The sequence below is a fragment of the Dendronephthya gigantea genome, unplaced genomic scaffold (assembly GCF_004324835.1).
Source record: "Dendronephthya gigantea isolate DGI-Jeju-01 unplaced genomic scaffold, DenGig_1.0 000258F, whole genome shotgun sequence".
NCBI lineage: Eukaryota > Metazoa > Cnidaria > Anthozoa > Malacalcyonacea > Nephtheidae > Dendronephthya > Dendronephthya gigantea.
In genome coordinates, this window is record NW_021163268.1 from 38,244 (window position 1) to 102,418 (window position 64,175).

Sequence of the window (64,175 nt, forward strand, 5' to 3'; positions counted from 1 at the left end):
GATTGATGAAGGCGAGAAAGGAGTCCAAGTAAATGCAAAGAGAAATCGTTGAAGTAAGGGAATCTGTCAAAGAGAAGAATGTTTGCCTACATAATTTGAACCTGAAGGAAAATCGTCTGAATTGCAAGGTTAGTCTTCTTAATAATCCTCCTTATTGAGGTCGAATTTAAAAACTTTTTTAAAAAATTTCTCAAATTCAGTTTCGAAAATTGTATAAATGATGCAGGGAGTCTGACCCATAAGAAATTGTAGAACATTTAAATAATTTAACAGAAGCTGACTTGTGTTGACAATCACAGTGTGATGTACTTTGCTGTTTAGATAGAAAATAAAATGAGGGAGATAGAGCAGTTGAAGGAGATAGACAGTGACATTTCAGAGCCAGACAGGAAGAAAGGGAAATATCTATCTAGTAGATCAGTATATAATAGGAAAAAGATGCCAACAGTGTTTAACAATGGTAAAATTGAGGTGAGTGAGAAGGTAGCCAGGTTACGTAGAAAGGAGACATTCCAGGCTGCAGAAGAGATACATGGGGGGTCAAGGGGTGCAAGTCAGCAGAGGTTGGTTTGATTGACACAGTTCTAGCTAAATGTAGTAAGGCAACCTTAGGTGAAGTTCTTTGTACTTCCAAAAGCTTTACAAAGTCTGTCATACCACAACTCTATAAGGGTCCACTTAAGAATTTTGAAGCCTCTGAAGAAAATATGACTAGGAGTGTTTCTATATATTATGAAGGAGGCATCATGGGCAAGAGAAAGTATCGGCGTGTGTACAGAAATGTATCGTTTCAAAAATCAAACAAAGCTAAACAGAATTATCGAAAGCGTCTTGATGTAAATAACTGCCCCATCCCATTGCTAGTGCCATACAACAAATTGATGCCTTTTATTAAGAGCATAGATATTGGCACCATTTACAATACCAGTGACTTGTGCACTGACCCTGAAGATAGTGATAAGGTACGTATACAGGGTTGTTACAGGGATCTAAAGGCATTATTGCTCATGCTAGCAGAATTTTACCTTCTGCACAGCCCAGATGAGCTAATTTGGTTTGATGAGCCCAACAAATTTCATGTTGCTTTAGGTGGAGATGGTGCTCCATTTGGTAAGTACGATACAGCATGCGCTTGGTTGGTGAGTATTTTAAATCTGGGAAGGGGTGTTTTAAGCAGCAATGATAATTATTTGTTATTTGGTGCTAACTGCAGTGAAACATGTATCACAGTTACTAGATTCATCCAGAAATTAATGGTAGAGATTGAACAGATTGAGAAACAAGTGTTTCCAATCACGGTCAAGGATAGTGTGATAAATGTAAAATTTTGTATATCGGAGTTACCAAATGACATGAAAATGTTGGTATTTCTTGCTGGGGAACTGTCTAACAGTGCTATGTATTTTTCACTAATGTTTCACTTCAGGATTGTAAGAATGTTCATGGAAGTTTTGGCTACGAGAAATCCAACACTTGGCAACCCTGGCAGTATAAAAAAAGATTAGCTGTGGTGAAACAAGTTGATGCACACAAGAAAAAGGTCAACAAGCAATGCATAAAGGCAACAGTCATGCGGAACAAAATCACCACTTTTATAGCTGAGAAAAAAAGTCGTCAGGAATATGTGCCTTTGGTTGGCAAGCGTATTGACCAAGCGCATGTGGAAAAATAATGCCTGTGCATTAGCCCATCGGTATTTACTTAATGAGATTATATCCATTTCCCATCTAGAAAGCACCACTTCATTCTGTCAGGTACCATCCAGTTCTCCATTTAGTAAGTATGTCAAGACTTTGAGAGATAAATGCAGCCTCACTCGATTAGCTGATCAGGTAATTAGATGGTTTAATGAAACCAAGGGTGAGGGAAAGGGGTTTAATTACCGTTTTACTGGGAAAGATTCAAGGTTATTTTTAGGAAATTTCATGTTGTTGATTGCTGCCGTAGAGGACGGAATTTGTAAAGGAACACGAGAAGAAGTAATTTTCCATGTACTAGTTTACATATGCCTCTGTTTAAGAGATTCTGTATCCATCTTTACTTGTGTGTCAATTTGTGATGAAGACATTGCCAAGGTAAAGCTTCTTTGTCCCCGAGCCGGCGCGAAGCGCCGTGCGAGGGTACTAATTCCGCTGGGAGATTTATTACACCCGGGTATTGTGACAGAACATAGCGGAATCCAAAGTTGCTCAAATTCAGGGCGCTTATCGCGCTTACTGCGCGCCGATCGATGTGTGATGCGGAAGTAGACTGGCACGAGCGTGATTTTGTCAAAAATTTAGGCAAAAGTGGCCAGGAGTGTGCTTGTGATTGCTGTTATATTTTCGCTATTTTGTCAACGAAGATTGATTTTTTTATGGAGTTTTTGGATTGTAATGACCAAGTGGAGACTATTGCATAATTTAAAAACGTTTATAGCAGATACAGTTGAAATCTAGAAAGAATTTTTTAAGAAAATGACTCGTACGTTGGATTACTTCGATGGAGGGAATGTTTCACAGAAGTGTTTGAACATGTTGTCAAGTCGTCCATACTTCGATATTCAGGTGTGTAAAATTTTTAGTGATGGTAGTTTAGGTGATCACATTTTCATTATAATTAAAGTTGAGCAATCGCATCGCTAACCATTTAAAAATCAGGTCTGTTTTGCCGTTAAATTTTGGCTTCTTTTGAGTCATTTCACACCAATTGAAAGAAACAAAGTCAATATTTCGCATAGGTTATGTCCTTTCATACTACTGCAATTTAATAAACTTTTTATACCATTTAGCTGAAGTAACTGTAAACTATAGAGAGTTTTTGTCCCTTGGTCATTTCGTTATCGTATGAGGCGCTTTGACGTATCGAGAGCGCAGTGTGGTGAAAAATATCGTCCTAACTACCAAATTATATGATTAATAAGCCAAGATGTCTGTAATTAGAATTCGTTGTGAAAAAGCAAATTAGAGTTGAGCAATTCTTAAAATCCATTTATGAATGTTACGTATCGTTAAAACTCTAAGTAACTTCTTGCATTCTATCGAACGTGAAAGTATGTGTTCGGAAGATTTTAAAATCAACCAACTCGTCATGTCTTGCGAAAACAACGGTAAATGTAAAACATTGTTTTTCAGTCTTAAAAACGTTTGCGATTCAGCATTAAAAACATTAAAAATGACTGATGCTTCCTGTAAAAGACGAGCTTGTGAGCAACTTGCTTCACCTGGAAAGAAAGCTAAAGGTTTAGTTGATAGTGAAGGGGAAACGTCAGCAATGACTGACGAAATTGACCTTAATCAACGATTGCAGCCGTGTGCTGACTTTAAAAGCTTTATGGCTAATACTGAGCCAACTTCTATAAATTATGGTGGTAAAATTTTATTACAACCTGAAGAACTTTTGATGTACGCTCTAGTAAATCTTTCAGTACCTGCTGCAACTAACTTAGCGCGATGTTCACTTGAGAAGTTTGCTGGCGTCTCGTATGGAGTATACAAGTTGTATGGTATTTATTTCAAATGCAAACACATTCAAAACTTTTTCTACAGATCTACTAATAATTTATGCAAGGGTCTTGGAAAATTTAATGGATATCTTCGTTGGAAATATTTTTCTAAGTACACTGAGAGAATTGTTTCAAAACATCAGCAAGCCCTTTATAGTCTGCTTCTTGTTTCAGATGACAACAGCCAGTGTCTTGATGATCTAAAAAATGATTTGGAGTCGCATTGCCTCAGTAGTTTATCAGAGAATGAACGTTCAAAAAGTCTTGCATACAAGATCAGTAAATCTATCAGCAGTTTAGAAGGAAAGTTTCCCAGGTGGAAAGTTGTTCCTGATGTTGATCAGTCAGAAGTCCATCTGTTTTTTATGGCTAATAATAGCCCAGTTGTTTTCTTGTATGAAATTGTTATACTTGCAGGTGGCAGTTATTACATTGTTTATAAAGAGAAACACAAATCCTTGGATGTTAACTTGGGCCTGCCAGAGACAATACAACATAAAGATCAATTATACTCAATTATGAAAACACTTGGAAGCCTCTGCATTTGTTCTGCCATTTTGGCAGAAAAGTATATCAATCAGCTGCCTAAGGAAAATACTACTCCTGTATTTAAGACAAAATGTGGTGACCCAGGTGCATTCGTTGAAACTTCACCTGTGAGTGGTAATAAGTGTATAAGGTCTGCAAAGTGCTCTATTCTTAGCAAAGATACATGTTGCAAAGAGTGTGTGGGTGTAGACCACTATATGAGGACCATCAAGTCCAGAAGTGAAAATACTATTAAGCATCAGTCCAAGCATACTCGTTTTGACTATATGTCAAAAGAGAGACTTATTGAGAACAGTAAAGAAATGGCCACAAGGATCCATCAAATGCAAGTCAAGTTAAAGCGCTTAGAACAGTATCAGCAAGAAATGAATACTGTGGGCCAAAACACTGATTCAGATTTTCGAAAACTTTTTAAGCAGTTATATGACGGTATAAGTAAGCGTATGGATAAACAAGAATCCAATGTTTGTTACTGGGAAGATTGTCTGCAAGCAGAGCACAAGTTTGCAACAGCTGAGTTACTTCAGAAACATGTTAGCTCTGTACATATACCAACAATTTCGGATGAGGCTCCAATTAACAGGAAATACCAATGCAATTGGCTTGGTTGTTACAAAACATTCTCCAAGAAAAAGCTTCTTCAATCTCATATCATTGAACATACTGGAACAGAATCTGACACGTTTTTCTTAACTCTCTTACATGACCAAGCCAAAGCTTTAAATATGCCATCACGACAGATGAGGTGGCATCCGTTGGTTTTGAAGTGGTGCCTCCGAATATACTCAAAGTCCCACTCAGTTTATGATGACCTCCGTGCATCTGGATTTTTAAAACTTCCAAGCGGCAGAACACTATCTGATTATAAGAACTTTTGTTCTTCAAAATCCGGTTGGCAAGTTTCAGTAATGGAGGCTATGAGGGAAAGTGCAAAACAACAGGGTATCTCAGAAAGTGGGAAGTTTGGTGCTCTCTTATTTGATGAAGTAAAGATAAAAAGGGATTACTTTTTGACCCTTCTTCATGGGAGTTAATTGGTTTTACTGATCTTGATGTTGGCGAAAGTGACACTTCAGTGCAATCAAGCCTGGCAACTCATGTATTACAGTTCTACTTTAAAAGTTTGTTCTCTGGTTTTCAGTTCCCCTGTTCTTATATCTTAACAAATGGCATATCTGCTGAAGACTTGAATAGAGTATTTTGGCAAGGAGTTAAATTGCTAAATTCTTATGGCTTCAAAGTTCTCCTTGCTTGTTGTGACGGTGCATCAGAAAACCGAGCATTTATGGTAATGAATGGATGCAGTGAGACAGTCAGTCAAACCAATAATCCGTTTACGGGCTTTCCATTATTCTTCATGTCCGACCCACCTCACCTAATCAAGAAGCTTCGTAACAATGTTTATAAAAGCGGCTATAAGGAAATATCTCCAAGATATACTAGGTGCCTGTTATTGGATTCGAAGTGCATTTTGTGGGAACACATATACTCTGTTTATCTGCGCGACCGACAAAGACATATATTCTCAACTGACATTAGGTCTTCACATGTTCATTTGGACAGTTTGAGCAAAATGCGAGTCAAATTAGCCGTTCAGGTTCTAAATTTTAAAGTTCAAAAGGACATGTTGAAATATGAGAATGATGCCACAGAATCTACTCAAAAATTTATTCTTAATTGCAATACATTATTCAACTGCTTCAATGATACCAAACCATTGCTTTCGCTTGAAGACCCTCGAATAAAGGCTCTCGATAACATTCTTCAATTTTTCCAAAATTGGAGAGACCAACTGACCTCTATCTTCAAAACCAAATCAGAACAGTCATATCATTTTATTAGCTGGCAAACAATGTTTGATTTACAAGTACACAAAGACTTCCAAAAGCTTACAGTTACTTTGCTAAGCAATGGCGTGTACATAACATAAATTATATAGGCACCATGTTTTCTAAACACAGGCATGCATCTAATATAATTTTCAACCATTCCATTTTCAGGTTACAATCAATGGATTTAAGGAACTTATCAAATTCATTGACAATGATGTGAAATTCACTTCCCTCCATGGAGATAATCTGTACACATTCCTAAGCGAATCAGTTAAGACACAGTCGAGTCATTTTTTTCAATTCAAAGACAGGCATGTGGTGGTTCAAACAACATGACTGCATATACGTATGGCTATAATGTCAATGGTATGATCAGTTACTCTGAAGCAAAATGCATTTCTAAAAAACAGACTAATGTCTTTGAGGTTGATGAGATTGAAATTAGTCAAGCACAAAAGTACAATCATGCCAGTATTCCTAAAAGGAAAAATGTCAAGGGAATTTTTTCCCAGTTGTGGCCAGTGTATTTATAGGTATTCTAAAGAATTATAATATTTAAGTAGGGAGCCTAGTTCTTGCATAGTTGAAATTTAGTTATTTCATGTTAAATTTCAGTCTAACAATCAAGCTTTTTAAATAAAACCATTAAGGATATGAATCGAATATATATTTTTACTAATGTCACAAAGAAAACTTTTAATAACTACCCCATTGTGCTGATATATTGTATCAAATGTTTCCCATCTGTGATTTCAAGTTGAACATACTCTTGGTCATATTGTCATGCCATCATCTTTTTACTGATTGGATTATTGCAATCGATCATTTGTTATATATACACATCAAAATACTTGGTTTCCACAGTTAGAATGATTTTACATTAGCAGATCTAGACATAACAAAAATGAAACATAATTTTCATCATGGGGTTTGCTCATAAAACTCTAGTTTTGGTCAATCACAGTTGTTACTAAATTCTTATCTTGTTGGCTTTGATTGTTTAACAACATTTTAAATTTATAATATCTCTGAAGAATATATGGCATATAGAATTTACCTATCTATATAAGTGCTCTTGTACATACCTTATCAGGGAATTGAACTTTAACTGTTTCGTTTTGGAGTGCTTTGATAAGACATTGAACTTGTCTTTCTTTTTTCTTTCCCAAAAAGGATGGCTTTCCTATACCCTTCAAAATTTTTGCCAATTCTCTTCCCTGGAGAGAGCTTAAAAGTGCTTGTTGTTGATCTTGAGGCAAAGTTTTTAAATGGGATAAGAAGGTTTCAACTGTAGGAGGGGTAAAGTCATTTCTCAAAGTGGAATTTGACTAGGTATTGTTGGAACTGAAGGCATATAAGATTTTTTTACGGAAATTTTCGGTTTTAAAGACCCTCTGATTTGTTGTCTTAAGGAAGAACTTTTCTTATTTGGTTTGAGACCTTCCTTCTCTCGGAAAACTTGTTGTTTTGACTTCAGGAAGAACGTTACGATCCTCTGTAGTACAACAACAGATGTTGTTGGATCCGTATCCGGCGGTAGTAATGCGTTCCATTCACGGCGAAGGTCTTTATGCACAGACATCTGTTTCAGACAGTACTTTAAAATGTTTCCCTTTTCTCTCAAAATATTATTGTGGCTTAACATACTTTCCACTAACTGATGCAGAAAAAGGAAAAAAGGAAGTACGTTTTTGTTTACACAAAACCTGTAACGTTTGTCTGGCTGTTGAACGTCTTGCCCCAAAAGGGAAATTATTGCCAGTGCGTCAGTTTTATTGGCGTAAAGGACGTCGGCATCTTCCGATGCAGTTTCTGTTGCTGCTAATTTATCGAGTCCTTTTTCAATAACATCCCTGGCTCGTTTAACAGCCCACCCACCGTGATCAAGTATGACATCTTCCTCTGTTGGCTCTTCTAATCTTGGTTCAGGATTATCCGCCATATTTGAAATGTGCTCACTTCAAGCATTTTCGTCACCAGCCTCCCGCATCACACATCGATCGGCGCGCAGTAAGCGCGTTTCACCGCCCTCTATATAAGCGCCCTGCTCAAATTCTATGTTGTGGACCGTGGACGTTCAATGGTCATGGTACTTGTGCGCATGCGTGAAATGCGAACGAGTGTAGACTGGTAATCAACGAACGTTCTGATTGGCTAAGACAGAAAGTTTGTAATTCAATGAGAACGTCAGCAATTTAACTGTCATTTCGTAAACATTTTTGTAAAAGCGTTTCATAAACCTTGTGCAAAGAAAGTAAAACGAGAAGAAACAAGATATATGAAGCATGACAGATAGCAAAGATGAACGTGGATACAGTCAAAACAAAGCCGTGTAAGAGGAATAATTCATAATCTGCAAGCTTATAAATGTTTTCAAAGACAAAGGGTACGTGTTTACTTTGTTTATCTCGTACTTGTTTCGCGGTAAGAATGAGCCGTATTTGTATACTTTTCAGCTTTGTATGCCGTTCATTTGTTAAATTTTCAGCTTTTTCTGCAAACGCATAAACCTGTGAAGGGCTATTACACCTTTGCTTTAACTTCAAAAAGTGTTTTTGAAAGTGTAATTTGAATTTTGGTATCAAAAATACACACTATATTTATAAAGTATACTGAAACTTTTAGCCGCCGGCGTTGACTGCAATTACAGAACAAAATAACATTTGAAGTTTTTTCTTTGTCTGTGAAGATTTTGTACTGTTTTAATCGTTTGAAACTTCGATTTTAAACCGTTACTTAATTGCTGGCATGGTATAATGCAGCAAATTTGAACGGGCAATGTTTACACTAGCTTTGTGATTATTTTTGTATTGAATGATGGAAACTTTAAGACTGATTTGAGTTTTGTGTCATTTCATGATATAAGTTTAGGTCAGGTTAACTCAGGAAATTGTGTACTTGGTTTGAAATAGCGAGGGTTGCTGCATGCATGTATTTCTAGTTCCAATTACTATAAGGCCCATTGCATTTTCCTTGATACTGTGAACCCCACTGTATGGACCCTTGGCAATGTTGTGCCACACCATCTTGCCCAAATGAAGATAAAATATGGTATGGGTCTAGGGCTTAATTCTATGGAGGGCAGGGAAGCCAAACATGTTTTCATACGTAAGTATTGCAACAACACAGTTTACCAGCATAGGTGGGAGCAGATATTTATGCATGAGTTTGTTGCACTAATTTGGCTCCGCTCTCGGGGTCTTAATATGTCTGACACTGTGAATACCAAAGTGACAGTTTGTGTATACCAAACAAAGTATTTACTGATAGCACTGTATGTTACTGTGGCCTAACTAAACTTGCTTCTGCTAGTAAATGTCATTTTTGCAGTCATCCATTTAGACAGGAAATTGAGACCAGTGTCCTCAAAGGTAAGGCAGCGATTAGTGGTTTGAATGACTGCAGAAAGATTGCCTGATTAATTGCTGAACAACGGTTTGTTATTAATTCTCTTGTTAGTCTTGTATGACATATTAATATGGAAGTACATAGTACTATTCATAACTATTAGGCTTGGTGGAGGTGGGGTTTCCCAATGAATTTGATCTCATTTAAAAATAATATTCTAGTAATATTCCCTTTTCTCAAAAGAGGGAGCTCAGGCCTGATATATTCTGCTATTCAAACCGCTGAATGAGGGCCAGGTCAAATCCTTGAATTTTAAGTCTACATTATGTGGTTTTAAATATCTTTGCAAGGGTGTTATTTAAATGAGATCAAAACAACTTACTTTGTTGTAAGGAAAGTGTTTATACCTCTATTTTCCTGGAATGGGGGATAATAAGTGAGTTTTAGGAATCGTCGTGGAGGTTCACATGGTCTTTTTCGACTGTACTAATCTTCTGTCTGATGGTATTTGGGGTTATTGGTTTTCTAAGATTTGATTCAATATTCATAATATTACCCAGACCAACAAACATTTTGTTGTATTTTACAGGGTTTTTTTATTGATGATCATTCAACTAAACACGCATACCCCAGCCATGTACTAGCTGTAGTGTATTATGTACTTCTAATTCATGTTCACACAATCATTTAGCTAGTCTCATCTGCAAATTATCCATTTCAGTATTGTAGCTTTGAGAACATGTCATGTACCGTACAATATGCAAAGGAGCTGATTCAGTTGTAATTTCAGTGCTGCAGTCCTCCAACAGTTGGTATTTTCACAGAAGCTAAAGAATTCTGGAAGCTTCCCAAACTTTTGTGTGTTGACATAATAATATCTCACCTTTGACAGTAGGTACCCCCCCCCCATATAGCGGAAAAATCACGCACCGCGTGATCCCCACGCGGGCCGTCGAAAACTGTCGGATTTTCCCGAAGTTATGCGTGGTCTCCACGCAGGGTGAGAGTGTGACGTTATTAAACCGTAATTAAGTACACAGTAAGGATTTGCGAGAAAAATATTTTATTTGTCAGGTTATACACATTTAGTATGTCAACATTTTAATAGTATGTTTCTTTCCATAGCATTAGGACTGTCAATCCTACTAGGACTGTTCGTTCATTTTAAGAGTTCATTCTTTAAATATTCTTTGTATGCTTTATGATGATTGTTTTCGTGACTTGTAAACTGTTCTCTAGTCGTTTTAACCGTGTACTTAAAGATAGGCGGGTTACAAAAAAAGGCAACAACACCTGACTCGAGTGGGTCATTTAGGTATGAATTTTCTTTCCAACGAGATAGCTGGTTGAAGATATTTTGAACATTAGGGTCTTCTATATACATCAGGGACTCGATCAACATAGAATCTGGGTCTTTGGTTAGTTGTTTCCAATGTTCAAGTACGTCTTCATCCCAGCTGAGGCCTAGGACTCTTGTTACTTCCACAAACGTGCTCCATATCGTGGCTGTATTAATAACTTGCTCTATGGCTTCCAAACCGTACAATTGCCATGTTTCGTGTTCGTCCAGCATCAGACAGTCTTGTTCTCTAACTTTACACCCACAACAAAATTCAGCCTTCATTCTTTCTATCTCAAGCCGTACGGCGCTGGCATATATTACTTCCAACAGATGGAGCAATTTTTTTGAACATTCCATCGCTAAAGCTCGTGTAAAACAGAGTCTGAGGTTTTTTCCACTTCAAATTATATACCCATGTTCGAAATGAAGCTAAAATTCTACCATACATAATGTTTACAAAAGGTAATTAGTGAGCGCTACGGTGTGCGCTACTCCCACGCGTGATGATGTGCGCACAAGCATTTGTTTACACACATTGTCAGTTGATGACTTTGTTCAAACGCGTTTATGCATACATTACTGGTAATAAATTTTAACGACAGGACGAACCTGAACATGTTCCCCTTCAAACAAAGAGTAGCTTGCACATAAATATCACACATCGAACAAAAATTGCCCGAGAAAACACAGCAATGGAGTTCTTACATGGAGTGCCTGCGACCGCAATCTCTACCAAGAAAGGAAAGTTTTGGGTTTGTAACAAGAACAACCCTAAATGTTGTGAATTCTTTTGCCCTGAACAAGATCGTTCGCTCTTTGATACAGCTATGATAATGTGGAGGGCGAATGGCGCGATTCATCCGCTGTGTGACACACACCAAAGACCGACCAAGATGAAAGTTGTGAAGAATCTAAGTAAACGTAACTTTGGGAGACCGTTCTTTGTTTGCTGCGATCGTAAAAATCCGTGTGGCTTTTGGCAATGGGGTGACAGATTAGAGCTCCCGAAACCGAAGTGTCAGCACGGGTTAAACTGCTGTGTGCGAAAAGTTAAAAAGGAGGGAGAAAATCGAGGCCGTCTGTTCTTCTGCTGCCCAAACGACCGAGAAAAATCTTGCGGCTTTTTCGAATGGAAAATCATACCAGAGAATCCTTTTAACCAAGATCACTTTCCTCACATTCAGAGAGTTGGCCTATTGCAAAGTAATCCAGCCCTGTACACGTATATGGCATCCGAAACAGGCCTTACCTTTTCCAGCGCACGGGAAAATCCTCACGACGCATACGCTGAATACATGGGGGAATTGCCAATGACAACGAAGGCACAAACAGACTGTTATTAAGTAATCCTGAACATAACATTTAATAGATTACATAACATAATGCATAGTGTAGAGTGAAACTATGTGTGTATATAGATAAACGTTTTTCCTTAATTTCGCAGCCGTCTGTACAATTTTAAAGTTCAATAAATGCATTGCATAAATATCACGCTGTTTGCTTGTCTGTATTCATTTGGATCTTGGTCGTGCACAATGAATGGTTTCGACGTGATTGTTGACGAGCTGCAGCAAAATCATGTTCAAATCGATAAAGAAACTTTAAAGTTTCATGTAAACACCATGCTTTTAAACCATGGGGGTATGTTGCAAAGTGATTGTCGTGATTACGAACAGCTGTACAAAGAAATAAATGTTTCAAACTTTGGTCGACTTTGTGCCTATTTAGCTTGCATATACTTAAACTGCAAAAGCGAGAAATGTATACGGCGCAATGTTAGGTATTGTATTCCGTCTTTCCGGAATATAAGCGTTCCAAAAGCACAACCAAGCAAAAAATGGGCGATTGTTTTAACATTTTCATGTACGTTATTAGCTTTATATATCAGTTTGTAAACCTCAGGACATTCACTTCGCTGAAACCTTTGTGGCGAGAGGATGACTTGCTGTGGTAAAGCGCTCCCTTAAATCTCAATCAGAAATTTCTTTTGCAAAATACGTTGCATTTCCGCCTGTTGCGGGGGCAGTATTGTAATTCAGGCCTCTGACGTTGATGGCCGAAAAATATCTGAGCAGCCTATATTACAGCCCAGAAAGTCCAGCAAGTTTTGGTGGCGTAGACGCCCTTCATCGTGCTGTTAGAGACGATGGCAAGTATCAAATATCACGGAATAAAATACGAGCATGGTTGAGAACTCAAGATACGTACACTCTTCACAAGCCAGTTCGATTTCGTTTCAAGCGTAATCGTGTTATAGTAGCAGCTATGGACGAAGAGTGGGAGGCAGATTTAGTTATTATGGACTCATTAGCAAAGTACAATAATAACTACAAGTACATTTTAACCGTGATAGATGTACTTAGCAAGTATGCGTGGGTTGAACCGATAAAAACAAAGACGGGTGAAAATTTGGTCAGCGCGTTTGCGAAAGTTCTTAAAAAGCATCGCAAACCCGAAACTTTTTACTCAGATAAAGGAACGAACGGAGTTTACCAACCGAAAATTTCAAGCATTTTAAAAAAAACAAGGTATTCGGTTCTTTACAACGCAGAATGAAACGAAAGCATCAATCGTAGAGAGATTCAATCGTATACTTAAGGGGAAAATGTGGAAATACTTTACAGCAAATAACACATTAAAGTACGTGGACGTTCTCCAGAAATTGGTTAAGTCCTGTAATCACTCGAGGCATCGCAGTATTGGCATGAGACCAGTAGACGTGAACGAAACTAACGAAAGCGCTGTATGGCAAAAACTTTACGGGGAAGAACCCGAAAAACCCATTCGTTTTAAGTTTGATGTTGGCGATCAGGTTCGGATCAGCAAGGCAAGAAGAACATTCAAGAAAGGCTACCTATTAAATTGGACCGAGGAAGTATTACCATTCACTATGAAAACAATGAGAATTTCACTGCGCCAAACTCTAAAACGAACGTGGTCGTTGCTGCTTTCACCACAGCTTACGCTCGCCTCAAACTCTACGATGTTCTGGATCAACTTCAAGAAAGAGCGTTGTATTACGACACTGATTCGGTGATCTTTGTTAGTAAACCTGGTGATCCAGAGCCCCCTACAGGTCCGTACCTCGCCGAACTGACGGATGAGTTAAAGGGAGACTACATCACCACATTTATCTCGGGTGGACCAAAGAATTACTGTTACCGCACAAATTCGAACAAAGTTGAGACAAAGATACGAGGTATCACGTTGAATTGCACCGCTAGGCAAAACGTTAACTTTGAGGTGATTCGTGCTTTGGTATACCTTCATGCAAAATGTAATGTCGCAGGGCGGGTATCCGTAAATATCCCATTCAAAATTACTCGCAACACCAAAACAAAGGACATAGAAACCAAACGCATGAAAAAGGACTATCGTATTGTTTATGACAAACGTGTTATTATTGATGAATACAAAACACTTCCATACGGATTCTAAATGCATATACTCTATAGTTGTCTTTATGTATTATATGTTATACGTTTCTTGTAAATATATGTTTTCATAATATGTTGTATGTTTCTCTTTGAAAAGCCCTTCACACATCCAGAGCTTTAGGGACAAAACACGTCCAGGGAGGGACACTTTTATAAGCGAAGTAGTTCGAGACGTATTCAGTTGGCATCTCGGGCAGAACCCGATCCTAGCTTTTCCGGGACACCAGGGACAAAAAAAAGTCCCTGAAGGGACACTTTTAATCTTCCAGGGACACCAGGGACAAAAAAAGTCCCTGAAGGGACACTTTTAATCTTCCAGGGACACCAGGGACAAAAAAAGTCCCTGAAGGGACACTTTTAATCTTCCAGGGACACCAGGGACAAAAAAAGTCCCTGAAGGGACACTTTTAATCTTCCAGGGACACCAGGGACAAAAAAGTCCCTGAAGGGACACTTTTAATCTTCCAGGGACACCAGGGACAAAAAAAGTCCCTGAAGGGACACTTTTAATCTTCCAGGGACACTAGGGACAAAAAAGTCCCTGAAGGGACACTTTTAATCTTCCAGGGACACCAGGGACAAAAAAAGTCCCTGAAGGGACACTTTTAATCTTCCAGGGACACCAGGGACAAAAAAAGTCCCTGAAGGGACACTTTTAATCTTCCAGGGACACCAGGGACAAAAAAAAGTCCCTGAAGGGACACTTATAAGCGAAGTAGTTCGAGACGTATTCAGTTGCCATCATGCCTCGAGCGCGTAAAGACTGTCCGATTTGTGGTAAGAAAAATTTATTGAAATTATCTAACCACTTAGCAGGTGTTCATAACCTTTCCTCTACACAAAGGCAGCCTTATCTTATACGTGCAAAAAGCGCACCTTTGGACTTGGATTTAGTTTTAACGGAATTGCATAGAATCATTAGGAGAATGGTATAAATCGTCTGACACGTTGTTACAAGTCTCATTTTCATCATGTACTCCATACAGTTAACACACCCGTTTGGCCTCTTAGTTTCTGGAAGTACCAAGTCGGGAAAAACTACATTTGTGAAAAAACTTTTGAGCTATGTCAACGTCATGATAGATAAACCTCCAGAAAATATTGCGTACTATTACGCTGAGTACCAAGATACGTTTGGAGAAATACAAAATTTAATGCCTAGAATAAAATTCATACAAGGCCTGCCAGATGATATACTAGACAGTATTAATCCTGAAACACGTAATTTATATTCATTACGACATGATGGGTGAAAAGGACGGAGTTATTTCAAAACTATTTACGAAAAAATCACATCATGGTAACCTTAGTGTCATATACATTGTACAAAACCTATTTCATCACAGCAAAGATCACCGTACCATATCCTTAAATGCAAGTTATTTGTGTCTAACGAAAAACGTTCGCGACGCAAGTCAAATTGTTCATCTAGCTAAACAGTTATATCCTAGTCACACGAAATATTTCCAACAAGCCTACCAGTTGGCAACGAAACAGCCTTATTCCTATTTGTTTGTGGACCTTACGCCAGCGTGTCCCGATGAAATTCGAGTTAGATCTGGTATCTTTCCAACAGATAAACATTACGTTTACCAACCAAGAGTATAAGTAAGGCATGACTTCTGCAAAACAATCATTTGACCATGTCTGCTTGCATGAAAAGGAACTGCGAACTTCTGAAAGTATTAGCCAAGTGTAAACCCGAACTGAGAAAAGCTATTTTAAAAGCAACCGAAGACGATCTACTGGAAGCTATAAGACAGTGTCTTTTGAACGTCTGGTTTGATACAATTAAACTGAAACCAAAAACAGCGAAAAAGATTGCACCACACTCCAAACATATAAAGTTTGCAGCTGACAAACGAAATCCAATTGCAAAAAGAAGAGCACGTCTTGTCCAGAAAGGGGAGGGCTTCCTACCGCTTCTACTCACTTCAGTTTTGGGACAATTGGCTAACTTTCTATAAATGGAACACGTCAAAAGATTGGTCCTTGTACCCGAACATATGGCTGAACAACGAAAGAAACCTTTCGTACCACCTTTGACTGCACAAGTAGGTGAAATTGACTCCGAGATGCAAGAGCTACTTCAACGCCAAGACATGCCCGTTGATGAGAGGGCGAAATTGTACGACCAGTCCCTACAGCGATACTTAAATTTTTACGACAAACGTATGAGTAAACCTATTAGAGTGACTAATGTCGAACCTTCTGCGACTGAAGATAAAGAAGAAAAAATGCCAGAGATAAAGGATGATGACGAGATTGAATCAGACATACTGGATAGTGTTCCAGCTACAATAAAATCTAGAGCACGTCAGTTGGTGAAGAAACTTAAAGCAAACAAGTGTCGTTGGATGGAATGAACAAGGTCAAATGATGTTCAAAGGAAGATCAGTACCCGGAACAAATATCGTCGATTTGGTCAACGATTCATTGCGTCAGAGGAAAAACTTTAATCAACAAGGTTGGGAGTTATTTTCGAAGGCGTTAGGCCATTTAAACGTACCCGAAGGCGTTATCAGAAACGAAAATCGCTTAGGACTTGTTCGCGAATATAAAACTAAAGTACTTTCTGATCATGTCCCCCAGCCCTCACCCGAACCACATCTTACCCCGATGCAGCAAAAACGAAAAAAACAGCGTAAAGTTATAAACAGTAGTCCATATAAATGGTTAAAATAATTTATTTCTTTGTAAATATGTATGTTTTTTACAATAAATGTATTTTTAAACTAACATTATTTGTATTTATTCACACCACTTTTGTATAAAGTCACGTACAAGCATGTCGTTCCAATCTTTGCTATCCGTAAACATGTTTGCAATGGTTGACATTGGAATATGCCTACAGCGATACAAAGCAAAGAATAACGTATACTGTCCACACACGTCCGAGTTGGGTGCTTGCAAAGCCCGCGTGTTCCAACTAAATGTACTGCAATGTTTCTCAAAAAACCGAGTAAAGTGTTGACTGTAGAATCCTGGCGCTTTCGCGTACGAGTCCCAAAACTCTCCTCGCCCATCTTCTGTGACAAACAAGGCACACCAATGACTTCCGGGTTTGTTACTCGGATCAGTGTTGACTACGAAACCTTTTGGTCTTCTTCTTACTAGCCCAGGTAAACGATCTGATGGTAAAACGTCTGTAAATACAGTCTTTGTAAACGAGTCGCTTTTTAATATATTCAAAATCTGCAGCGTATTCATGTTCAGTTAGTGAAGTCACACAGTACGTTCCTGTTCGCGTCAATTTCCATAAGACTTTGAAATTCACCAAGCACCACAATATTTATAGCCGCCTCCAAGGCCGTTCCAAACTGGCATTCGATCGAGACATTTCCGTTTCTAATTGGTTGTGCATGATCACCAAGGCACAGGTCTGGAGTGAGATCGAACACAAACAGTGTAAAACCGTCTGCATATTCTTCACGAGTTATACCATTGCCCTGATTTTCAAACATTTTATGTGTCCCAGCGTACAGTGTTTGGAATGCTGAAATGTAGTTACTTCCTCTTGCACTCGCAAATTTTAGTTGAAATGGTTTTCCAGGTAGGTTTTCACCGTTTAGATTCAGCCCAAAATTTGTGATGTCGTAGTTCTTGAAGTTGAACGGATTCTTTGCATAACTACCATTGAACGCATCTGCATCGACCATACCAATAACGACACGATTTGGTAGAATACCTTGAAATATGTTGGGTTGATTTCCCGACATGTTTCCTCGGGGGGCAGAGACAACTTTACACTCGACGCGATTGATCGGATATTTGGCCGTTGTATGCTGTAGGGCTTGGGAATGGTTTATTATTACACTTGGCGATACGTTGACGCGTCGCACGCGAAATACACATTCTTCAATAACTACTTTGAAACTTGGATCCTGAGCAGATGAGACTAGACAAAAAGGGTTTCGTGATCTAACCAATTTAATCTTTATTGGAACAGCCCCGAGAATATAGCGCTCTTGTGCGAATAGATCCGAATGTAGTCTGCCTTCCATAGCAACAGATCTACTCCCACGAGTATGTGTATGACGTTCTTTTAGACCTGTATTCACATCTGCTTGAAGAGCTAGCGGGTTTACATTGTCCATTTTTCCCGCACTATCTTTGTAAAAAAAAGCAGAGGTGAGGTGAGAATCCTTGGCATCCTTGCTAAAGTTCAGGACAGTTTCGATATAAGCTCGGTAAGGATAGGCTGTATTGGACGGGGTTACCAATTTGTTGTTTAGGAACACTTCTACTTGTGAGAACAGTGCATGCATCCATCTGACGCTGTAATCTTTGCTTTAACGTGTAGGTAACTGTTTGCTAAATCGATATAAACTCCGGAGTTTGCTGCGCAAAGGAATTCAATTGTGTCAGAGGCTGTTATGCTTGTGACAGGATCAATATCCTCCCAAAATCCTTTTTCCATTTCTACTTGCGTCGGTGGTACAGAAAATAATTCAAGTTCAGATTTGGAACACATACACGAATCTTTATGAATTGTTTCAACGACTTGAGCCATGCCACTTTGGTTTATAGTTATCAAGAGATGTTTTCTGCTTCTTGGCTCGAGAAGAAATGGTGGGTTTAGCTTGTGCTGATCTTTTTAAACCTTTTTTCTGTCCACTACCAGTCATCAAATTCTTGACAGCTTTATCGGCGACATCAGTGACAGCTTGTTTCCCACGGGCTTTTATTGACTTTGAAATATTCTTTCCTTGAAGTACATCCTGACCTACTTCTGTCGCTGCTTGTAGTGCCCTTTTACCCGCCGCTTTTGCTCCTTGCTTAAAAAGCGGAATAGCAAACCTCGCAATGCTCTTGAAAATTCCACCAATACCATAACCCCTCTGCATGCGTGCACCACGAAATCCCGCAATATTACCACCTCGTTGATTATTTAAATAATGTTCTTTTAGTAGTTTTTGATCAACAACTAGTCTTCCACGCATCTTCAAATAAAGTACTGTGATCGCTTTTGTCTAAAGTGAAGTGTCACGATCGACTTTCCAAACTCAAATGAGACATTTTCGTTGCGGTCGTTCTTTATATTGACTTCAATCGTTTCGAAAGAGTTCACTTTCACAGGAACGTATTGTAAATTCCGAAAACTGGCGTGAACGGTCTTTCCATACTCGCCTTCGATATTAACAATTCTTAAAAGTGGAACTTTAACATCGCCTACAAACTGCGCATCTACAATGTCCGTATAGATATACATTGAAGAAAATCCGGCATTTATATCAGCTACAAAAGGGCTTGTCGTTTTCTTTTTGATCACGATGTTTTCGGCAAACCCTAACGTCGCAGCTATGTCACCAGTCATCCACACCCAAGCTCCTTGTTTAATATCGACGCTCACTTTGCGAGTGTTACGATTATAAGTGAATTTTATTTTTGTCTGACCTTCCTTAGTCATGGATGCATTCATCGCTTTAACAAGGTCTGCGACAGTTGCAAAATGTGTGTCTTTTAACAAACCAGTTTCATGCTTGTCCACTTGATAAATAAATGACTGTTGCACTCCCTGTCTTAGTGTACTCCATGTGTGTGGGTAATGAAGTCCGACCAGCGCGACCTCCCACTGCCCGGGTAGAACGATCATTTCAGCTAATTTTACCCGAAAATTTGCAATGGTATTATTTGGAAAATACCTCATAGAACTATTACTCGGCAAGGTGAGATAAAACTGATGACACAAATGATGTTGAGTTCAATGATATTTTATTTATATATCTTTTACACTTTCTGCTGCCACCCATGAATTAAACTTTTCTGGGTATCCTAACCATTTTACATAGTATTCTTTACGTTTATTACGTATGCGTGATCTAAGTATTTGTTCCACTCTATAAAAATCACTGTCTGTCTTGTTGACTTTCTGCAATTCTTGTTCGTAGAATGTTCCGTCTAACTCATCGTTATCGTAGTCAGCAATTCTGTAAACAGGCGGTCGTCGAGGTATGCGTTTCGTTACGGTAAATACTTCTTCAGTCCAATTTGGTAGGTAACCTTTCTTGAATGTTCTTCTAGCCTTGCTGATCCGAACCTGATCGCCAACATCAAACTTAAAACGAATGGGTTTTTCGGGTTCCTCCTCGTAAAGTTTTTGCCATACAGCGCTTTCGTTAGTTTCGTTCACGTCTACTGGTCTCATGCCAATACTGCGATGCCAGTAGGTTACCCCCCCCCCATATAGCGGCAAAAACACGCAACGCGTGGACCCCACGCGGGACGTCGGAAACTATCCGATTTTCCCGAAGATATGCGTGGTCTCCACGCATGATGAGAGTGTGACGTTAGTAAACCCTAATTAAGTACACAGTAAAGATTTGCGAGGAAAATATTTTATTTGTCAGGGTACACATTTAGTATTTAGTACAATAATAGTATTTTCATAACTTTAGCACTGTTTATTTTAAAAGTTCGTTTTCTATGTATGCTTTGCGATGCTTCCCCTCTGATAGTTCATACTTTAATTTTTATTTGTTCGTAACATGTGTCAATATGCCCATAACGAATGCACGAGCGCCATATTATTTCCATACACCAATTGTCATGTTATCGACAAGAGCATCCAAGATTTCATAACGTTTGTCAATATATCCATGACGAACGCAAGCGCGCCAAATCATTCGAATAAACCGTTTGTTTGTAAATGTTTGACTTTCATCCCAGATAGGTATCCATTTTTCTTTTGCCTTTTCCGTCAGTTCATTTAGAAATTTATTTTCAAGGCTGGAAAAACCACAGTTAATAGAATATACATGGTTTGGAGACTTCATAAAAGTACAATACAACTCATTATCTATGTCGGGGAACATTTATGCAAAAAATTGTTCCTTATTCGTCACGTGTCTATTGTATTTTGAACAAGTAAACCAATAGTAAGGTCTGAATTAACATGTTGTTTAAGTCACGTTTGAGGAGCTAAGCCAAGCCATTGCTATTGGTTAGTTGGGCTAAAATACAATAGACATGTGACGGATAAGGAACCATTTTTTGCATAAACCTGGACAATAACATAGATAATGAGTTGCATTGTACTTCCATCTAGTCTCCAAACCATGTATATTCTAATAACTGTGGAAAAACACATGTCGATACGTTGTATAAGTTCGTCCTTCCATAAAAATCTGATGTTGGCTGTCATAATGTCGAATGATAAGTAATATGCTGTAGCGTTTTCACAGTAAATGAAGCATCTTCGGTTACCAGATCCGCCTATTGTTAACGAAACTCAAACCTAATAGCCCTTTTAATGTTGGCGATACTGCGATAGTAATGAATTGATCAAACAATAGAGAGATTAATGTGAATATAATTAATTACGCTAAAAGCATTGCATTGAAACGTTTCCCCTGGTTAGTTTGCTAACAAATATTATACACTAAAGGATTCGGGGTAAAATATTTTTACTCAATTTACTAACCCTATTAGTGAGGTGGCTATTTTAATATTAGCGACACTGGGATGATAATGAATTGATCAGATACAGAGGGATTAATGTGAATATATAATTAATTACGCCAGAAGCGTTGCATTGAAACGTATCCCCTGGTTAGTTTACTCATAAATATTACACGCTAAAAGATGATTCAGGGGAAATAAGTTTACTCAATTTTCAAACTATTTGCCTTAATGCATAATTTGACTCAAGTGACTCTTTCACAGTGACATTGTGAAAACAAACGAAAGTACGTGTGAGGAATAGTAACGATTTAGTTCATTGATGATGAGAATAATGTGTGTATGATTAATATGAAATTATTAATATCATAGAGATTTCGTTTACGTTCTTTCGAAAATTTGGGGGTTCTTAAAAAAGAACCGGTTTTTTTTCTTTTTCTTCTTCTTTTCCTTGCTTTAAATCTTCTCCAGCTACATCGAGAAGGCCTCAACTTCGACTTTGGCACAGTGTTGGTACGCCCAGGCATCCAAGTGTCTGCCACAGGTCTCTAACCAGCCCAGCTGATCAAACAGTTATTCTGCTTTGGGGCAGCCAAAGCATTCCAAATTAACTGAAGGGATGCTTAGTTTTTTTAGAAAATCCCTTTCAATAATTCCGCCTTTGTAGGCAATCGTAGAGTTTGGGTTCTTTTTTTTCCTGTAGAAATTATCCACGATTGCCTCCAACTGCGAAATATGGAATGCTTTGACGCCCTGCGGCACCCCAGACGGTAGTTTGTGGATTTTCTTCTGTACGAATTTGCACGCCTTTTGGTCTTTTTCACTTAAATCCGACCAACGAAGCCCAATATTAAAAAAAGAAGGATTGCCCGTAGGTATCCCCGACTTTGATGATACGGAGCTCCTTGCAGCGGAGTTCTCTTCCTACTCGAAATCCGTCCATATTCACGACAGCTACGATGTCATTTTTGCAAGCCATTGCGAACGATGAGCGTGATTTGTGAGCTGACTCAAATATAAAGCGAATTAATTTCGAAAGTGGGCGTGCCGTTCACTCTTGGCTTAATATCTCGTAAACTTTTCATGAAGTTTTCTGCGATCGTCGCTTCACAAACCCTCTCCAATGCCTCGTCAAAGTACATACATATGCGGCCGGAAAGAAGAAAATTTCAGATATGGATTAACGATTTTAACATTTATTTGTCTTGCAATTAGTTACAGCAATAAATAATAATTTCTTCTAAAACGTTTTTTTACCATTGGACTAAATTTAAAGTCTAATTATCATCATCGTCATAATCTTCACTGTCTTTATTTTCCTCGTCATCATCAATCTCGTGGTCGCTTAAAAGCCTTTTAATAAGAAACTTTCTCTTATCAACTGCAGCTTCTATTGCTTCTTCTGGCTCAAAATCATCATTTTGAATAAACGCATCTTTTGTGTTCATTATTTTCTTATGTACTGCTGGATCTTTCTTTAGTTGTCTTATCCACAAAAGGCGCTCTAAGTAGATATTTTCTAATTCTTTCTGGAGTCTAGGCATAATATTCAAGTAAGCTTTCTCTTTAGCAGAGTGCTCATCGAAACCTCTGTTTATGAGGCGTTCTTTCATTTCCTCGAAAGCTGTGTTACTTCTTTGTTTTGCTTCTTCTATTAGTGGTATCCAGGGATCCATTTCCTCTCCAGATTCTGAGTCAGTCGCCGTCGAACTTCCAGACTGCTGAGTAGAAGTTGTTGAGACATCGTCACGGATATCTCTTTCTTGACTGTCCGAGTCTGTTTGAGACATGTTTTTTTCTTGTTCTCGTAATGGACAGTATTCCTGTTCGTGTCTACGCTGATTGTAACCGCGATTAAAGTATCTTCCGCAAAATTGGCAGCTCATTCCCTTAGCACTGGAGGCGTGAATGCCTTGTTATCGAGCAGTAATGCAGTTTTATGAGCAGATGAGCATGTGCTCATGAGCAGTTATGAGCATGTGCTCATCTGCTCATCGCATAAAATGGCACCCGGTTCATTGAAATTTTTCAGGCCCAATATAATATAATTTATATTGTGCAATTTAAAAAAAAATAATGTCGGTTGCAATTTTTATGCGATGAGCAGATGAGCATCTGCTCATGAGCAGTTATGAGCAACGTGCTCATCTGCTCATCGCATAAAATTTGCAACCGATATTCCACCTCTATTTTGAAATGGAAAAAACCTGCCCAGACAAATGTTTAAGATATTTTTAAAATTGTTCTACTTAGTTATATTGTTACAAGCGTTAATCCGTGTCTTAATTTATGGTCCAAGCAACGCGTTGATTACAAATTTTATGCGATGAGCAGATGAGCACATGCTCATAACTGCTCATGAGCAGATGCTCATCTGCTCATCGCATAAAAATTGCAACCGAACACTGCATGAAAAGCCGAGTATTCACAGGTGAATACGTGTGAATATGAGTTCGAATATGGTTAGTATTCACACGTATTCACACATATTCACTGTGAATATCTTCGGAATATTAGGGGTATTCCGACGTGAATACCTGTGAATAAAACACACCCCATATTCTCGCCTAGAATATGTTCGAATATTGTGTGAATATTTTTTGAGGTAGGATATTCACACTTGGTCATATTATTAAGTGCTGTTGAATAAGTATAGAATAAGCGAGACATTATTCACTGTAAAAATTTGCCGCTAATTTGTCTATAGTGCCAAATATACATTTATAGCCTTGTTTTGATTCCGCAATTGACGATATAGATTACATTATCGAGAATCGAGACTTTATTTAGTGTCTTTGATCGCCAATAAACTTATAAACACATGACCAGGACCTATATTTTCTGAATGGAACTCAATGGCAAATTTTGATCGGATTTTTCCTCCTTTGCAATGCATTGACCTTGCCATATATTGTTAATCCGCTCGAATTCCTTGTATTGAATGTATAAATTTCAACTCCTGTACGTTCCTATGTTATAAGATTAACATTCAAGTCCCATATGTGTATAAAAATACAGCATAAAGCCCAGTGTGAATTTTATGTGGCTTATCTCTCTTGGTTCTCTAAAGATAGCAATGTAACATGAACAGTTTTGCTTCAAAGGAAATTTCCTTATAGAAATTTCCTTACCGTCACTTTGGTGACATTTTTGGCGCTAGGAAATAGCGTCGCGAAAATGCTCATATAAGTAATGAAATAAGTATTAAATACTGTAACTCACCTACAAACTTCAGTTGGAAATGTTTTAACTATGTTCAGTTTGTTGCACAAAATAAGATGCAGACAGAGAGAAATTTATCGGCGTACATATGTAGTGAAACTATACAGAGGTTCGCAACCATGGAATGATTTGTTCTGAATGTTTATACAACAGCCATGCAACAGGTCCGATTCCACCATTGACAACAGCTTTCGTCCATATCTTTGTCTATTAAAAGGTCCTGCCATCCTGGGATGCCACGAGCTCAATATGTGGTATCAAAATCAGACAGAACAAACACACAGACAGACAGAAGTGTGAGACCAACGCTTTTATGGTTGGCATCAGCACAACTTTTTTGTAATTTATTTATATAAAAATTACCTAATTAGGCAAATAGGAAAATTCATAAAATCGCTACCAAATAATTAATTACATGGAATGAATTATATGATTGATTGAGTTGAACAAATCATTTTCTTGTATCCTATTTACTCTGCGTTGAATTTTGTCTTTATAAAAAACCTGGTTGACAATTAGTGCCTGAAATAAATCAGTCTGCCAAGTGTGGTATGAACTGATTGCCAAAAGACAAAAGTCTTAACAACCAGCTGCCCAAAGATTAAAATCTTAACAGCTAAGAAGTCCAAGCCAGACTGTGTTTTTTAAGTAAATAATAATAATTACATATATTTAACAATTCACTCATCATTTTGCTTGACAGACTCCAGGAGCAATGATGTTTCATGTATACTATAACAACATTGCTATAATTTAGGAAGTTAAGTGTTTACCACAGTGTAACTATGAACTGATTGCCAAAAGACTGAAGTCTTAACAACCAGCTGCCCAAAGATTAAAAATCTTAACCGCTTAGAAGTCCAAGCCAGAATGTGTTTTTTAAGTACATAAAAATAATTACATATATATTCAACAATGCACTCTTTATTTTGCCTGACATACTCCAGGAGCAATGATGTTTCATATATACTACAACAGCATTGCTGTGATAATAATAAGTGTATACTACGGTGTATCAATCCCAACCAGCTGCCCAACAATTGAAAATCATAACAGCTTAGAAGTTAATGGCAGACTGTATGCAACCAATTTTTGATGACTTAGATAATTTGCAATTAATTACAGAAATAATAGATGTATAAATGTTGTAAAACATCACATGTACATGATCTGTTAAGAACTGTACAAAATCACAAATAATCATATCATGGCATATGTTATGCAAATTAATATGGCAACCTGAAGATCATGTTTGTTCATATTGATATTTTTGTTCATAGATAAGCTTGAAGGACAATAAATGCTTAAACATTCGCACAGACTGTCAACGCATAACCCAATAACTTTTTATCATATGCTTTATAAGGTAATTCGTGAAAGAAATGTAGAGAACTCACCACATGGTCATTAGGCCATAGGGTATAGTCTATAGCCTGGCTATTGCACTCAACTACACAATATTCAGTCACTCACCGAAGAGGTCCCTTTATACGTACAAACGGTATTTGCTTGTTGGGATCAAAATTTGGTCAATAAAAAAGGAATCCTTGTAATATGGTTAATATTCGTTATCACTTTAAACTGGTGAACAAGTAACATAATGTACCGTGTGCATCTCGCCATGCAAACTCATTTCTGTTTTGCGCATTTTCTTCGTGGGAATCCTAGCATACAAATACTCGCTGGCATGCTCTTTAACCGCGACCAGAGTTTGCAGACTTTACTAAGCCCTTTTCGTTCTGGATTCTCTTCTTGACTGACCCATATTTATTTGTCGCTGAAAAGCTTTCTTACAAGTACGAATGCGCGATCCTCAATCAATGTTTATTAACTTGAAAGCGCGCTTTTTGCGCCAAATTATTTATAAAATTCCACTTCTATTTTTCAGCATTCAAAATAAAGTTTAACAAATGTCAGCTGCAGAAATTATCTTGTGGAAACACGGATTAAGCGAGAAGTGAGATATTCCAAGTGTGAATATTGGTCGGAATACGCGCATATTCACAGCACATTCACACTTGGAATACTTAAGAATACGGTGCCTTATTCACACTAATATTCCACGTCGGAATACGCTTGCAATATGTGTTTTATTCCAACCAGTATTCACATGTGAATACCTTAGAATACGGCGTTTTTCATGCAGTGAAATTATTATTATTTTTTTTTTTTTTTTTTTTTTTTTAAATTGAACAATATAAATTATATTATATTGGGTCTGAAAAATTTCAATGAACCGGGTGCCATTTTATGCGATGAGCAGATGAGCACATGCTCATAACTGCTCATGAGCACATGCTCATCTGCTCATAAAACTGCATTACTGCTCGATAACAAGGCATCTTCACGCCTCCAGTGCTAAGGGAATGAGCTGCCAATTTTGCGGAAGATACTTTAATCGCGGTTACAATCAGCGTAGACACGAACAGGAATACTGTCCATTACGAGAACAAGAAAAAAACATGTCTCAAACAGACTCGGACAGTCAAGAAAGAGATATCCGTGACGATGTCTCAACAACTTCTACTCAGCAGTCTGGAAGTTCGACGGCGACTGACTCAGAATCTGGAGAGGAAATGGATCCCTGGATACCACTAATAGAAGAAGCAAAACAAAGAAGTAACACAGCTTTCGAGGAAATGAAAGAACGCCTCATAAACAGAGGTTTCGATGAGCACTCTGCTAAAGAGAAAGCTTACTTGAATATTATGCCTAGACTCCAGAAAGAATTAGAAAATATCTACTTAGAGCGCCTTTTGTGGATAAGACAACTAAAGAAAGATCCAGTACATAAGAAAATAATGAACACAAAAGATGCGTTTATTCAAAATGATGATTTTGAGCCAGAAGAAGCAATAGAAGCTGCAGTTGATAAGAGAAAGTTTCTTATTAAAAGGCTTTTAAGCGACCACGAGATTGATGATGACGAGGAAAATAAAGACAGTGAAGATTATGACGATGATGATAATTAGACTTTAAATTTAGTCCAATGGTAAAAAAACGTTTTAGAAGAAATTATTATTTATTGCTGTAACTAATTGCAAGACAAATAAATGTTAAAATCGTTAATCCATATCTGAAATTTTCTTCTTTCCGGCCGCATATGTATGTACTTTGACGAGGCATTGGAGAGGGTTTGTGAAGCGACGATCGCAGAAAACTTCATGAAAAGTTTACGAGATATTAAGCCAAGAGTGAACGGCACGCCCACTTTCGAAATTAATTCGCTTTATATTTGAGTCAGCTCACAAATCACGCTCATCGTTCGCAATGGCTTGCAAAAATGACATCGTAGCTGTCGTGAATATGGACGGATTTCGAGTAGGAAGAGAATCCGCTGCAAGGAGCTCCGTATCATCAAAGTCGGGGATACCTACGGGCAATCCTTCTTTTTTTAATATTGGGCTTCGTTGGTCGGATTTAAGTGAAAAAGACCAAAAGGCGTGCAAATTCGTACAGAAGAAAATCCACAAACTACCGTCTGGGGTGCCGCAGGGCGTCAAAGCATTCCATATTTCGCAGTTGGAGGCAATCGTGGATAATTTCTACAGGAAAAAAAAAGAACCCAAACTCTACGATTGCCTACAAAGGCGGAATTATTGAAAGGGATTTTCTAAAAAAACTAAGCATCCCTTCAGTTAATTTGGAATGCTTTGGCTGCCCCAAAGCAGAATAACTGTTTGATCAGCTGGGCTGGTTAGAGACCTGTGGCAGACACTTGGATGCCTGGGCGTACCAACACTGTGCCAAAGTCGAAGTTGAGGCCTTCTCGATGTAGCTGGAGAAGATTTAAAGCAAGGAAAAGAAGAAGAAAAAGAAAAAAACCGGTTCTTTTTTAAGAACCCCCAAATTTTCGAAAGAACGTAAACGAAATCTCTATGATATTAATAATTTCATATTAATCATACACACATTATTCTCATCATCAATGAACTAAATCGTTACTATTCCTCACACGTACTTTCGTTTGTTTTCACAATGTCACTGTGAAAGAGTCACTTCAGTCAAATTATGCATTAAGGCAAATAGTTTGAAAATTGAGTAAACTTATTTCCCCTGAATCATCTTTTAGCGTGTAATATTTATGAGTAAACTAACCAGGGGATACGTTTCAATGCAACGCTTCTGGCGTAATTAATATATATTCACATTAATCCCTCTGTATCTGATCAATTCATTATATCCCAGTGTCGCTAATATTAAAATAGCCACCTCACTAATAGGGTTAGTAAATTGAGTAAAAAATTTTTACCCCGAATCCTTTAGTGTATAATATTTGTTAGCAAACTAACCAGGGGAAACGTTTCAATGCAATGCTTTTAGCGTAATTAATTATATTCACATTAATCCCTCTATTGTCTGATCAATTCATTACTATCGCAGTATCGCTAACATTAAAAGGGCTATTAGGTTTGAGTTTCGTTAACAATAGGCGGATCTGGTAACCGAAGATGCTTCATTTACTGTGAAAACGCTACAGCATATTACTTATCATTCGACATTATGACAGCCAACATCAGATTTTTATGGAAGGACGAACTTATACAACGTATCGACATGTGTTTTTCCAGTCTTGAAAATAAAATTCTAAATGAACTGACGGAAAAGGCAAAAGAAAAATGGATACCTATCTGGGATGAAAGTCAAACATTTACAAACAAACGGTTTATTCGAATGATTTGGCGCGCTTGCGTTCGTCATGGATATATTGACAAACGTTATGAAATCTTGGATGCTCTTGTCGATAACATGACAATTGGTGTATGGAAATAATATGGCACTCGTGCATTCGTTATGGGCATATTGACACATGTTACGAACAAATAAAAATTAAAGTATGAACTATCAGAGGGGAAGCTTTGCAAAGCATACATAGAAAACGAACTTTTAAAATAAACAGTGTTAAAGTTATGAAAATACAATTATTGTACTAAATACTAAATGTGTACCCTGACAAATAAAATATTTTCCTCGCAAATCTTTACTGTGTACTTAATTAGGGTTTACTAACGTCACACTCTCATCATGCGTGGAGACCACGCATATCTTCGGGAAAATCCGATAGTTTCCGACGTCCCGCGTGGGGTCCACGCGTTGCGTGTTTTTGCCGCTATATGGGGGGGGGGTAACCTACTGATGCCTCGAGTGATTATAGGACTTAACCAATTTCTGGAGAACGTCCACGTACTTTAATGTGTTATTTGCTGTAAAGTATTTCCACATTTTCCCCTTAAGTGTACGATTGAATCTCTCTACGATTGATGCTTTCGTTTCATTCTGCGTTGTAAAGAACCGAATACCTTGTTTTTTTAAAAATGCTTGAAATTTTCGGTTGGTAAACTCCGTTCCTTTATCTGAGTGAAAAGTTTCGGGTTTGCGATGCTTTTTAAGAACTTTCGCAAACGCACTGACCAAATTTTCACCCGTCTTTGTTTTTATCGGTTCAACCCACGCATACTTGCTAAGTACATCTATCACGGTTAAAATGTACTTGTAGTTATTATTGTACTTTGCTAATGAGTCCATAATAACTAAATCTGCCTCCCACTCTTCGTCCATAGCTGCTACTATAACACGATTACGCTTGAAACGAAATCGAACTGGCTTGTGAAGAGTGTACGTATCTTGAGTTGTCAACCATGCTCGTATTTTATTCCGTGATATTTGATACTTGCCATCGTCTCTAACAGCACGATAAAGGGCGTCTACGCCACCAAAACTTGCTGGACTTTCTGGGCTGTAATATAGGCTGCTCAGATATTTTTCGGCCATCAACGTCAGAGGCCTGAATTACAATACTGCCCCCGCAACAGGCGGAAATGCAACGTATTTTGCAAAAGAAATTTCTGATTGAGATTTCAGGGAGCGCTTTACCACAGCAAGTCATCCTCTCGCCACAAAGGTTTCAGCGAAGTGAATGTCCTGAAGTTTACAAACTGATATATAAAGCTAATAACGTACATAAATATGTTAAAACAATCGCCCATTTTTTGCTTGGTTGTGCTTTTGGAACGCTTATATTCCGGAAAGACGGAATACAATACCTAACATTGCGCCGTATACATTTCTCGCTTTTGCAGTTTAAGTATATGCAAGCTAAATAGGCACAAAGTCGACCAAAGTTTGAAACATTTATTTCTTTGTACAGCTGTTCGTAATCACGACAATCACTTTGCAACATACCCCCATGGTTTAAAAGCATGGTGTGTTTACATGAAACTTTAAAGTTTCTTTATCGATTTGAACATAATTTTGCTGCAGCTCGTCAACAATCACGTCGAAACCATTCATTGTGCACGACCAAGATCCAAATGAATACAGACAAGCAAACAGCGTGATATTTATGCAATGCATTTATTGAACTTTAAAATTGTACAGACGGCTGCGAAATTAAGGAAAAACGTTTATCTATATACACACATAGTTTCACTCTACACTATGCATTATGTTATGCAATCTATTAAATGTTATGTTCAGGATTACTTAATAACAGTCTGTTTGTGCCTTCGTTGTCATTGGCAATTCCCCCATGTATTCAGCGTATGCGTCGTGAGGATTTTCCCGTGCGCTGGAAAAGGTAAGGCCTGTTTCGGATACCATCTACGTGTACAGGGCTGGATTACTTTGCAATAGGCCAACTCTCTGAATGTGAGGAAAGTGATCTTGGTTAAAAGGATTCTCTGGTATGATTTTCCATTCGAAAAAGCCGCAAGATTTTTCTCGGTCGTTTGGGCAGCAGAAGAACAGGGCCTCGATTTTCTCCCTCCTTTTTAACTTTTCGCACACAGCAGTTTAACCCGTGCTGACACTTCGGTTTCGGGAGCTCTAATCTGTCACCCCATTGCCAAAAGTCACACGGATTTTTACGATCGCAGCAAACAAAGAACGGTCTCCCAAAGTTACGTTACTTAGATTCTTCACAACTTTCATCTTGGTCGGTCTTTGGTGTGTGTCACACAGCGGATGAATCGCGCCATTCGCCCTCCACATTATCATAGCTGTATCAAAGAGCGAACGATCTTGTTCAGGGCAAAGAATTCACAACATTTAGGGTTGTTCTTGTTACAAACCCAAAACTTTCCTTTCTTGGTAGAGATTGCGGTCGCAGGCACTCCATGTAAGAACTCCATTGCTGTTTTCTCGGGCAATTTTTGTTCGATGTGTGATATTTATGTGCAAGCTACTCTTTGTTTGAAGGGGAACATGTTCAGGTTCGTCCTGTCGTTAAAATTTATTACCAGTAATGTATGCATAAACGCGTTTGAACAAAGTCATCAACTGACAATGTGTGTAAACAAATGCTTGTGCGCACATCATCACGCGTGGGAGTAGCGCACACCGTAGCGCTCACTAATTACCTTTTGTAAACATTATGTATGGTAGAATTTTAGCTTCATTTCGAACATGGGTATATAATTTGAAATGGAAAAAACCTCAGACTCTGTTTTACACGAGCTTTAGCGATGGAATGTTCAAAAAAATTGCTCCATCTGTTGGAAGTAATATATGCCAGCGCCGTCCGGCTTGAGATAGAAAGAATGAAGGCTGAATTTTGTACAAATAAAATATTTTCCTCGCAAATCCTTACTGTGTACTTAATTACGGTTTAATAACGTCACACTCTCACCCTGCGTGGAGACCACGCATAACTTCGGGAAAATCCGACAGTTTTCGACGGCCCGCGTAGGGATCACGCGGTGCGTGATTTTTCCGCTATATGGGGGGGTTACCTACTTTTGACATGTAAAGTCAAGGTTTGATAAACAAATTTTTAAGTAAAAAAAGTATAAAGATCAACTGGTGAATTGAATGCATTATTAACAAAATATGGCTGAATATTCACAGGCTTGAGCAAGTGGCCACATTTTTAGCTGACACATGGGCTTATCAGCTGATCTTTACCTTTTACTTTGAAATTAGTTCTAGTCAGAGCAACTTCACAAAGGTAGGCTGCATGCTGCATGCATCTGAACAGATATATGTAGGGTATACCAATATGGTATCTATTTACATATATACATTTTTTATATGCATGTTAATTCTATTTTATATACATATTAATTAGTGAACTGTTTGAACTTGCAACCAACACTATATTAATGAATTAGTGTTTTGCATTCTTTTGTGGAGAATAATGGTGCTAATGCTGTATATTGTGGACTATAACACTGTCAGTGCCAGGGTAATCAAGCAACCAAGACACTGCAAAGCTCTTAAAAAGACAAGAGAAAGCAAGCAAAGGAAAATGGTTACTAATTGCCAAAATGGATGATGCCAATGGTGTAAAAATACAGTACAGTACGGTCACTTCTCATAAGGCCAACACAGTGGACCATTTGTGTTGACATCAAAATCTGCTACATTAAATGCTGCATGTAAGCAATGAATGCTACAGAACATTACCATGGGTCATATACCTGCCAAGTTACCTGCTTCCAACAACAACAAACTTTTCCCATAAACTTGAGTGCATTTTTACATTGTGTCTAGCATTATTAAATCACATTTCCTCAGAATATCAACATGATATTGTTCAGTTATTTTGTTGGTCAGTATTTAATGTGAACAATATAGAATATTTTGCATGTCAACTATACGGACAAACTAAGAACCATTAGTACTTATGGACTGTGATTGCTTTTGCATCAAGCTATGATTATTTATATAAATGTATAGCTATAAAGTTAAAGCTAGTTATTATTTAATGTCATTAATTATGTTGTGGAAAGCCATAGCTGTTCCACTCACCAAAATAAAAATGAATATCCATCTGGCCTTTTCTAATGCAGTAGGTTAAGCTGAACTGTTTCTGATCTGAAACTAAAACTTCCACATTGCTCCCACTCTTTCTTCCTGTCAACGTCCTCCTCAAGTACTTCTCCACTAACTCATCTGCTGTTATTGCCGATAGCGTTGCCAAAAACATTGTGGTAGTGGCCAAATCACTGAAGGCAATAACAACTGCTTTTCTGTTTCTCTCAATCATACAAGAGGGCCTGCTGAATCCCAATTTGTCAACCACTGTTGTCAGGATATTAAAAATTTCCATCGGCATATCTCGTGGGATATTGCACGTAAACGGTTGCCGAATACGACGTCTCCCGCAAAGACGGCGACGAATCGCTGCGAGCCAAATCAAAGACTCTTGTATCAACAACTGTCGAGGATATATTGGCTTCGTTTTTAAAAATATAATGGCATCCACGTTGGGATCCAGCAGGGCCATCTCTTCCTAATCACCTTGCTCACTCTCCTCAACATTCTCGCTTTCCTCCTCACTTTGTTCAACAATTTCTTCGATCACCTCATCTATGTTCAACGCGGCCGCTATTTTTAAGTTAAGAACAGCTGGGAAATTTGTTGCGCATGCGTTAGTTCGGCTTGCGTGTACCCCACGAATATATTTCGCGCACTACACGGCGGGACCTTTAAATATATAAACAAAAACATGGTAGCTAAACTTTCTTTCGGTATTTTGCTTGTTTTTAATGCTGTCTAAAATAAGAAGGAATAAAAAGGGATAAATTTTGTGCCGTGTGTTGCAAATGCTGCCAAAAAAATTAAATGCTACAAGAAGTAGCCTTCCTCAAAGCACATTTTTGGAGAGTTGCTTTGGTCTTCGCTTGACGACGACGTACAGACACAGAGATTATATGCGAAATTACACTTCTAGGGGCAATTTATGATTAAAAACGATTATGAAATATTTCCTTCTACACCTCTAGGGAATTCAAAAGTACAATTAGAATTTTGGAGATATCGGCTAATTTTCTTTTAATCTGGTCGAGTAGGGACCACGCGTAAATACAGAATGGGACGGAAAAATACAAGGACATACTTTTAGAATATTTCTTGTTCGACGGAACGTAACGGGGCTGACTTTTCTGTACAACAATTATTAAATTGGTGCCAAGGAATATAGCAAAAGATGTTCGCAGTTCTTCAAATAGTTTCATGATTTTTTAGCTGACACTTCAACCGGTAAAAGCACACAAATACTCAATATATCAAGTACAATCCACGATTTCATTGGGAAGGGCAATTTTCACATCAACAAAATGCTGTTCATCTCAAACAACAAACAATGTGGATGCCAAATTTAGTGCAAAAAGTTTGGAGATTTCCTTGAGATTTCGAGCTATCCGGCTTGCTCAATAAATACCCGTGACTCAGGTTTACAAACTTCACAGCTGCTTAGGCATATGTTCCCGTAATAATACGGAATTATCCGGGGAAATATCAACGAGAAGTGAAACTAAAGTTTGTAAGAAACATATTACGTACTTTTTTCTCGTTTTAGAAGTCAACGTTGGGGCGAGAGACTTTGCTCAAACTCACGCGCGCCAATATTGTGTTCAAGCCATCGGTCTACGTTGCCGCATTTGAATGTACTTATCACTCGCCCATATCCAGTCCAAGCCATTTGAAAATTATATAATACAATTTATATAATTACAATTTACATAATATGTAAATTTAGACTGCTTAAAAAAGAGAGTTTCCATGCCATTCACAAATAAACACAGCAGTTTGAAAAATACAACCGCTCGTCGAAGCCATGGAATCTTTGTCGGCAACATTTAACCAAAATCCACTGTTAAAAAGTCCATTTTTAACAGCAGAAGCAATGTCCGTGAGCTAATAAGGAGCTTCCATACTTTAAACTTTTCGATCATTGCCGAAAAAAGTTCAGATCTCCATAAAACTTTCGCTTTGTAAATTTCGTTCAAAATTCGAATTCGAATAAACACGCGGCTATGTGCCAGCGATTTTTTGCACAGCGACAACAAATTTCCCAGCTGTTTAAGTTAAGCGAACTTGCATTTTCACGCGCGCGACCGCTGATTAGCCCAACCGGCGAACGTTCCGAATTTCATGGTTCTCGTGCCCGGCGTGGTCATTTGTTAATTTTGAAATACCGACGCCAAATAAAACCAGTTATGATGTGAATATTCCCGTACATATCACAGACCGTTCTAGAACGCCTAAACAACATAAAAAACACAGAAATTGCTATATCCCCTCCCACAACCTAATCCATATCAGAACTCTTAATTGTACTGCTAATGCTAACAAAAGATCTAAAAAGGAGATGCTTCCATCCTTCTTTTTATTGAACTCCCGTTCGCTCCTGCCAAAGATTGATGAATTGATCGCACTTGTAAGTCTCAAGTCTTTCGACATTATCGCAATAACTGAGTCATGGTTACATAAACATATAGACAGCAGCTTATTGTCAATCAATGGTTATAATTTTTTTCGTAAAGATCGTGCAACTGGTCGAGGTGGGGGAGTTTGTGTTTTTGTCAAAAACGACATTCATTGTATCCGACGGGTAGATCTAGAAAGTGAAAATTTAGAATGCTTATGGCTTAACCTACGACCTAAACGCTTTCCCAGACCTCTCTCTGGCCTAGCAATTTGTGTTGTATACCATCCGCCAGGTTTGGCAGTATCAGAGCACAACGACCTCAACGATTATTTAATCAATACCATTGACCAACTTCGGAATAAGCACCCTGACCATGGTCTAGTAATCTTGGGCGACTTCAACGATTTTGAAATACGAACTTTAACTACCACTCAAAATCTTAAACAAGTTGTTGACCAACCAACCAGAGAATCAGCAATACTGGATCTTATCCTTACAAATATGCATAAATTATATAATTGCCTTAAAGTTCTCGCTCCATTAGGATCTAGTGACCACATTATCCTACACTGGCTACTTTCTGCCGATAGCATTTCTAACCACGACATACAAGTGAAATCTGTCAAAACCTTAGTACGCCGCTACCCTAAATCCGGGATAGATGCTTTTGGTAGATTGATTAGTACACACGATTGGTTTTGTGACCTTGTTCCCAATCCTACTGTTGATTGTCTAGCGGTTTCTTTCACAAACCAGTTAACAGAAAGTATCGACCAAATTTTCCCACAAAAGACTCTAATTCGTCATCACAACGATAAACCATGGATAACACCCGCAATAAAACAACTTATCAAAGACCGACAGAAGGCGTTTCATAGGCACAACACAACCTTATGGAGATCACTGAAGTATAAGGTTCAGCAAAAGATCAATACGAGGAAAATATCGTACTATAAAACAAAGGTGCAACATTTAAAGAAAGATGACTGTCGCATGTGGTGGAAAATTGTGAATAAAATGGGTGAAAAATCCGAAAAGAATCACTCCTTTTCGCTTGAACAAGATGGAAGAGCCCTTGATCAATCAGAATTAGTTAATGTTTTGAATATATTCTATGCATCGGTGAATATTGACATTCCACCACTTGACTTGACTGCACTTCCAGCATTTCAAAAATTGTCAGCAGTTAAACCCTTTAAAGCCCACGGTCCAGATAACATTCCTTGCCGTATCCTAAAAGAGTTCGCCTACGAACTAGCCGAGCCTGTCGCAACCATCTTCAATGTATCACTCACATCAGGAATTGTTCCTGCCATATGGAAAGATTCAGACATTATACCGATCCCAAAATCACAACCTCCTACCTGTGAAGGTGACACTAGACCCATCTCACTGACATCTTGTTTGTCTAAAGTTCTTGAAGATTTCGTGGTCAGGTGGATGATAACTGATATTAAAGACAAGATCGACCCTAAACAGTTTGGAAGTTTGAAAGGCACGTCAACGACTTATTGTCTTCTGGATATGATCAACACCTGGTTGTGTAATTTAGAATCTCCTGAAAGATATCTTAGACTTTGCTTTCTTGATTTCGCAAAGGCGTTCGACCGTATAGGGCATACTTTACTGATATCAAAGCTGTTGGGCATAGGTGTCAGATCGTCTCTGTTAACTTGGATTATCAACTTCCTCACTAATCGCCGACATCGGGTTAAACTCGGGGGAGAAATCTCGGATTGGTTGCCAATGAAAGCAGGCGTACCCCAGGGAACTAAACTTGGACCATTTTTGTTTTTGGTCATGATAAATGACCTTGATGTATAAAAACACACGAAATAGATATTTGGAAATTTGTGGATGATATATCAACATCTGAATATGTTACAAAAGGCAGCAATTCAAAGATTCAGTTTGGTCTGGATTCAATCAATTCTTGGGCTTCGAGTAATTTTATGAAACTCAATCCCAAGAAATGCAAGGAACTACGTGTTTGTTTCCTCAGGAGAACTCCCGAATTATCACCATTAATGATTGACGTTGTTGATGTTGTGCGGTCTCATAAAGTACTTGGTCTGGTTATTCAAAGTGATCTTAAATGGAATGAACATATAGAGTCAGTTGTATCCAAGGCTTCTAAACGTTTATATATCATCCGCTCTTTACGACGAGGTGGCGTTCCCGCGGAGGATTTACTAAGTATATATTTTGCCCTGATACGATCTGTTCTGGAGTACTGTTGCGTTGTATGGCACCACTCTTTACCTTTATACCTTGCTGAAGAGTTAGAGCGAGTACAAAAACGAGCTCTGAGAATTATCTTACCGGGCTATTCCAATAAGGAAGTTCTAGCACGCCTTGGGTGTTCCAGATTGGATGAAAGACGAGAGCAACTTTGCCTTGATACAATGAAAAGTATTGAAAAAGGAGGACCTTTGGCAAAATATGTTCCATTGACCAGAACTTGTTCAAATGATTATGAACTTGAAACTCGAACACATTAACACCAATAAAATGTCGAACAGAAAGATACCGCCGTAGTTTCTTTCCTAGTACAGTAGTTTTATTGAATAACAGTAAATAACTTCAGCTGTAATATTTTAATATGAGTATCGTTGTGAGTAGTGCAATAAGATTTTAAACTTAGATTTGACTTAACTTTTTAACTTTTTAATGTGTAAGTATACTGTAAATAATAGCTACTTCCATAATTTTTGTAAACCCACCGTAATTCAATTAATTGCGAAGGTGTGTATTTTAAACCATTAATAATAATAATAAAATAAAAAAAAATGATGAAAATGGTTGCCATAGCAACCATCATTTATTGCAATTGCAACCATAATTTTATTATGATTGATATTTTAAGTTTGATCATTATCATCAAAATGATGATAATGGTTGCTATGGCAACCATCATTTATCATGAATAATATGCTAAATATCATCAAGATCATCATAATGAAAACTATAGTTGCCATGGTAACCATCATTTATCATGAATAATATGCTAAATATGATCAAGATCATCATAATGAAAATTTTGGTTGCCATGGTAACCATCATTTATCATGAATAATATGCTAAATATGATCAAGATCATCGTAATGATCATCGTTGTTGCAATTGCAACAATAATTTATTATGATTGATATGTTAATTATCATCATTATCATCAAATTGATGATAATTGTTGACTTAGCAACCATCATTTAGCAAGAATAATATGCTAAATAAGATCAAGATCATCATAATGAAAATTATGGTTGCAATTGCAAACATAATTTATTATGATTGATATGTTAATTTTGATAATTATCATCAAAATGATGATAATGGTTGACTTAGCAACCATCATTTAGCATGAATAATATGCTAAATATGATCAAGATCATCATAATGAAAATTATAGTTGCCATGGTAACCATCATTTATCATGAATAATATGCTAAATATGATCAAGACCATGATTATGAAAATTATGGTTGCCATGGTAACAATCATTTATCATGAATAATATGCTAAATATGATCAAGATCATCATAATGAAAATTATGGTTGCCATGGTAACCATCATTTATCATGAATAATATGCTAATTATGATCAAGATCATCATAATGATCATCATAGTTGCAATTGCAACCATAATTTATTATGATTGATATGTTAATTTTGTTTATTATCATCAAAATGATGAAAATGGTTGACATGGTAACCATCATTTGTCATGAATAATATGCTAAATATGATAAAGATCATCATAATGTAAGTTATGGTCGCCATGGTAACCATCATTTATCATGAATAATATGCTAAATATGATCAAGATCATCATAATGATCAACATGGTTGCAATTGCAACCATAATTTATTATGATTGTTATGTTAATTTGGATCATTATCATCAAAATGATGATAATGGTTGCCATAGCAACCATAATTTATCATGAATAATATGCTAAATATGATTAAGATCATCATAATGAAAATTATGGTTGCCACAGAAACCATAATTTATTATGATTATTATACTAATGATGATCATGGTCATCACAATAATCATCATGGTTGCCATGGCAACCATAATTTATTATGATTATTATGCTAATTATGATCAAGATCATCATAATGATCATCATGGTTGCAATTGCAACCTTAGGAAATTTTATTATGACATTATTTTATTGGAGCCTGCATATCCCCGGGTTAAGTTTGGACACAGTAGAATTGGTAAACTTGGAATTACATATGAATCTCTCAGCACTGTTGTAAGAGTGGAATAGTTATTATACAAATACCATTGAATTATTAGGGCTGCCCCAAGGGTTTCTAAAAATAGAGTAATGTAATACTATATAAAGTGCTCACTGATAGTACCACATATATATGGGCAACACAATTTACAATAAGTTATTTACCCACTGGTAATATTAATGAAATGCATTAATAATTTATTTATCCATTGTTGAAAACTTTATATAGTTGAATTGTACATATAGTTTACTTATACTGAAATTTATTGTACAGACAAATAATATGTTAGGGAAATATATATCAAAGTATGATTCTGAAATATTTGATATTGAAAAGTTTTGTTTCCAATGCTCTTTTCAATATTTAACTGTCAACCTATTGTAGTATTGGGGACAGGAAATTAACTGAATAGGCACAAACAGTAAATATTTGCTCAGCTAAGTGTGTCATAGTCAAAGGTATTTCAGTTCGAAGAATACGATAAATCTTGATTCTCTGTATTGCCCTCTCCACATGCATTCGTGCCACTGCTATATTTTCTGACCTTCTACTTTCAACTCCCCTCATTTGTGAGCGGTCTTTCCCCTTAAAATCTGGGATGATAACTTTAACACCTGGAACACTTAAGACATCATCTATGTCAAATCCTCTATCAGCCATTATCTCATCCCCCTCTTTCATTGCATCTAGTAAGTCATTACAGTTTGATGTAATATGTTTGTCCGAAGTGCGCGCACCCCATGCTCGAGAAACATAAACAACTGCTGCATGTGTGTCAATTTCAACTAAAAACTTGAATGTTGTGTGCCATTTATAATTGGAATATATTTCTTTGCATGCTTGCAATGATGATGGTTTCTCTGTAAAAATTTCTGTACAATCAATGATAATCTTCACATTTAGAAAATTGGAAAAGTGCTTGGCATTTCCTTCATCCAGGGATTCTAGCATTTGGCAAAGGTCTTTTAATTCAAAGCACACTCCAGGTACTGAAACAAAGCACTGAAAGAACCATAATTAGGAAATCCAGTCCAAAACTGAAAGCTAGGATCATCATGCTTCAATTGGGCTAAAATGAGGCATCGTGAGCGAAGATTTTTGTTTTCTTCTTCAAGTTTCTGTACTCTACTTTCTAAGTCATTGATATGCTTTAAGGTTTCTGAATCAAAGTTTAGGTTGTCTGGATAAGCCTGTGTTCTACAAAATCATGTGCTTTTAGAGGATGGCTTGAAGGAAGGCATACTCCCCAAACATTGTGCCTTCCAAAGTTATCATCTTGTGGATTACCTTTAGGCCTCTCTTTTCGAGTGGGTACCTAAGTTAAAATATAAAGGATTTTAGTAATTGCTGCACAGTGCGCAAACGTTGAATGTTATAGAACAGGTTATGAATTATTAAATATCACAACAACTGTTTTTTAAAAAGCGTATCTGATTGGTCTATGAAAAAAAACATGCCAATCAAACCTTTGAGGAAAAGATAAATCGGAAGGAAGTTTGGACTGGCTTACCGGCATTCTTCCTTGCCTCTTCAGCTTCGCTTCTTCTGTAATAACTTCCAATGCTGTGTCTTTGGTGACACTGTTGTTCGTGGTCCTTGAGTTGTTTGTGCCAAGTGAGAGTATTCAAAAATCGAAGGAATAAATTTCGACTGGTTCTTTCATCTGACTTTCACGCCGTCAGCGAAATGAGAAGAACACAGTCGTGTGTTTTCAGAAGGGACAAAATCACGCCTAATTCTAGCTAGCCAGCTCTTTCTCCTAGTTTTCTCTTTCGGAATTCTGTAGAATTGTAGTTCAGGGTATTTCGTTCGGTTATTTGAGCATCCAGGAGCACAACAATAGTCTTTTTTACCCATTATTAACAATGTAAAATTGTAAACAAATGGTACAAAGGAAATATTTTTTAAACAACCCCCCAAAGCGCAAACCATTATGGTATTTGTGAAAGAGGAGAATAGTCTTTTTTACCCATTATTAACAGTGTAAAATTGTAAACAAATGGTACAAAGGAAATATTTTTTAAATAACCCCCCAAAGCGCAAAGCATTATGGTATTTGTGAAAGAGGAGAATATGCAAACTTATTAGTTATTATATACGTGCAAGAAAAGCAAATCTATTACAAAAGAAGTTGTAATTATAGTAAACGTTTTACCAAGTAATATCGAATTAAATAAATATGGAGAGAGATATAGTACTTAGGAAGGCAGTGGCTTTCTCTTTGGAGAAAATGGGAAGGAAAGGAACTCAGTTAAAACCACAACAGTTCAAAACTATAAAGAAGATAATTGTCAATAACGAAGATCCAGTGTGTGTTTTGCCAACTGGATACGGGAAATCCTTAACATACCAGCTCTTACCATATGCATATATATGACTATTATCTGTCTAAAACGCAACTCAAGCATGCCGGTCAAACACAGAACATTGACCCTTCTACAATTACAGTCATTAAATATATCCAACAGATAGTTAAAGGAGCTGTGTCACCTCGTGCGCATCTTTTCTGCGCATAACAAAAATGATCGGAAATTGTCGGAAATCATTCGGAACAAATGTCGCCATACGGATGAGTGAAGCAAAACAATATGAGGAAAATCAATATGGTAAGTATAAATTTCCATATATTTGCATATAAGAAAGCAAGTTTTTTAATTTTGAACTTGTTATTATAACTTTACGGTATAAGCAAGCCGTTGTGATTGCAAAAGCTCGTGTAGCACCAAGAGAAAGGGAAATAGAGGCTGTCCATGCAAAGGGAATAACTCATTGTGTTCGAGCGAGTGTAAATGCGGTACCAGTGCAAAACCTTGCAAGAATAGAGTAAGTCCGAAGAAAATATTCTTCTTTTGACTAGAAAGCCTTTCAAACTGACAATATTTCTTTTTTTGTTTTAGGAAATAGTAGAAAATCCCGACAGAGAGCGAGACGACAGAAGCAGACCAGCAGCACGAACACGTGCAAAATCAAGCGGCGGAGCGCAAGGTTTTCGTTTGAGCCACAATCCCATGGAATCCGAGGAAAGTCAGAGAGAAAAAGAGCACAAGGACGTTAAGGTAGAATTTATATAGGCACATAGCAGAGGCAATTTATCATGCTTTAACATTTTATACTTTGTGAATTTATTTTGTCATTTTGATGCAGGACTTCATTGATACATTGGACGAGAGTTTGGTGAGAAAGCTTGCAATTCGAGGCTTGCGCAGGGGAATTGGTAGCATGGACTACATACACTCCTTGTTACTAATGGAGGATGACCTGGATGAGGCTGGTGATGAGAGTCAGTTTTGGCATGGAACCTCCACACAAGATCCAGAGGCACAGGATCAACCAAATAAGCCACCCACCCAAGATCCAGAGCACTTTGGAACAAATAAGCCTGACTGGTGTAATTGTGGAAGATGTCAACCCATGCCACAGGAGGTTGAGAACAAGTGCTGTAAATTAAAAAAATGCATCACACTTTCTTCCCGCTTCACAAAATTATGCCTCGACCCTGATGTGCTGGAGCTGTGTATAAGAAATACGGGAGATATACGTAATGACAGGGAAGATAATAGCACAAGAGCATTTAGAAAGGCAGCATATAGACAATTTATTTTGGCACGGCATGGTCACCTGGGCAGGGGTAACAGACGAGTATGCCCCTCATGTGTTGTTTTAAAAATTAGGGAACGTTTTCCATCAATCACAGGAATTTACATGGGATTTAGGGAACACTAAGTCAGATAATTTTAAATGGGGACAATGAAGTTTGAAACATAAAGGGTTTCTTAAAAAGAATTGGGAACTCAAAAGTATTTTTTTGAAACTGAATATTTCTAGCACACCAGGGGCTGGTTGTACAAAGGCTAGATAGTGCTATCCACCAGATAGTGTTTTTTTGATTGCCCTAAAGTTGCCATTTGTTGAGTTGCTATTAATATTCTTACATCGATATTATTTTCATAACTGATAAAAAAGCACTATCTGGTGAATAGCACTATCTAACTTCCATACAACTGCTCCCTGGTACTGTAATTTATTGTTATTTTAAGTATATACATATAGATATCAAGATGGTAATATTATAAATTTATGTACAGTCAATAGATTTAATTGCGAGTTCAGGCTGTTCACTTGTTTGCACAGATGTCTATGTAAATCTGCTCCTTCGTTCAACAATTTCTTTAGTAGGAGGAGGTGGGACATGAGCAATTGTTGGAGCTATTAAAGCAGGGTCACTTGTATTGAGGGCAACAAGTTGTGTCACGCCACCACTATCACCAATTCTCCTTCTAAATATTTTCGAAATGAGCACTGGCACATATTCATAGCTCTTTGTCACTTTCACAACTTTGTTATCCCACTGCCTTGTCCTTGGGTTATATTTTCTAGTAACCAAATTTTCACCAGCTTTTGTTGTTGCTTGTGGAAGATTTATATGGAAATTCCAATCAATTGCAGTGAGCTGCCTTCTTGCCTTGTATGCTCTATAGCTAAATCAAATAGCAATGTGTAATAATCTTTGAATTATTTGTACCCACACAAGAGGAGTTCAAGGCTATTGTGTAACTAACAAACAACTTTGCATTTCAAGATAAGTACTAAAGGTTTATACCATCCTGTTAACAAAAGGCTTACCTGAAGGGCGTTTGTTTTGGGGTGTAGACTAAACCAAGGCTATTAGCACACTCAATACCACCAGTATGCCTATTAGATGAAATAAAAAATAAATGAAAATAACCACAAACTAGATTGCTTATCTCAACCAGTTTTTCTTCCTTACCTGAACCGGGTATAATACTTGAAAGAAGCAAGTAATTCTGGGTTCAAAATTACTTTTTGCAGTTCAACAAAATCTTTGTCTCGTCGATCAAACCAAGGGAGAGTTTCATCATGCTAACCCTCCTCATGGTCACATTCGCCACCTAGCCATTGATGATCATTGCAGATGTGATTGTGATTGTGATCGTGATTATTATTAAAATACTTGAATGGCAGTTCAAAAACGAACTGAAAAACACAAGTTTACAAGTATCAGAAATAAGACTATTTACATATTTACAGTGATAAAATACTCAGAAATACAATTACTAACATGTTAATACCATAACTACAAAAAGATATGCTAACATTAGGTTCTAAAATATTAAAATATTAAAATGAGTTCCATTTACGTATGCAATACGGCAAAAAGCTATCATTATAGCGTTTCGTTCGATATTTAAAAAGAGAGATCGATCGAGGATGTCTGAGATCGTACTCATGGGTTAAAAGTAATGGGTAATAGACTAGAAATTTTACCCGAAGGGTCATTATAATTATTTTTATAAAAGGTTCTGCATAACCGTTCCCTTCTCGCTTCTAAGGTAGGTAAATTCAGGTCTTTAAGGCTTTCGGTTTAGGACAAATGGGGAAAAATAATTTTGAACACACGTTGCTGAATATGTTCCAATTCAACGGTGAGGAAATTAGGTAGTGAGGTATGCCAAACTGGACATGCATATTCCAGGACAGGTCTGATGAAACTACAATATACCGCCTTAAGATCACTAGGTTGGACACCATTAGCCTTAAGACATACAGGCGTTTGCTTGCTTTAGAGGATATGTGCCTGATATGTGTGGTCCACTTGAGATCGGAGGTTAAATTTACTCCCAGGAGTTTGATAGAGATCACAGCCTCCAGAGGTAGGTTATTGACAAAGTTTGATAGAGATCACAGCCTCCAGAGGTAGGTTATTGACAAGCAAGGGTTGTGCCGGGGGTTGATTGATCAAGAAGGACACGGTGAAATCTTTAGTTTTCAACTTCAGAAATAGCACAATCATCAACGTACTTGTACAGCGGTAGTTCACTGGATAGATCATTGACCATTATAAGAAAGAACAAAGGGCCCAGTTTTGTGCCTTGCGGAACTCCAGCATTGATTTCTTTCCAATCAGATTTACAAGATTTTAATTTAACGCGCTGTTGTCTGCCTTGAAGGAAACTTGAACACCAGTTTAATAACACGGGTGGAACGTTGAGGAGTTGTAATTTGCGCATTAGAATGTTATGGTCAATTCGATCAAACGTTTTGGAAAAATCAATAAAGCAGGATCGAATAATGGTATTAGGTGTTTCCAGGGCCGAAAGCCAATGGTGGATTAGGTGCACGAGGGCGTGAGTCGTTGAGGACTTTTTCACACAGCCAAACTGGAGGGGATCAATGAATGGCATAACAATGGGTGCAAGCCAATTGAACACGAAAGACTCAAGGATCTTGCTCAGTACTGCCGTGAGGGATATAGGTCTAAGGTCCGTATCAATAGATTTCGGTGTAGGGATCTTGCTTAAAGGGAGAACATCCGCGCATTTCCACAGATCAGGTACACGACCTTCTCTAATGGAAGAGTTAAACATGGAGCATACAGGGTAGCTAATATTTGCGGCACATGTTTTCAGGATCCAATTGGGGATCTCATCAGGTCCTACAGACTTACGATCGTTAACACCTGCCAATGCAAGTTCAACAGCATCACGCGTAATGACGTATCTATCAGGAACATTGGAAACGGGTACTGGAGTGAAATTCAAATGCGGTATATCAGCAGCAGTACTGCAGAAGGATTCATTAATGACGGTGGCAAGTTCAAAGTCTCTCAAGACGGTGCCGTTTATGGCTAGACTATTAAACGGAGGGGGGTTGGACATTCCTGACAACTGCTTGATACCGTCCCACCACTTTTTAGGATTGCTCTGGTTCATGTGATTGATTTTGTTGTTATAGAATCTTCGACGTGCACTTTTACAGAGTTTTATCACTTTATTGCGATAAACATTAAATTTGGGAAGGTCATTATTCAACCAAGCTTGTTGACGTTTCTTAATGGATTCTTTAATAGCGGGAGTAATCCATGGTTTATCGTTGGGATGGAGTTTAACAGTACGCATGGGAATACATGAATTCAAAGCACCATGAACCACAGACTGGAACAAATCCAGTTGATCGTCACATGAATTTCGCCTCATGAGCGGTGTCCAATTGACCGAGTCCAGGCAGGATATCAAATTTCGTTTGTTGGAAACACGATAATCACGCTTTGGGAGTCGTGTGGTAGGTAGGCTTGGAGCATGTGGTGAAGTGGGTTGAAGTAATATGCTAGAATGATCAGATTGGCCAATAGGTGGCAGGATGGTAGCATCGTAGTAAGCCGATAAAGTTGAAAATGCTTGATCAAGGATATTACTTCCCCTGGTAGGCTTGGTGACCAGAGTTTTCAATCTAAAGGAATTGCACAGATTTCCTGGCTTAAATTGGTTAAAATCTCCGAGAACCAGGACAGCGGAATTAGGATAGTTTGCCAGTGAGGAATCTAAACATTTGAAGATATGCGTTCGAAGCGCGTGGTCATCGCTTTGGGGGGGGGTGATAAACTGTTCCCAGGATAATGGAGTTTATTCCTCGGGGTAATCGATCCATTTTGATTAAAAACCATTGACTCTCAATTTCAGGATCGCCTAAGTCAGTTAATTCGGTAAAATTAAGGTTTGAGTTAAAATAGGAACAAAGACCACCACCGCGCTGGTTATTCATTCTATCACGTGGGCAAGATACATAACCAGGAATACGTATAGACTCGTTAGTTATTTGTGGATTTAACCATGTTTCAGTAATTACGGCAACGTCACACAGTTCGATAGAAATTGATGCAGAAACTTCGTCTAACTTGTTGACCATCGACCTAACATTACTAAACCAAATCTTGGGAAAGCGTGGGTCGTAACAGGAGTCTTCAATGGGATTAATAATCTAAAATTGGGAACCCAGATGCGCTCCCGCCGTTTGTTTTTTCTGTAAGTAATCCTAGTAGGTATTCTCATCTCTGCTGGCTGATATTGTTCCGTGTTACTCGATGAACATAGTGGAGGTATTCCTTCCACGACTTCATTTGTTCTATGGGGTCTATTTGAAGACTCGAGTTGAACTTTATCAGGGGCTTTATAAGCGTTGGCGGCTGCCAGAAATGGACCCTTGTTGGATTCCGAGGCGGCCTTGGACGGTAGTTTCTCCTTGGACGGTGGTTTCTCCTGGACGCTTTTAATAAAAAATTTTGATCACGATTTCTGACTAGGTGTCGATGGGTTATAGGGGGGTGATTTGCGTCTTGAATTCCAGGTATAGAGCTGCAGTGCCTGGGTCTTGCAGGGAAAGGCTTCTTGCACAATTCGCTTTCGCAGTCTTGCTTTTGATGGAATGCTTTGTGTTGTTTAGCACGGTAATGATGAACCTGTTGCGTTAGAGAGTCATTTGCATTTTGTTGATTTCCATTTAGATTATCTAGATTTGGACTAAGACACCGGTGGCTTTTATTTGCATTTGGGAGATGACCGGCAGTTGGATCTTTTAGTTGGATCTTTCTGACTAGATGTCGATCAGTTATAGAGGGGTGATTTGAGTCTTGAATTCTAGGTATAGAGCCACAACGCCTAGGTCTTGCAGGGAAAGGCATCTTGCGCAATTCGCTTTCACAATCGTGTTTTTGGAGGAATGCTTTGTGTTGTTTGGCGCGGTAATGATAAACCTGTTGTCTTAGTGAATCATTTGCATCTAGTTGATTTGCATTTAGTTGATCAAGATTTGGACTAAGACAATGGTGGCTTTTATTTCCATTAGGGAGATGACCTGCAGTTGGATCATTTTGTTCGACATCAGTAACAATGATGACTGAATCATTAGCAGCTGTTAAGCCTCTCGTTATACGGTTATGGTTTTGATATTCAAGCACCGATTCGTGACCCAGACCATTGGGTAGTTTACTTTTGCCATTAACTGAGGCTAATCCGACAGGACTTAAATCTGTATTGTTCTCTATGTTCGCTGTTCCCTTTAGATATGATTTAATTAACAAAATCTCATCTTTGAGACGGTTTACCTCATGCTCTAAAGCACTGTTCTTTGCCTTTTCTCCCTCAAGATCAATATGTAGGCAAGCTACTTCTTTAGACAGTTTAGATACTATGATTGATGGGGGATCACCACGGGAATCGTTTAGGGCCTGCATTGAGTCGACCTTGCTATTCAGAATTTCAATCTCCAACATTATATTTTCTAAATACTCACAGTTGTTATCATGATGGTCAATACTTTTAAAAGCATTTTCCGGCATATCTTTAGGTGGCGTCAATAGGTCGATCAAACAGGCTTTTGCTGTTTCTCCAACTGTTCCTTTGAAAGTTAAGGTATTTAACTTTCCGGGATACCATGTCATAGATAGATCTGTGCTATGGGCATCAAACACTTTGAAACGCCTCCTGACCGCCGCCACTTGCCTTGTTGACCGAAGGCATTCGCCACAAAATCTTGCAAGGATTCGTAGCTATCCTGCCATTTAATTCGCTTACCATCGTAAGAAATGCTATCCGATGTTATATACTTATTTATATTGAGGAAATCAAAGGCGTCAATGAGATTTTATTTGTAGACTCGGAGCTATGAACACTGTGTCCATCCGCCATGACGTTATGTCGTGATTGAATAATGTGATGCAATAATCCGATCCATTTGTCCTAAAGATAGTATTTGGGATATGTTAAGAATATTCTGTTGAACTGTATCAATGTGCAAAAAATCCTACACAGCATTAAAATAAAAATACCTTCATAACTTTTAAAGCCTCTTCGTCAGTGGTTGCTTCATTCTCCCTACATCTACTTGAACAGTGCCAAAAATGTCTGATTATATGGGGTGACCAGTCTTTAATTTTGGCCATTGTTTTTGAATTTCCTAACTGAAGTGAGATCCAAATTGAAAGTAGTTTGCTAATTATAATAGCACAGTTGCACTTGTGTCAGTCTAACAGCAAGCTAAGTCTGCACATCAAATATGATATACAAAACTTGACAAGGCATTTTTAATGCTTTTGGACTTGTGCCACACATCCAAGCTATGAATCATACCCTGATATTCAGCTTCTGTGAAAGATAAAACATAAATCGACTTTTATTTAACTATTATAGCACTTTGTGACTTTTTTTCACCTAAAGGTTTTAAAACCTGGAGAAGAGCTAATATCTGTCTTGTAAAAATGCTTGTTGCGATAACTTATGTTAAGACAAAAGATTACCATTTAATGAAGTTGCAAATGATCATCACTATGCATCTTTCAGCCATTAAAAAGATGAAAAGGAAATATTTTAACATACCAAGTAATGCTTTAACAGATGTGGAAGCATCTGTCACCAGTTCCACGATTTTCAATTCATCCTTTAGACGATCAAGGCTTCTCTTGACTGCCATTTTTTCCATGTTGGTAGATTCAGCTGTGTAATTTCATGTGATCTGTACAACAAAAATGTTTTATGAAATCATAGATTTTTTACGTAAAAACTGTTGGGAAGAATTTACCAGAAGATCATACCTAATATCCTCCAAACTGCTATCATCGGAAAACACTTCTTCGTCATCAGTAAATATAGATGTATTTCCCTTATCCTCATCTCTTGGTGTGATATTATGACTAATGTATTATAAATAATATTTTCTTAATAATCTTATCAGCTTGTTACATGAAAGGTAATATTTATTGATACTGAGAAGTCAAATTATTAATAGCAGTATATTCCATAGGTTTATACCTTTCAAGTGATATACTTGGTCCACCAAAGTTTGAGTCACTGGCCATTGGTGGTAAAATCGGCGACTCCACAGGAACAACAATGTCTCTCACAGCTTTTAGCGGAGTCGATGTTGACGGACCTCAAAATGCAATTTCAATGTTTTATTTTGGCTCACTGGATATATCTATGGTTACGCAAAGCATGCCCTTTTTTGAAAGGAAATCAATATTCTCCCTAGAGAAAAAAACCGCCTTTTCTTACCCTCGTTAGTGACATGTGACATAACCCCAATGTCATCTCCTCGTGCGCCACTGTCACATGCCTGCGTTCTACCTTTCGGTCCTTTCCTTACTGCAAAAACTGGCTGATTTATATTTTCCCAGAAAAAATGAAATTGCCTTTCTAATAGCCATGCTTTACCTTTAATCGAATTGTTTCAAATAATCAACTTTACCTTCTGCGAAATTCCAAGGACAGAAGATGAGCAGCAAAGTCGCTATCGCTACATTTTTCGTAACCTGCGTCGCTTTTCGCATCTCTCCATGCTTCAAATATCTTTAATGATAAATAAATGCGTTTGTTCGCACTATTCCAGCCTTTCTGTGAACTTATAGAACCACTATATTTTCGTTTCCTTCCTGAATTGTCGCGTCTGCCGCCATGCGCTCCCACACATGGCGCCGCCATCTTGGATATGAAACTTGATATCTACAGGCTGTAGTTTTCAAGTTTCTATATGCGCAGAAAGGATGCGCACGAGGTGACACAGCTCCTTTAAGTCTGATAATTAATTGGCTTATTTAAATGTTTAGTTGTGTTATATATATATATATATATATATATATATATTATATATATATATATATATATATATATATATATATATATATATATATATATATTTGACCAAGAGCCCAAGATGTACACAACTTTTTTTAGGAAGATATTTCGTCCTTGCTATGGAAAACTTGGGATATTGTCAAGCATTTATTCATCTATTCCCTTTTTGGCATTAACAGCAACGGCAACAAGTAATACCAAAACAGAAATTGTTAACTCAATTGGACTTATAAACCCAGCTTTTGTTGAAGTAAACCCTGATCGAGCAAACATTTTTCTAGCCTCTTATCCTCGTCCAACACAAGGGTATGATAAGTTGGGACGCATTCTAAATCCTATCATTGTTAGAAGAAAAACGTCAAGATTTCTCTTTGACATTGATATATGGAAACCTTGAGACAATATTGGAGTGCTTCAGGTAATTGTGTTTCTTTTAATATTTACCGACCTTAAAAAACTGATTAAGCCCATGTCTTGTGCGAATTTTTATTTCATTCTGTCAAATGATTTTATTTGAGTGAAGACCCTTTTATTTTAATGGTGAATTACCAGTACTGAAGTGACAAGGACTTCATATATCATTATAGTTTGCTGTTTGACAAATGTATGCATTGCAGTATAATATTTTTGTAATAATTAAAGGAATACTTTTCGGTAGGTATGCTAGTACCAAGCTGGGACGTTTACAGTATCATCCAATTGGTGCTTCCTCTTGCAGCAAGAACAGGCTTTTCACTCAATTTCATTCTCAGTATCCGGAATATGAACGAGAACGAATTGTAAAAGAACTAGTTCAAGGAACATCCAAACTACGTTTGCTTCTTGTGACAGTTGCATTTGGTATTGGGGTGGATAAACCAAATATCAGACGAGTGATACACATAGGAGTTCCCTACACTTTAGAAGAGTACTTTCAGGAGGCAGGCAGGTGTGGCAGAGATGGATTGCCTGCAGCAGCCACCATGTACTACAATTCTTATGACCTCTCCAAGTCAAGGAAAGGTATGACATCCCACATGAGGGAATATTTACAGACAACTAAATGTGAAAGAGTGTTCATTCTTTCTTATTTTGGTTACAAATACCCACCTAGAACTGATGAAGATCATTTTTGTTGTGATTATCATAAACGAATATGTTCATGTGATGAATGTATGCTTGAATCAGTTACACTGTTGTTCAGTTCCAGTACCAATGAATCAATTATCACCTCAAATGTAACCTCTACTTTATGTGCTACTGGGGACCCTGAAGAATCTGCTCCTAGATCATTATTAATGATGAAGCTAAAAATTCAAGGGAGGAACTCTTAACATACAGACTATCCCTACATGGTTGTGGAAGAAGTTGTGCTGGAAGCATTAGCCTCACACGTGGTTTTAGCACTGAAATTGTTGATTTGGTTATAGAAAATGCACACCAGCTGACATCAGTTGAGGATGTAATTAAAAAACTTCCACTATTTAACAATGAGCATGCTATAGATATATTTAGAATTTAAAAAAAACATCTTGACATTAATTAGCAACACTAACAAGTCAGTTCTGCCATAATAGTTCATTTACACAGAGTATTCACTACATTAATGGGTAGGTTATCTACATATTGTCATTCTCAGAATCACTAATGTCAGTGTTTTCGGTATCAGAGTCTTCATCATCATCACTTTCATCTTTATATTCGTCATCACAGTCTGATGCAAATGAATCTTTTGCTAGCCTTTTCTTGTGATTTGTTAACCATTCATTTAAGGAAATGACATCAACAGATTCCAGTGTTGTTTTCTTAACATTAGGAAACGATGACAAATTTCGTCCTGCTGTGTATTGAAATGGTTGTTTCTTGTTCAAAATGCTGATCATTTCTTTTACTGTTTCGTGGATACTTGCTTGAGTGTGTTTGCTTGAGTCTGGTGGTACACCAGTGTCCCGATCAATTGCATCCAAGATACCAGGTACTCCTCCAACCATATGCTGCTTGAGTGCCCCGTTCTACGGCCTTGAGCGATTTGTTCCCGCACAATCCTTTTAGAATGCCTTTAAAAGTCTTCACTAAAGTCTCCATCCTTAAATCATTGGCACAATTTCAGCCAGGCCCACCAGCAGTATTAACAAATTGGCCGTGAATTATTCTATGTGCCATTTTCTCTGTGTATAATCCTTTCACATTTGTTATAAGCCGCATTGCTTCAAAGGCATACGTCATCATTCCCCTAGGACCTGCCCGGAAGTAAAGCATTAACATCTTCCAATTTCGCAGACACCTCTCTCCGTCTCCTTTCTCAGTATCGTTCATTTGCATTAAGAAAACACCTAGCTGTATACATTGCAAACCATAGTTCATAAGTCTGCCTTGTTCTTCCTCTATGGATTTAGGTGCAGTTGGTGCTGTATGGATAGCTGCTGTGCTGTTATTGCTTTGCTCACCTGATGCAACTGGACTAGGGTTGCTTGTGCTTGTTGTGCTCAATTTTGGGATGGTAAGGTGTGCTTTTGAGTCGTATACGTCACAATGTAAATCCATACACGGCAAAAACCATTTATGCAGTTATGATTTTGCCGGTTATGCTTTATTGTGGTAATGTTTTTATCAACATAGCAGATTCAAGAAAACAGCAGTTCGAAGACATTCAAATAAGGGCCTTAAGAATTGTGAACGGTCAAAGTAACTCTGTACAGTTACCGACAGTCCAACAAATTCGTAATAAAAACTGTGCTGTGGATGTTTTTAAATGTCTGAATGGCTTGGCGCCATCGGTTTATCAGGATTATTTTACAAGAACATGTCACACAAGGAGTACTCGAGGGAACAAGAAGAGCTTAGTTTTACCGAGAGTCCGAAGCGAATCTGGAAGAAAAACATTCGCATTTTATGGGGCAACAAGCTTACCCAATGACATGAAAACTGAGACCTCTATTCTCAATTTTAAAACAAAATTAAAGTTAATTGATTTGAGTGCATGTTTAAGGTTATAAGGCATGATTGTGTGAAATGAAAATTCTAGCAATCTCTCAGGCCAAGCTCTTGATACTGTATTTTTATAGCATACTTTCTATTGAACAAATTAGTTTTATATATTTTTATATATAGTGTATTTAAGTAATATAAACGCAGGTCCTTGATTGATAACAGTATCAACTTATATACTGAAACAAGTTAACCTGTTGAAATATGATTAAATTATTATTATTATTATTATTATTTTTGTCACAAAACAAGTTGGCCAACTTGATGAGTGAATGAAGCAGATGGTTGGACTGCACCAACCACAATTAGGTAAACATTATCTGGTACTGCACCACATCCTTCTAAACAAACCACTTTACCTGCACCATCTCATAGGCAACTTCATCCCTTGTTTGTTTCAAAATTATCACAACTTGACCTTCATAAGGGAAAATTAAGTTAATTTTACTGCATTATTTTGCTTTTTGATGTGATAACATACAAATAAAATTGTGCAAATAATAAAATACAAGCTTGCATGGAGATTATTTGATTTTACATCTATATGCTACCTACAAAATAGTCTTTATGGCATAATATTAGAATCTATTTTTGATTTTTTGTGTGATCCATAGAGTAATCAATGCTTGCTTATTGTTGCAAATCAAGTTATGCAATAAAAGAACACATAAAATTGTCATGTGAAATTAAAGCCTGTTAACACTGATGATTATCACTGCAATTTTCTGCCTCTGATATAATGATTTGAATAAATTCAGAAGATCTATACTCATATTTAGTCATCCATATAAATCTGGGGCTGAAAATTGCAACAAAATTTTGTTGGTGTCTTACATACCTGGAATGAATGTAGCTATAGTTTGAACCACCACCATTGACTGTTTGGCTGTCGGGTGTTGTAACTCATTCGCATTCTTCCTATTATCTTTTACTGCTTGCAGCTGGTGTCGTAGCTTTTTTCTGTATCAAACTCAACCAAAACATACTCTTTCACAAATGAGCCAATAGCTTCTCTGATAAATGCTTCAATAACTTCATTTGTGTCATCTTTGGTGGGAATGTTTATACCTTGTGGGGTGTCTTCCGATCTCTTCATGCCACACCATTGCATGAAAGCACAACATATGTATGCTTTGGTTGCAGACAGCATTAAATGCTCAGCACTGCGGTAATTCTTTTTAACCTTAGAATAAACATATACCATATTGAACTGTTGTCGAAGATTGTATAATGTCCCAACCTCTCGTCCACAAGATGCAGTTGCCTTGTACAGTTGTTTCCATATGAGCTAGAAAATACACACATTTCTAACTGTTAATACAGATAAAATAACAATTTCCTGTGAATATCACCAGTTAGAATTAAAGTTTCTGAATAAAATAATTTCATATATGATAAATCTACTAACTGTTGTTTGTATTGATAAATTGACAAATATTTTCTGTGAAGACTAATTGTCATAAATTTCCTGGTGGCAGTGCTGCTAGCATTGCCAGACATTTTCTGTTCATAACTTTAGTAAATTAAAGTTGGTGAATATACAATTAATACACTATAAGCAATTACAGTAATGCATGAAAATTGGTGGTCCTGCAGGTAAGCCAATGAGCGTTTAGTTAATATCTCAAAAAAGATGACGTTTCCTTAGGCGGAGTGACCCTCGGATAGTTTTCCCAAAATTCCGTATGAATTTCTGTTTTACTTCGCTAATTTGAAGGCTTTAGATGTTGTTTAAAACATGGAAACTGCAGGGTAATTTAGTTTAATCATCGGTAATTATTAGGTTGTAGTTTTTGTGGCGTTTCTTCAAGTATTTTTTTAGATATTTATACATTTACGAATGTATATCTGTCATATTTTGATAAACTCTTTCCTACCTTGTCATAATATATAGACGAAGTAAACAACGTAAGCGCGACACGCGCGCGAGTATCACACGCGCAAGTCAAAGTCTGGGCTCCGGCTGCCTATGGTCTCGCCTGGGAATTTTACACTCATGATTCATGAGCCAAATACCTTATCTTGAAACACTAGAATGAGGCTTCCAGACTAAAAGGAGGCATGTGATGTATCAAGAGTGTATCTTGCTGTAACAAAATGCACTCACTATATCCCTAAATATACATAAAAAGATATACTAGCTACTTTTAAACTCACTTGTGAGGGATATGTTGACAAACACTTGAATTAAGGTGCTGGAGGCAAGGGATATATTCTACTAAAACTCTTGTCACAAGTGTTGTAAAGTCAGAATTCATCATTTGAAGCTCATCCTCATTCAACACATAGTTCATGTTCTCGAGCTTACTGATATCAGACACCAGTGGCTTTGTATCACGATCATCTGAGTGATCCGATGGTATGCGATCAAATGTGACATAATGGCCAATCCAATGCATGTCAGAATTACAGTGATTACGTAGGATGATATTTGCAAGGACCTTAAAATCAAAATTGTCAAACACAATTCTTATTTCTCCCTCATTGCTCACAAATTTCTTCTAATCATCAAATAAATTTCCACCAACATCATCCATAAGATTCACAAAGCTTTTTCTGGTCTGTGTTATTCCAAGTTTATTAAATCTCTGGAATGTCTATGAGATCAATATAAAACAAGATAAATCATGAGGGTAGTAAGCAAAACAATATTACTAATCAGAGTAAGATTCAGATTAAAGTGCCGATGTCATGTTTGGGGAAATAGACTTCTTAGATAGTTTAGACGATTTTAAGAACTTTTGCAATATATTTGATAAGTCGAAAATTTCATCTTCATCGACTTTGAGGGCCTCAAAGTTGGTGATTTGGACAAAAATCGTGACCTTAAAAGGACTAGGGCGAGAATGGTTGTAAGATGGATTGTGACGTCATTTCGGGAAGTCGCATTTCTTGTAAAGCCGTAAAACACTGTATTTTATATATTGCGCGAGCGAAGATAGACTTTGAATTGTACTTTTTCAACATTACTGTCGCGTTTCGTTTAATTTGTGGATGCGACAATGTCGTGAAGCTTTACTTATCCGATCAGCGGCGAGGTGAATCAGAAAATAACGCCGAACAAGCTGTTCATTGGCATTGCTACGATCGAACAATCTTGAAGATGACACTTCTCTGAGGCTCTGACTCACTCGTGCTCTGACTGCAGATGAAAGTGTCCATACCAGAATGATGTTTTTAAAATGTGCTGCCAACTATTACAAAGAAAGCCGGAACATGAAGATAAATTGCAAATGCTTAATATACAGTCGGAGACTGGTTCGAAAGACGTGTAGCAGGAAAGATGGTGAGTAGAATTGTTTTCGTATAAATATACGCCATAATATTAACGTTTGCTATTTGAGTCAGATGTTTATTTTACGGTAATGGTGAAGTACCAAAATTTATAAGAGTAGACCAGCGTTTTTCAAAGTAAAACGACAAACTAAGCATCTGGGGTATACACATGAATTCTCATCTAATCCATTATGGTGTGCTGAACAGTGGTCTACTAGAAAGTACCTATAAATTTTATCACCAAGCCAGTTAGCATTCAAAAGTCAAAGAGACAAGAGCTGTTGAGAAATAGTGGTTATATAGCATTCTTTGGTACCATTAATATGTGTATAAGAAATATCTTCAATGCTCTCAATCAGTTCATAATGCATTCTATCATTTTACTTTGTAGCTATCTTGACTTGTACATATTGCATATTGACAATCCTTCTTAATGAAAAGGACTTTCACAGAGATGACCATCTTTAAGGATTTATTTTATACTCCTTTTCATTTACATATTCTATGGTTATAAGTCAACTCAGTCAGAACTCAGAAGAGGTTGTTTCTTTAGGCATTTGATTCATTGCTGCCTTTTGTAAACAACTTATATAATTAATATTTAAGCTTTGTTGTAACACTCTTGCAAATTTCATTATGAATTAGAATTTGCAACAAAATGTTGTCAATATTGCAGTGAACTAGGTTTTCTTGCATTAAAACAAAATATCATGCATATATCCAAGAAATATATAATTTTGAAATAATAAATGTATAAACAAGGCACTTTAATGAAATAAATTTTGAGGGTAGTTTTAAAGATTTATTCAAAAAGTATGCTCATTTAGGGGGGTTATAATACCTTTATTTTGACCATTTGACATAGCAATACATAATTACTGTTTGGTAGGTTTATGTTTTAAAATTTGTGTGTTGTTAAACCACCAATAATATTTACATATATACATTATTCAATAACTGATTATTTTTTGTTGCAAAGACAGTGCAGAACATTTCAATGGCCTTTTATGGGTTTGTGTCAAGTCTGCAACATGGTTTTGCTTGTTTTTAATTTGGATGTCTGGATTGAGTTTGCCAAATCGAAGGTGTAGAAGCAAATTAATAGGTCTCAATCTGTTCTTGTGATTTGGTCATACTTCCAGAATCTGCCAGTGTGAAATATCAAATTACTATTTTTTGGAAAAATAAAAAATATATTGAAAGTACTTGGTTTAATCAATAGTGTGATACATTTCTCATGTTATCTATTGTTGCATACGCACGATATGTAAAATTCGATAAATCATAACCAGTGAAAAGAGCATTGATGAAACTTTGCGACGGTGATATCTTGCAGACAATGTCCTGCTAGTTTTGTTATAATAATTTGACGGGCGCATAGATGTACTTATTGTCTTACTTCAAGCGATCAGCCACAAGTCCCACGACGGATAATCTGTTTTACACCAAAACTTTCGTTGATACCAATATAACTGCTCACGATCTCTTCTTCCTTAATTTAGATGTTCTGATCGAACTCCTCAAAGGTCAAACGCCTCTTATTTTCCAGGTTACCGTAAAAAGTCACACCGAGCTTTCCTTCGTCTTTTGCCTCGGGCGGTGTATCATATTTCGCCTAATTATATAAAATTCCATGTACGGTAGCGCAATTCTTTCGCGTAAATCAGCGGTGTTGGAACTACAAAGCTGTGTTACATCCTTGCACCATTATTAATAAATGTCGAACACATAAAGGCCTAACTTTACACAAAAACTTTGCTTATCCGCGATATAATAATTCAACACTCGTTTTTTTATAATATAGCTTATTGTTATTTTCGCAACTTCCCGATTTGACGTCACACATGACATTAGTTACCAGTTTTTTCAGGGTCACGGAAAATCATAAAAATCGTCAAAATCACCAACTTTGAGGCCCTCAAAGTTGATGAAGATGAAATTTTCGACTTATCAAATATATTGCAAAAGTTCTTAAAATCGCCTGAACTATCTAAAAAGTCTATTTCCCCAAACATGACATAGGCACTTTAAAGTGGCTTATGAGTTGACCTATAACCATAGAATATGTAAATGAAAAGGAGTATAAAATAAATCCTTAAAGATGGTCATCTCTGTGAAAGTCCTTTTCATTAAGAAGGATTGTCAATATGCAATATGTACAAGTCAAGATAGCTACAAAGTAAAATGATAGAATGCATTATGAACTAATTGAGAGCATTGAAGATATTTCTTATACACATATTAATGGTACCAAAGAATGCTATATAACCACTATTTCTCAACAGCTCTTGTCTCTTTGACTTTTGAATGCTAACTGGCTTGGTGATAAAATTTATAGGTAAATAGTAATTTGATATTTATATGTTTGTACACTGGCAGATTCTGGAAGTATGACCAAATCACAAGAACAGATTGAGACCTATTAATTTGCTTCTACACCTTCGATTTGGCAAACTCAATCCAGACATCCAAATTAAAAACAAGCAAAACCATGTTGCAGACTTGACACAAACCCATAAAAGGCCATTGGAATGTTCTGCACTGTCTTTGCAACAAAAAATAATCAGTTATTGAATAATGTATATATGTAAATATTTTATTGGTGGTTTAACAACACACAAATTTTTAAAACATAAACCTACCAAACAGTAATTATGTATTGCTATGTCAAATGGTCAAAATAAAGGTATTATAACCCCCCTAAATGAGCATACTTTTTGAATAAATCTTTAAAACTACCCTCAAAATTTATTTCATTAAAGTGCCTTGTTTATACATTTATTATTTCAAAATTATATATTTCTTGGATATATGCATGATATTTTGTTTTAATGCAAGAAAACCTAGTTCACTGCAATATTGACAACATTTTGTTGCAAATTCTAATTCATAATGAAATTTGCAAGAGTGTTACAACAAAGCTTAAATATTAATTATATAAGTTGTTTACAAAAGGCAGCAATGAATCAAATGCCTAAAGAAACAACCTCTTCTGAGTTCTGACTGAGTTGACTTATAACCATAGAATATGTAAATGAAAAGGAGTATAAAATAAATCCTTAAAGATGGTCATCTCTGTGAAAGTCCTTTTCATTAAGAAGGATTGTCAATATGCAATATGTACAAGTCAAGATAGCTACAAAGTAAAATGATAGAATGCATTATGAACTAATTGAGAGCATTGAAGATATTTCTTATACACATATTAATGGTACCAAAGAATGCTATATAACCACTATTTCTCAACAGCTTTTGTCTCTTTGACTTTTGAATGCTAACTGGCTTGGTGATAAAATTTATAGGTACTTTCTAGTAGACCACTGTTCAGCACACCATAATGGATTAGATGAGAATTCATGTGTATACCCCAGATGCTTAGTTGTCGTTTTACTTTGAAAAACGCTGGTCTACTCTTATAAATTTTGGTACTTCACCATTACCGTAAAATAAACATCTGACTCAAATAGCAAACGTTAATATTATGGCGTATATTATACGAAAACAATTCTACTCACCATCTTTCCTGCTACACGTCTTTCGAACCAGTCTCCGACTGTATATTAAGCATTTGCAATTTATCTTCATGTTCCGGCTTTCTTTGTAATAGTTGGCAGCACATTTTAAAAACATCATTCTGGTATGGACACTTTCATCTGCAGTCAGAGCACGAGTGAGTCAGAGCCTCAGAGAAGTGTCATCTTCAAGATTGTTCGATCGTAGCAATGCCAATGAACAGCTTGTTCGGCGTTATTTTCTGATTCACCTCGCCGCTGATCGGATAAGTAAAGCTTCACGACATTGTCGCATCCACAAATTAAACGAAACGCGACAGTAATGTTGAAAAAGTACAATTCAAAGTCTATCTTCGCTCGCGCAATATATAAAATACAGTGTTTTACGGCTTTACAAGAAATGCGACTTCCCGAAATGACGTCACAATCCATCTTACAACCATTCTCGCCCTAGTCCTTTTAAGGTCACGATTTTTGTCCAAATCACCAACTTTGAGGCCCTCAAAGTCGATGAAGATGAAATTTTCGACTTATCAAATATATTGCAAAAGTTCTTAAAATCGTCTAAACTATCTAAGAAGTCTATTTCCCCAAACATGACATAGGCACTTTAAGGTTTGAAGTAAGTGATAATTACAACAAAGCGTAGATTCAATTTATTAGGTGTGGGTGTGCATCGATCCATGTAGACATTAGTCAATAGGGGTCCAAGACAGGTCCCAAAAAGATTATATACTGCTTTTTTGAATCTATACTTTGTTGTAATTATCACTTACTTCAAACATTAATTGCTACCAAGATATTACTAGATGCACCTTTATGACAGCATGTTGCTGAACAGTGCAAGATTTTACAGGTTACATGCCCTAAAAGCCCTAAAACAAACTTGGTTGACCACCAATGCATGTTATGAATGTATCACAGACCTAGGATACCACAACGTTTTGCATTAATCTTATATAAAGTGGTTGGTTTCATTGTTTCCATAAGGGTTTGCGAAAATGAAACTTCCATTTAACATTTACAGGTGTACAACTATTAAACTGCAAATGCGTATACCGTATAAAATTAGTATACCGTATAAAATTGCCAAATGAAATTAACATGCATAAAATGTGTTGTTACGCGTACATACATTATAATTTGTCCCGCAAAATGCAAATAGACAATTTGGAATTCAAAGTTTGGTTGCAAAATGTTGTAGAATCAGGAAACGGATATTGATATGTGCCTAAAATGCACACTGTCTGTCGATACTTTGAAAGTGAATTTAGAAAGGATTACATAGTTTGATTGCTACCTTTTTTGTTGCATTACTTGATCAAAGTATTACAGTATTTATCTTTTGAATCAACGACAGTTCACGACATCTTTGATTCATCAAGATTCCAAACGTTTTACAAACTGGAGGAATCTGTTGCCCGGTGCATTTCAATTTAGACGGGACTGCAATTGTGAGTAGAAAGTCCAGGATATCTGGAGATCTGTCTTTTAATTCCCGTAGAACATCAATCCACTTAAACGACTTGAGCTCCCTTTGGCTTTTCCTTGTGACCCGCAATACTGATGGTATTCCTTTCGTTTTCACACAAAGATTTTTACACCGTTCGTCGACGGTTTTCAAAACAAGCGTTTTTTTTAATACATCTTTTCACATGAGGCATATTATACATGGCTTCTGCAATAACTGATTGGCATCCATCTAAAACTTTCTGACACAAATCATCCTTTTCCTTGCTAGTTAGGCAAATATCATTTTCAGTCGCGTCCTATAAATATTGAATAATTGAAATCTGTTTAGCGAATTTATTGACATAATACCGTCATTTAATATAATAGATATTTATATTCGTTCTAAGCACTTCATAATGGCATAATTGGCAGCATTTGGTTGAGTTTTCCTGGCAATAAAAAATCGTTCACGTGAAAAAACATGTTAATTTAATTGATTATATCAAACAAAAAACGGAAAAGTCAACAAAGATTATAGGATATATGTATATATTTATCTATATATAAAAGCACACATACAAGAAATATCAACGTACGAATTTTAAAGGTTGTCAATTTTAAGATACTGCAACGCAAATATCTTGCGGAGCCGAATTATTAGTAGCACTGGCTAAAATTTGCTTATTTTCTGGTCAGAATAGTTAGAGAAAGTAATCATTTTTGCTCGCACGGTAAATCTAATATCTCGTCATAAAATTACTCATAAAATGTGCAAAAAATACAATATAATTAATTATACAGTAATCAGTATTGTAGCAGAAGTTCAGATATATCAATTGCAACAATGGATATTCTATCTACAGTGTTGCGACAATTTTGATAACCATATTTTTGTTTTTTATATTGTAAACAATAATACTAGTAGTAATATACGTTATCATGCATGGTAAAATGGGTAAAAGTATAAAAAAAAAACATTCTTCCTACCTTAAAATTTTGCAAGCCGAATTTATTCACAATTTCTAAGGCTTCGTCTTCTTTCTTTTTTGATTGTTCCTTTTGCATACTAAAGTAAGACGGTAAAGTTCTTTTGGCTTTTCCCATCGTCCTGTTGGATGTTGGTACATTTGGCAAAATGTTCAACATTTCCATGCTATCACATGACGCAATAGTTTTGCTTGGTTTTGGTGCAATTTGTTGAAATCTGGCAGCTAACACTCGCCGATAACGCCTAGGTGACTCACAAATCGGACTGCTTGGTATTTGTTGCGGCACACCAGAAGTAGGACATTCACTTTCTTTGCATTGTAAACCAGTTGCTCTACTGTGAATATCACTGAGGGGTCGTTGAAACACAGCTGCTATATTTATTCTAGGCCTTTTTGCGTTTTGGTTCGGCAACTTCGGCAACCATATTTTTTTCGTCCTCTTTTAAAGCGCTCTGATTTTGACATGTTTTTCTGCATGTTTTCTGAATGGTTGTATTGTGTTATAAACTCGTTAACTTTTTTCTTGATTGTCAATAC

General features: G+C 37.1%; 4 protein-coding genes and 1 pseudogene across 4 annotated transcripts; 1 reads left to right on the forward strand and 4 right to left on the reverse strand.

Annotated features, from left to right (window-relative positions):
• Positions 1-17,204: 17,204 nt before the first annotated feature.
• LOC114540963 (uncharacterized protein F54H12.2-like) lies at positions 17,205-18,089 on the reverse strand. Its single transcript, XM_028560951.1, has one exon. The coding sequence runs from the start codon at positions 18,087-18,089 to the stop codon at positions 17,205-17,207; it is 885 nt and encodes a 294-aa protein (XP_028416752.1).
• Positions 18,090-19,711: 1,622 nt separating this feature from the next.
• LOC114540964 lies at positions 19,712-20,140 on the reverse strand. Its single transcript, XM_028560952.1, has one exon. The coding sequence runs from the start codon at positions 20,138-20,140 to the stop codon at positions 19,712-19,714; it is 429 nt and encodes a 142-aa protein (XP_028416753.1).
• Positions 20,141-40,394: 20,254 nt separating this feature from the next.
• On the reverse strand, positions 40,395-41,535 carry LOC114540965. The gene is made up of 3 exons (XM_028560954.1): positions 41,530-41,535; positions 41,307-41,334; positions 40,395-41,008 (listed from the first exon to the last, which is right to left on the reverse strand). Exons 1-3 carry the CDS (start codon positions 41,533-41,535, stop codon positions 40,395-40,397), a joined length of 648 nt encoding a protein of 215 aa, XP_028416755.1.
• Positions 41,536-42,488: 953 nt separating this feature from the next.
• LOC114540966 lies at positions 42,489-43,742 on the forward strand. The gene is made up of 4 exons (XM_028560955.1): positions 42,489-42,625; positions 42,709-42,842; positions 42,917-43,075; positions 43,164-43,742. Exons 1-4 carry the CDS (start codon positions 42,541-42,543, stop codon positions 43,740-43,742), a joined length of 957 nt encoding a protein of 318 aa, XP_028416756.1. The 5' UTR covers positions 42,489-42,540.
• Positions 43,743-44,154: 412 nt separating this feature from the next.
• LOC114540967 lies at positions 44,155-51,289 on the reverse strand (annotated as a pseudogene).
• Between the last annotated feature and the right edge of the window lie 12,886 nt (positions 51,290-64,175).

Bases quoted from the DNA above. Each gene is read 5' to 3' on its own strand.
- LOC114540963 (XM_028560951.1), bottom strand. From the start codon at position 18,089: ATGGACAATGTAAACCCGCTAGCTCTTCAAGCAGATGTGAATACAGGT.
- LOC114540964 (XM_028560952.1), bottom strand. From the start codon at position 20,140: ATGAGACCAGTAGACGTGAACGAAACTAACGAAAGCGCTGTATGGCAA.
- LOC114540965 (XM_028560954.1), bottom strand. The intron at 41,009-41,306 runs GTAATCCACAAG...GCTTTGTTTCAG, and splicing joins TCGAAAAGAGAGGCCTAAAG to TACCTGGAGTGTGCTTTGAA.
- LOC114540966 (XM_028560955.1), top strand. From the start codon at position 42,541: ATGATCGGAAATTGTCGGAAATCATTCGGAACAAATGTCGCCATACGG. The intron at 42,626-42,708 runs GTAAGTATAAAT...TTACGGTATAAG, and splicing joins ATATGAGGAAAATCAATATG to CAAGCCGTTGTGATTGCAAA. The intron at 42,843-42,916 runs GTAAGTCCGAAG...TTTTTGTTTTAG, and splicing joins CAAAACCTTGCAAGAATAGA to GAAATAGTAGAAAATCCCGA.